Genomic DNA, 72,089 nt, shown 5'->3' with positions numbered 1-72,089 from the left:
ATTAGCAAACATTCTAATCATTAGACCAAATGGATTGCTATAACAAATAAATCGTTCAATTTTGGGTTTTCTCTTCTTTTCTAGGTAAATACATTGACGACTTCACCATTTCTAAAGGCAAACGCGTTGCTCTCGTGAACAATCAGGTTTTTACAGACCTTTCGGAAGAACAGTGCGCTAAGGTCTGTATGGAAGAAGAAAGTTTCAATTGTGCCTCTTTTGATTACTGCAGCAATACGACCGAATGTCGACTGACCAATCACAACACATTACACAGCGGTCAAGTGACCATTGAAAAAAGTGCTTTCTGCAATCATTTCAGACGTAAGTATTTTCTATTTGTAATCACGAAGCACGAATGAAAAATAAAAGTGTCTACCTTTTATATATCTCCATCGATGTTTCACTATATATATAGTCATCCGCATACAGTACTGTTTTGCTGTTTCACAGCTCATCAGTGCAGCTAGACAGGCAACTGGCTCAAGCCAGGATCGAAACCCGACTGCCCAAATGACAGTCAAAGCTTCTCACCATTACGCTATACGGCTGCTGCTGTGTGGGTAATGAATTAATGATGTTTTGTCATGGTCCAAATGCCTCCGCTCGATTGTTTACACAAAGAGCGTCGCTTAATACGCTAATGGCAGTTTGTATATCACTTCCAGATATACTCAACCCAAGATAAAGAGTACTGTTTCGCTGTTTTGCAGCTCATCAGTGCGGCTAGACAGGCAACTGACTCAACCAGGATATATATAATTATTAAATATGTTTAATAATTTATTTAAATATTTTTGTTAAACATGTTTTATGCATAAAATATATCCATGGACACATGCATCTTGGTATAACCCGTCATCAGCATGGATCACCCATCAACAAAGATCCTGTGGAAATATGATTTTTTCAATTATATTTCACTTTTTTTTTATATATATATACTAATCCTTAATTTATGAAGCGCAATGTAATTACAGAGCATATAACAAATAAATGACAAACGTCTATATTCCAAGTTTCATGAGATTGACCATCTTACAATTTATTCCTTTAATTACGTTGACATTTAGAATTCTTGACAGTAACTGTTTGCTAGCACAAAATCATTCATTTAATTATTAATAAAACGTAATTACAACTTCTCTTCCAATTTTCGGATTTTGTAATCATGTCCATATGCAGTGTAACCAGGATATAAGATACTTCTCCGGTCTCTATAGCGCTCTTATATCCCGGTTACACATCTATCCGGGGTTTCTTATATCAGGGTTAAACTGTACATTAACACAGGCTCTAATTTTGAACCAGAGAAAATCTCTTTTATATCCGTTTTTATTATATTCGGGTCTCTTATATCAGGGTTACACTACATATATATATATATATATATATATGTATATATATATGTATATATATATACATATATATATAAAATGTAAATGAATACTATTATTTCAGGTGTCACCATAAAATGTTATGAAGAAATAGAGCTATAATATTTTATGTATCGATTTTCAATATTTACTTCAGTAGTACTCAATACGTGAGTAGAGCTAGGTAACAAGTTTTAAAAATATATGGCAATTAAGCTACACCTTGTTGATCATCTGTATGACAAGTATTAGCCTGACAATTTATTACAAGAATGGAAAGGGGAAGATTCTGTGTAGCTTAATTGCCATATATATTTTATAAATTCCCGCGGGGAATCATCACGTAAGCTAGACTAATTAACCTGATGTTTCCCAGAGATTGATAGTATTTGTATTTCCACAAGACAATATGCCGTTGATTTTTCCAATACGTAAGTCAAAATTTTACTCACACATAGGCCAGAATTTTGCTGATGCGTAACAAAGAATCCGTCCTGACAAGATGGAGGAATTAAACTGCGACTTATTTAACCTTATTTGCATACCACAAAGAGAGCTTCGTCACATGCTTGAAAACAAAATTCGATCACATCAGAGAGTTGGGCCAGTCTTTCAGCTGTCAGCTGTCTAGTCGACCCATTGCTTTTGTTGTAATCCTCTCGATCATTCTCGAATAAAATCTTGATATGATTAAAAAAAAAATAGCTTTAGTCTGGTAGCTTGAAAACATGTCCAAACCATGTTAATCGTTTTTTTTTCTAAATAACGTTGTTAATAAATCTGCTAATGTAATGTCTATTTCTAAAATCTATATTTCTTAATTTATCCTGCAAAGTAACTTCAATGATCATAAATTTTCATATAAAAAATACCGAGCTTCCATTATATACTTCGTCACACGCATATATATATAGTAATAGCAACCTGCTAACTAAAAAAGAAAAAGGGATCTCATCAATTTTATTCAATAAGCACCGTGAAACCTACAGAAAATATATATAGCATTAAGAAATGGACAAGAAATACATTTCAATAGAAAGGTAAACACAAGGAAGAAAAGAACAAATTTAAAATAAGGGGGAAATTATAATTATCGTATACCTCTTTGTTACCGATAATTAGAATGAAGAGATAACTCTACCTTTTTGATTCTATCCCTATTTTCTGTTTGAGTAAAGCAGGGGAAACCCGACGTTACCAGGGATGAAATAAGGATCAACAAATGTTACACCTCCCCATACTTTTATCTTAATCGTAATTGGTGAAATCGTCCATTTTTTTTCAATCAAATCGATTGATTGCCTGTCGACAATCCATTGTATTCTACATTGCCCTGTAGACAACCGACTGTTGATTTTATAAAAGTATGTTTATATGATGACTTGAATTATAGTTTAAAATACAAAAATCAAGTATCATGGCTCAATTCTGCTCTAAACAGAAATACTCAGTTCGAACGCGCCCCTGTCTTATCAAAGAACCTATTGTTGATTTTATACGCTGGGCCTTTCTGCTTGTGTGGCGATAAAACTTCTCAGATGCGCTTGTGATGTTAAGGTATTAACTTTGGTCAAAATTAGTCTGTTCTTTCTTTAATCGGATTTTTTCGATTATCGATTTTCGATACCTCTGAGATGTATTCTGTTTAAGAACACTTCCAGACACTTCAAATACATATGTGTGAAATTTAAAAAAAAAATCGGCCCAGCCATTTCGGAGTCCCAAAAACCATAAAACTCTCTCTCTCTCTCTCTCTCTCTCTCTCTCTCACACACACACACACACACACACACACACACACACACACACACACACACACACACAGTGCCTTTTATTTATAAGTAGAGATCATTCCTCGTGGTAATTTATCTATCTTACTCATACTTTCAACAATCATAATATAACAGTTGCTCTATGAGCTAAACTATTTAACATATCATCAATGAAAAGTGCCGAAAACAAACGAATACAAGATGAGAAAGTGAACTACACATAGAAGAACAGTGAAGTTGAAGATTGGCTTGCGAAGTACGAGGCGAGCATGTATCGGCACAAATCCGGCAAAAAGGACTATGTGATGCATCATCATCATCATCATCATCATCATCATCTCGTATGAATCCAAAGATTCCATTGTTGGTATTGGTTTTTCCGATAATGTTCCAGTCAGAATTCTTTCTAGAAAGACACCAGACACTTACATGTAAAGATATGTTAACATCTTAAATGAAAGTTATTTTTTTGTGGAACGAGCTTGATTCGAACTTGGAACGCTCAGGTCGTCAGTCTGTGTAGTTAATCACTAGACTGCCATCTCTATATGGGATATTAATCGGATGTCGATCACACTTTCAATTTTTCACTCAAACAAAACACTTGATATTCCAAAACTTTCAACAACAATAGCGCCCAATTGATTACCATGACTTTTTATTTAATTACAGGCAAGCCCACCTCATATGCATCTCACGCAAAATCCCAGAAAGGCGTTGTCTATTCCAGTGGTAAGTGAGGTTTACAAACTAATGGTTGGTATGCTTGTTTCTTGATGAGTGTCTTTTCCAACAAAATACTGGTTATCTTTGGTTTAGAACCACAAGTGAACAATTATGAAAAAGTGAACCCCGACATACAGTACAAATATGAGTTGATTTTCTATTTGAACAATCAATGCGTTGTCTGGGAAACTTATAACGAATCATCTAATGATGAATCGTGAATAAGTTCAGTAATCTTATAAAAAATTAATTTGAATATATTTATTCATGATGTTTGCTTTGGTTGTTTTGTAGAGGAAAATTATTATTTTTTTAATATAACATTCAAACATTACGGTGTTTGAATATATGGTTAAGTGGCCGTTTTAGTCATTTAGAACTTCTTTAAAGCTTCACCGCTCACTCATTTTTCAACCAAAATTCAAAAGCTTATTAAAGTTTATTAATTACCTTCTCAGCTATATTGTGAAAAAAAAAAAATCAATTTTCGTTCAGTAAAACAAAAGTTATGATGAATTTTCTGGTGTTCAAAATCGTAAAAATATGCAAGGAGGTGAGCGATACATTTTATGACTAGTTCCCATAGCAACATCGTCGATTCAGCGACTACTTTCGCGAAAAGAAAAGTAACTCGTGAAACAGATAGAATGAAATCATGAAAAGGAGATAATTGGGGGTATTTTATTGAAAGCAGACGAGTGCCGTACATTGTCATTACATGTGTTTATGGAGGCAAAATAATAAGCCTGAAATTAAACAAAGAACAAGGGAATTTATTGAAAACCTGGAAAAATCATGGATTATAGAAAAATGCGAGCATGAAAAGTAATATGGTTAAAATATTGTAGCAGTAAGAATTTTAAAAAATTGAATTTATAACATTATGCAATGAATTCTTAATGCTGCAATATTTGAAGTTATAAATTTATCATATTTTTTACTAGAATATCTTGTCCATTTCTTTTCCAGTTTTAACGAGTAGTCCTTTACTTTTACATGTTTAAGCTTAACCATATTATTTTTCATGTTCGCATTTTTCTATAATCCATGATTTTTCCAGGTTTCCAATAAATTCCATTGTTTTTTTGTCTAATTTCAGTCTTTATTTATTGATTGATCGGTAATTTGTTTATTGCTAATTTCTCGATGGCTTTTTCTTTTCTTTTCTTTTCAGTCAATTTAACGGCCGTCGCATTAAGCACATTATTTGTCAGCTTTTTGTTGGGCATTCTTACCATGACCTTCTATCTGCGCCGGAAGCCGACCGTTTCAATGTAAACAGATACTGATAGACATGACTACTGCACGCACCAATGAACATTTTATACAAAACAGTGAAATCAACATAAAGGAAATAAACATATTTTGTCAAATATTGTCCTCAGACTCATTTGAGAAGATTATTTTCAGAACCTGTTTTATTCCTACAAAAAGCCAACCAAAAATCCTTTTTTCTATCACACACACACACACACACACACACACACACGCACACACACACACACACACACACACACACACACACACACACACACACACACACACACACACACACACACGCACGCACGCGCGCGCGTTAATCATTTGTTTGAAACGTACTCGGTTTGTATATACCAATCGAAATGGGTAAAAAAATCTTTCTCATAAATAAATTTTTTTTATAATGAAAAAGATCTTCTTTATATAAATTTTGTAAATTTAGAAAAAAATTCTAAGCTCAATGAATGCCTTTTTATTGAGTTATGTAATGATTGTATCGTTGTAGTTTCTTAGATGTGAATCCACTGCATATCTTGTGTTCATCAGAAAGTACTCAATGACAAACAAAGCAGAATTATAGTATGTTTATTTATACAAACATTATTGGCTACATACGTGCACACATGTTTCAGTAACACCTCATTTAAAAATCCAGCCTCGTAAGGCCTCATCAGCTTTTGAAACCGAAATAAAAATTGTCATTCTTTATGGAGTGTTTTTTTATTTTTTATTTTAAAACAAGTCATGAGAAAAAAAATCATAATAATAATAAAAAGAATAAGAAAGAGTTAGATATAGGTCGTGAGAAAGTACAAAGTGTAGTATAGAGGAAACCAATGGGTCATGGTGTTGGATAGTTTAAAATCTAATATGAGTAAACGTATGTATACACAAAATAAAGTTTACTTTAGGATAACAACACAAAAACATGAATAATAATAATAATAATAATAATAATAATAATAATAGTAATAATAATAATAATAATAATAATAATAATTTAAACAAATACGCTAGTATAAAATAATATGTAAATGAAAAACATCCAGATTAAAACCGGGTCACTTTTCAACACAAAGAAAAGAGAAACCTGACGACCACCAAAAACAACAAAAGAAACAGGTGAATTAGACGTCAAGTGAATCCTTGCCTGATAAACGCGCGCAGATTGGTTATGATAACTGAGTATATGGATAAAAATGATCTGATTGGCCGGGAATATATAAAACACGAAGTAACATCAATTTCATGCCTAACGAATCCTTAACTACATAGATATAATAAACGCTGGAAATTCTGTTTAGCTTAATTGCCACATATATTTTCCAAACTCACTACCTTGCTCTACTTACGTATCGAACACTGTCAAAGTAAACTGACAATAGATACATACAATTTTATGTAGATACATAAAATAATAATTAGCTCCTCAAGTAGTTGAGCACTCTCAACAGAATTTATTTCACCACATGAAAAAATAAATTATGGAAAAAGTTAACTTAGAAACATTGCTAATACGACGAATGCGACAGCCAGCACGCTTCTTCCTTAACAAACAGGAACACATAGACACAAAAGAATCCTACAAATTCAAAAGCCTAAAAATATCAAAATCAATAGAACTCATGATTAACTTCAAAAATAATCTCTTAAATATAATTTAGAATTCAGTGTTCCACAAACAACTCAACAGTTTCCAAAAAAACAACGTCGTTAGAAACATAGACAGCTCTGTCAAAATCTACCTAAAAGCGGATAAAACTGGACTTTTTTATAAAATAGATGAACAAGAGTATAAAAAAACTAATCCCAGAAAACATCACAAAAACAAACAAAAAATTAGGTAGAAATGAATGCAACCACACACACACACACACACACACACACACACACACACACACACACACACACACACACACACACACACACACACACACGCACAGATAGTAAAAAATCACGGCTAAACTAAAAATTAGCAACAAAGTTAGTAAACTTAAAACTAGGGAGGCCTACATCTTATTCAAAGACCATAAACTTAGTTTTAACAATAACCCTAGCACTCGCTTAATTAATCCAGCCAAACTCGAAATAGGTAGAATTAGTAAAGCAATTCTTTTCTATAATAAACAAATTAATAAAATCAAAGTGGCACTGTTTTGGGTGAAAATGGAATAAAAAGAAAAAGAATGTTATTATAGTTTTTATTATTATTATTATTATTTTTTTTTTACACAGTGATCACCACTTATCAAGGCCCGGAAGCCACTCAGGGATAAGGGTTATTGCAAGTACATCACGTTAGTGAGGAGATTTTATGAAGTGCTTAATTAGGGGGGCGGTTCATTAGGAATTTGTTAACATTGGACTTGAATACATCCAAGTTGTAGTCCGGAGGGAAGCAGGCAGACGGAACAGAGTTCCACAGGCGTGCAGTTCTAAGAAAGAAGCTTTGCTCATGAAATCCGCGTTTTGATTTAGGCACAGATATAGAGTGGGGGAAATTTTTCACAGTGGATTCAGCTAGACGGGTGTTTTTCGTGAAAGTTTGGCGAGGGGGGACCAGGGATTGGAGTTCAGACGTTTTATGTTAAATATTTAACTGTGAAATTTTGGTAGAAGCAAATATGTTATGAATAGAGGAAAACATAAACAAAGCTAGTTTAGAATTTGGTTTAGTAAACAATGATGTGACTTACATGACAAACAAAATTGTCCACCCCGACTGCTTAAAAGTCAGATAAGCCAGGAGAAATCAGAATTAGGAGTTAGTCTGAAACAAGTCGAAGATATGAGTTGGTAGTTAGCTAGGCACTGGATTAGTTAGCAGACATAAGTTGTCTCTGTGGTGCGATGGAAGCATCTACGAATCAACTAAGATAGATGTAAGGAAGAAGATTAAGACGTGGAACATGTGGAAATAAAGATCTGGAAATGATAACGCGTCGTTTTGGGTGTTCTATTTGGAAGATGTCTTCATTTCAGATGCCTGTCGCCAGAGGAGAAGGAGACAATGAATAAGGTAGGTGACCTGTCGGGTTTCAAGCATTGTTAAAGACTGCCGTTTATTTTCCTATTCGTTATTGTCGTGAATATGTGAAAACGTCCACATACACATAGAAAGACTATTAAATATACACATAACAGATCGACACGTACAGACACCTCGTATACAAGGAACAGTTACTGTGCTTATAATTCCAACCACTAGACGATACACGAGCATCGAAACGCGTATACCTTATATACAATATACACACACACACACTGTTATATAAACTTGACAATACAACACATTACTGTCACAGAGTGCATGATTGTAAGGCAGGAATGGCTGAAATCGGAGTTTTCCTTCTATTAGATCCCAAACTGATAAACTCTATTCAAATCATTGTTTTTAAGGACTAGGTAACTTCATTCACTATCTCTCTCTCTCTCTCTCTCTCTCTCTCTCTCTCTCTCTCTCTCTCTCTCTCTCTCTCTCTCTCTATATATATATATATATATATATATATATATATATATATTCTACATACAACATGTGACCACATGTGCTTTTACTTTGCCCTCATCAGCCGCTAACCAGAGGTGATGACACAGTTTCGGTGGCTAAAGCGGGACTGCCACCCCTGGCGCCACCAGCAGCTATTGCTGCTGGGCAAAGCAATAAATAGGATATAAAAAAAAAATTACCTGGCATATTCAAGCAGAGGAAAAACGCTGTTTTTAACTTTTTCATTTTTATTTTTAACTTTTTAATTTTAATTTAAATTTTATTTATTTATTTTTCTCTTTAATTTCCCTTTTTTCCTTCCTTTCCCCCCTTCCTTCTTTTTCTTTCCTCCCTCTCTTTTTTTTTCCAGAGCAGCCCGAGAACGGAAGAAGTGGACAATATTATGCTCTCTTTGCAAATGTCTTCGAATTGCGCCAGATCCAGCATGACGCCTGTCTAACAATTGTTTGCAGGCGACATTTTTGTTTTTTAAAATCCCTTCCAGTGACGCCTATTTTGAAAGAAGCGAAATGGTGGAGTGTCCTAAAAATCCTCGACATCCAACCTCGATAGGCATCACATTGCACATCCATCCCTTTTCTATACACTCGGCACGCACGCATTCGTACCGATCTTTCTTTCGTTCATTAGCCTCTGAGAAATTTTCTTCCCAAGGGACAGTTAGTTCGATTAAAAATATACTCTTTTTAGAGTCAGACCAGAGCAAAATATCAGGCCGCTTTTCTGTTTGGAGGATGTGCACTGGAAATTTCAAAGATGTCTTCAGATCTGCTGAAACTTTCCAATCCTTTGCCCCATTCAATAACTTCATATTGGGATTCAATTTATTTTTCCTCTTTGATGGACATTTGCCTTCTTGGCAAAATTGAACCCTGGGTTCACTAGTTGTTACAGGCTGTTTGTTAGCTAATATACACTGGGATGATATTATCTCAACCAGCACTTCTAGAACCTGGTTGTGTCGCCATGTAAACATTGGGAGGGATTTTGAGCATGCAGACAAGACGTGACGCAAGGTACCGCGCTCTTTTTGACATATAGTGCATAGATCAGAATCTATATATCCCCATTGTTTGAGATTCGATGCGCATGGCAGTAGGTCATATGTAGACCTCAAAAGGTATGATATCGCCAGTGGTTCCATTTCGATTAAGGTGTTCCATGATAATTTAACTGGCTCAATATCACTCCATGTTGTCCACGCACATTGCTTGGCTTGAGTAACAGCAGTAGCTTTTCTTTTTTCCTCCTCAAACATTTTTATTTCCTCGGTCACCATTTTTCTCTTATCTTTAATGCCCATTTTGGAAAATGGCTCATACTTTGTGGATCCTAAACCAGCCCTGTCAACCTGAACAAGACCCATTATTTCCTTAGTTCGAAGACTGGATTCTGCTTCTTCAATTGTTTTTGTAACTGACCACTTGGTGCCAGCTTTTACAGTTGGATGTGCTTCCCGGACAAATTCATCATTTGAGTCATTCATCATCATTTGAAGACGCACCTTTCCAACTTTGAATTCTTCTACTAATGAGGACAAAGGAAGTTGCAGGCTGCCAGAATTCGTGTATAACCCTATTTTAGAAAAACAGGGGGGGACTCCAAGCCATTTACGTAGATATTTATTTGCGTGTTGTTCTATCCGTTCAATACGAGATAGTGCTATTTCATAAATTTGCATGGGCCACGAAAGACGGGGTACTAATCCATATTGATAGCACCAAGCTTTCATCTTTCCCGGCAAAAAAGTTTTATTTATTGCCTCAAGTCCCTTCAGGGCCATGTTTTGCAATTCCATACCCCGATGTCTGTCTGTTAGTGGAATTTCGTAAAGGCGTCCTAGACTCTTCACAGGAATTTCTTTTACTATCGGCACAATATCCTCCCCGACATTAAAGTGAATTTGCCTTACAGAACCTTTAATGATTGACAAACTTCGACTTTTCTTTGGTTTAATCCTCATTTTCACCGTTGTAAGAAGATCAAAATACCGGTCAAGCAAACACTTAGCAGCTGTTTTGGAAGAGCTATAAACTCTTTTTTCTTATATATATATATATATATATATATATATATATATATATATATATATATATATATATATATATATATATATATATATATTAGCTGTACCTGCCACGTGTTGCTGTGGCTTAATTTCGTGTAATGGAAAATTCTAATGAAAAGAGAAAATTCATCTTTCTTATATTCTTAGTACAGCAATCCACTCCAAAATGTAAAAAAAAGGCGAAAATGAAAAAAAAAAAAAAAAAATGGTACTCTTGCAGAATTGGATCCGGATCCTCGGGAGTTACCGTCAATCATGGCTTGGGTTCGACCAACATTCATTGAATTAAGCCGAAAGTTGCTAAAACGTTGAAACGCTAAATAGTTTTCTTTTTTACTGTATTCAAAAATGTGAGTTTTTAATTAATATTTGGGTAAGGGGGTGTTACTATACACAGATTCGAAAAAGTTGTCCAAAAACGAATAAATGACAGCAAAGGTAAGAGAAATTACGTTTCTATCTAACTGGATGATTTTTTAGTGTTTTTTATTTAATGTAAAATATTTAATCGGCTCCAAGAACTCAGTGTTTATCTATGTATTTGAAAAAGACGAGTGGCCGCGGACTGTTGAATACGTTAAGTTTGGGAAAATCAGTTAAAAACTATAAAAAACAGTGTCAGAAACCTACTGATTATATGTTATTGTGACATAGGCTGACATATTCGGTGGGTTTCTGATAGTATTTTGTATAGTTTTTTTAATTTTAAATAATTTTCTCAAACTTAACATCATCAACAGTGCCCGTCAGTCCATCACTGTTTGTATTTTTCAAATACACTGATAAGCACTTTTTCGAGCTGACTAAACGTTATAGTAAATAAAACGGGGTTGTATTACTAAACACACGAAAACGTTGTTGAAAAATATATCTAACAAATGAACGTTATCAAAGGCAAGATAAGTTACTTTTCTACCTAACTGGATGAGATTTTAGCGTTTTATTTAGTGTAAAATGTTTAATCGGTTCGAAAACATGTAGTGTTTATCTGTATATTTGAAAAATACAAATGGCGGCAAACTGTGTTGAACACGTTAAGTTTGGGAAAATGAGTTAAAACTAAAAAACTATACAAAATACAGTCAGGAACTCACTCAATATATGTTACCGTGACATAGGCAGACATGTATTCGGTGGTTTTAACAGTTTTTGTATAGTTTTTTAGTTTTAACTCATTTTCCAAAACCTAATGTGTTTAACACAATCTGCCGCCATTTGTAATTTTCAAATATAGCAGTAAACGCTGTGTTTTTCGAGCCGAATAAACATTTTACATTAAAAAAACAAAAAAATATCCATTTTGGTAATAAAGTAACATATCTTGCCTTTGATAATATTTGTTATACATTTATTTTTTGACAACTTTTTCGAATCTATATGTACAGTAGTACACACCCAATAAAAACACTAAAAATTATCCAATTAGGTAGAAAAGTAACTTATCTTGCCTTTGAAAATGTTTACTTGTTATATATTTGTTTTTGTTGACAACATTTTCAAGTCTTTGTGCAAGTACAAACCCAAAGGTGTATTTTTCTGTCTAATTTTATTTTTAGTACCGCGCTTAAATTTCACGATATCTTTTTTGGGGGAGGGTATTTTTTTTACATTAGGTCCACCTCCACAACTATACTGAATAAGAACATCTCATTTAAAATTTGCAGAGGCAATTAGTTTTCGGGATATAAAGACCTGTACTATGCACTATAATTCACTGACGGCCATGAATAAACACTCCCAACCTCCCGATATTAACAACGGCTTTCGGAATAAATTACACCCATGCCTTACCACGTGTTTTAACCTTTTACCTGTCTTTCGTCTTTTAAAAACGGCTTTTGGAATAAATACCACCATTCTCCCCATGTTAAGAACGGCTTTCAGAATAAACACCCCCAACCTACCTATGTTAAAAATTGTGGAGGTGGACCTAATGTGAAAATTTACCTTTTGTTTTTTTAATAAATTGTTAATTGAAAGCACAGAATAGTGACAAAACACCAGCCCCTCCCCTTGGTAAAAATAGCAACAACAAAAAAATGGTTTTCTTGGTAGGAACTTTTCTGTATTTCACCTAACAATTTCTGGTGCTAATGAACTTATTGATCCGCGCTATTTTTTTTTTTTAAATCGTATTGGCAAGTTTAATTAAAGTTTTATGATGTTTTTTTAATTCAATTGTAATGTACAGAATAGATACAAAACACCCTTCCCTCTCCATGTTAAGAATGGCTTTTTTAAAATAATAACGTTATTATTTCAGCACGGATCACTCTCTACATGAGTACCTAATATTTTTTCAGCCATTCTTATCATAGAGAGGGGATGGTGTTTTGTAACTATTCTGTGCTTTTAACTAACAATTTATTATTAAAAAAGATAATGTGAAATTATAAAAAAATAAAAAGATATTGTGAAAGTTGAATTTAACTTGAAAAAAAAAATGTGAACGGCGCGTTCAACATTGTAGCCGGAGCTTACTTGGCAATAAGGTCACGTTAGTCGATTAATGGGTGCTAATGCACTTACTGATCTGCGCTATTTTTTTTTAAATCGTATTTCCAAGTTTAATTAAAGTTTTATGTTTTTTTTTTGTATTTTTTTTAGATTAGGTCCACCTCCACAATTTTCTTTTAAATGACGACTTTTAAAGGTTTCCGACTATGCTGAATCGGAAATCGCATTGAAATTTTGCAGAAATAAGTAGTGATCGAGATATAAATAGTTGTTTTATGTATTGTATTTTTTTGCGGTCATCTTTGTTACGCGCGTAGATTTATTTATGACGCGCGCAAGCGTGTAAAAAAGATGGCCGCCAGAGATTACAATGCATTATACAACTTTTAATATCTCGATAACTACTTATTTCTGCAAAATTTCAATGCGATTTCCGTATTCAGCATAGTCGAAAACCTACAATAGTCGTCATTTAGAGAAAATTGTGGAGGTGGACCTACTCTAAAAATTTACGGTTTTTTATTCAATTGTAAGGTTAAAGTACAGAATAGGTACAAAATACACTCTTCTCCCCATGTTAAGAATGGCTTTTTAAATAATAACGTAATTATTTCAGCATGGATCAATAAGTGCACGAGTACCCAATTTCTTTAATAAAGGAAAGCCATTCATTTTTTCTTATATAAAAACAACTTCTGTAAAAAAAAAAAAGAATGAAAAAACGTCTACTTTCAATTTTCGTTAAAAAAGGGTTTCTTAACCCCCCCAAAAAAATACGGTAAAAAAAGCAAACAACAAAACATTAATCAGTATTCATGCAGAGAGTGATCCGTGCTGAAATGATAACGTTATTATTTAAAAAGTCATTCTTAACATGGGGAGGGGGTTTTGTACCTATTCTGTACTGTAACCTTACAATTGAATAAAAAACATATAAAACTTTAATTAAACGTGGAAATACGATTTAAAAAATAGCGCGGATCACTCTCTGCATTAGCACCGAAAGTACAGAATAGTTAGAAAACATCCTCCCTCCCCATGTTAACAATGGCTTTCTAAATAATGTTAGTGCTTCAGTACTGTTCCTTGTCTGCTTAAGTTTAACTTTTGTTTATTAAATTGTAAGGTGAAAGCCCAGAATAGTTACAAAACACCCCTATTCCCATGTTAAGAATGGCTTTCTAAATAACGTCATTATTTCAGCAGGGTAGCTTCTCTGCATAAGTACCATGTTTTGTTTTTAAATTGTTAGGTGAAAGGACAGAATAGTTATAAAATACCGTCCCCATGTTAAGAATGTCTTTCTAAATAACATTATTTCAGCACGGTACCTTCTCTGCATAAGTACTATCTTTTGTTTATTAAATTGTTAGGTGAATGTATAAAATAGTTACAGAACACTCTCCCTTTCCCATGTTAAGACTAGCTTTCTTAATAGCATTATTTCAGCACGATACCTTTTCTGCATAAGTACCATCTTTTGTTTATTAAATTAGTAGCCGAAAGTATAGAATAGTTACAAAACACCCTCCCCATGTTAAGAATGGCTTTCTAAATAACGTTATTATTTTAGCACGGTACTTTCTCTGCATAAGTACCATGTTTTGTTTATCAAATTGTTAGGTGAAAGTACGGTACTCACGCAGAGAGTGATCCGTGCTGAAATAATAACGTTATTATTTAAAAAGCCATTCTTAACATGGGGAGGGGAGGGTGTTTTGTACCTAATCTGCATTTTAACCTTACAATTGAATAAAAAATAATATCAAAACTTTAATTAAACGTGGAAATACGATTTAAAAAATAGCGCGGACCACTGTCTGCATGAGCACCAAATATTATTTAAGCACCTTACCAATCCGTATTTTCTTATATCGAAAAATTAAAAAACAAAAAAAAACAAAAAAAAAAACGACTTCGACTCAAAAAGCAAGCGACAAACTTTTTTTTGCCTGATATAATAAAGAAAAAATGTTTAAATTAAAAAAATTTGGAAGATAAACAAATGAATTATGTTTTTTTTTACTTATCGAGTAAACAGAAAATGAAATCTTCTAATTCGTTTCGTCAAATCGTGGTGTGTGAAATGAACGAACCGGAAGTTCAGTTTTATCAACAAAACATGTTCGCACTAACGGCTTATGAAAAATATTTTTATTTTATTTAATATTTTAATAATTGGCGATGTAAATTTATTTTAATAACATAGAAACATCCCTCGACTCTAAAGATGGGTGTCTGAAAATTTCAAATAAATTGGTAATGTAGAAATATGGTTGTATCAACTTTGAACGAACCATATATATATATATATATATATATATATATATATATATATATATATATATATATATATGAGTCGCCCCTTATTTTTTATTGGACGTATTTATTTATTTTATTACTAAATATTATTACGTGAATAAAATATATACCCACGGACATACATCTTTCTAGCTTTCAGCCGTCACCAGAATGGCTAGGAGCGAACTAATAACACCAGAATCTGCTGTCTGGTGTTTTACCAAATGAGCTACGATGATTTCCAATTTGAATGTACGTTTTTATTTATCTCTCTTACATTTAAGATTTGATGTTGGCATTTTTTTAGTGATATTAGCAATATCGAAACGCTGTTATTTATTTTTCCACTACTTTAATGTTTTTGTTTAAAAGTTAAAAGCTCTTTATATATATATATATATATATATATATATATATATATATATATATATATATATATAAATGAATGAGTCGCCCCCTTATTTTTCATGCACATAATATTTAATAATATTTTACTCACACACACACACACACACACACACACACACACACACACACACACACACACACACATATATAGATGAATGAACATTTCAAATAATTAACATCAGTGTTCGAGTGATTTTGTCAGCGGAAAATCCAGAACCTGGGTTTCTGATGGGTGAGTATTCTTATACACGCTTCAGTAAGTGAAAAAATAACATCAGATGCTTATAGAGACGCACGTCTTGAAGAGATTTTTACAGACAATAGGATTTATCTCTATTGCTAGCCCTTGGCGATGACAATCTTAACTAAAAAAGCTGATTTCAAATAGAGAAATAAGAAAAGTTTCTAATTAAATATTATTGCGAAAATTCTTACCGTTCATGGATAATCGGTGAAACTTAATGTATTCGTAAATATATATATGTTTATTTCTCTTGTATTTAATATGGCATTTATGAGGGGCAAGTAGATGAGTAAGTGGGATTGAAATCAATATATATATATATATATATATATATATATATATATATATAGAGAGAGAGATTTGATATTTATTAATTTTAAATGACAAGTAAAAATAAAATCTATGGATCAATAAATTTACAAGTACAATTTTATGTTTGTGACAATATATTCATACATTACATGGGATTTTACGGTAAAAACAAGAACTCTATACTTAGAAATTGAATAAAAAAATAATCAGAATATGAATTGGTATTTGCATCAGAATCAGGAATTTAGAACAGAATCGTTAATTGTATCAGAATCGAGAAAATACTGCAATAGTCTCATCACACGCACATAAATACACACACATATACACATATAAATACACACACATATACACATATAAATATATTTAAACAAATATTGTTAAAGACGACAGAGAACTTTGTTTAGCTTTTTATTTTTTCAATTTTTATGATAATGTTTTTAGTGTATAGATCAAAGGTCCCATAGTTATATTTTTTTATTCGAAGTATGTTGCGATTTTTTTGCTTTTCATCTTTCGTCAAGACATCGTCAGAAGAATGTGTAAAATTTGATTGTGCTGACGAGCGGATGGTGGTTAGTAGTAGTCAGAACGTTTAATGCGTGCGAAGCCGTTTGTGCCCAGGAGGGAGAGTCCGGTTTTGAGGTGAGGACAGAGTCAGAAAGGCATTTAAAATTTTTTGGCTAGATTGGTATGTAACCATATTTAGGACAGGTTTCTGAGTTCTTTTTTTATACCGCTTCCAAAATGCTTAATTTTTTAACGTTAGTTTCATGATGTGTAGCTAACTAAAATTTCTCCAACTTCAGAGGAGACGCAGTTATGTTTTTTTTTTGTAAATATAATATACCATCATATTCTAAATTATGCATGGTAAGGCGACGGGATAGTGTGGTCGTAGTGTAACCAACGTAACAATTTTTTTTTGTTATTATAGAAGTTACACTCTCCCAGCGAGCATTTGAACTTATAGATGACGTTGATTCGATTCGTTCTAGTAGTTTGAAGGAAGGGGAGACATTGTTTTTTTACAACTAGGTTTTGGGTGTTTAATTGTTTATGACATAAGTTTAAAGTTATTGTTGCCTGTAAATAATACTTTTTATGGCCTTTTCTTTCAATTTAAATCCTGGTTGCATCTGGTTGCAATAGAAAACCTTCATTGTATTGGCATTTTGATGTTGATGGGTAATACTATTTGTAGTAGGTTTTTGTTTTAAGTTTCGGAGCATTGGTTTTATTTGCTGGTCGACTATGTAGTTTGGAAATCCGTTATTGATGAGGACTTGCTTGATATTTTTTAGTTCGACTATTAGTGTTTTTTTGTGTCGGAGGAGATTGTGTTGGTGCGGTTAAGAAGGTTTTTGATTATGGCTATCGTATATCGGTGAGGGCATTAGCTCTTAAAATTTAGGAGGCAGGAGTTAAAGCGCGTAGTTTTTTTTGTAATGCTAAAGATGTTATTTGAAGTGTCAATGAGGATATCAAGGAAAAGGAATTTTATTATTAACATTCATTTCTATGGTGAATTTAAGTATGGAGTTATCTTGAAAGAGGTCCTTCAGACTTAGTATTTCTTCGTTGTTATCGGCTAGGATGAGAATATCATCAACATTCCACACACACACACACACACACACACACACACACACACACACACACACACACACACACACACACACACACACACACACACACACACACACACACACACACACACACACACACATATATATGTACGAAGAAAAAAGGGAGACCCATTTTCATGGCAAGTGTTCGTCTGAGCTCCAATCTAAGGTCCCCTCTGGTCTGACTTTCACGAACAACACTCGTCTAGCTGAAACTACTATCAATAATTTCGCTAACTCTTTATCTGTGCCTAAACCTAAACGTAAATTCCATGAACAAAGCTTCTTTCTTAGAACTGCATACATGTGGAACCCTTCCGTTTTCCTGCTTTCCAACTGACTACAACATGGTCGTCTTAAAGTCCAACCTAAACAAATTCTTGATGAGCCATCCCCTTAAGTAATCCAATTTACCAAATTTCCGCTACTAACGATTACTATGATATTTTTCCATTGACTATTGTACACTCGTTAAACTTTATCTTGGAGTGGCCTCCGGGTCTTGATAAGTGGCGACTCCTTTGTAAAAAACATAGAGAATGGGGAAGAATCTTACATTCAAGACAAGATGAACGTTTTCCAAAACTGTACCATTATTAATACATGCAACAATCGTTCTTCTAAATGATGACAGATAAGTCTTCCCATCTTGTATTCAACGTTCTGAAAAGAAAACATACTTGTTTTCAAACAATCGTAATTTAAACGATCAGATAGAGCGAAAACGCTCTTTAAAATGATATATAAAATGAAGGTATTATAACGAAAACTATTTTGAAATCAAAATTAAAAATTCCGCAAGAACTTTCTTCTCAACCTAATATTTTAGTCCTATCTACTCCAAACATTGCAGTTGAGACGTAAGGGGCAAATGTTAATTAGGGATTATGCCTACAGAGACATTCTAAGAAGAGAGTTGAGCAGCAAGGTGTTTTTTCACGTTACATTTAAACCTCTTTATCTTAATACAGTTAGAGAAGCAAGAAACAAGGAGGGAATTCTAAAGTCTAGCAATGTGATTTTGTTGCTTGATTATTCATATGTATTTACGTCGACGGAACAAAAAGGCTACGAGTTTATCGGGGCACATTCCATTATTTACAAAACAAGCACAACTAGGCAAAATTGCGGCGATGAGACAGGGGTTGTTATTGTTAGATAAATTCTTGTTTAAAGTATTACATAAAAACATCAACACAAAATGGATCAAATCAACCTCTTTAAATAAATAATCTCAAGTGGATCAAAGATCCACATCTTAACTCGAAAACAGTTCGAGTTAAGGCTGGCTAGCAACTGTAAAACAAAAAGAGTTGTAAATCTACCAACTAATAGAATTGGAGGTGATAAATCTATCTTATATTCTTTCGGATATTATTGCGTAGGGATCGATCGAGAAATATCTCGAGAACCATCCAAATATTTCGAGTAAAGAGTTGTCGGCATTTTTTTTTTGCAAGGGAGTCGGGACTTATCAAGGCTCAAAAACCAATCGAGGGTAAGGATTAATGAATGTAAGGTGATAATGTAGTAATCGTTAATGGTGTATGTTGGGTAAAATTTAATTATTTATGGAGACGGTTCATCAGGAACTTGTTTACATTGGATTTGAAAGCTAAAGTAATGTAGTCGGCCGGGAAGCAGACCAACGAAACAGTGTTCCAAAGGCCGCCAGTTCTAAGAAAGAAGCTTTGTTCGTGGAATCTGCGTTTATATTAAGGCACACATAGAGAGTGGGGGAAATTGTTGGTAGTGGTTGTTGGTAGTCGAGTATTTTTGCGAAAGTTTGGTAAGGGGGCTATAGATTGGAGCTCAGACAAGCACTTGCCATGAAAATAACGATAGAGCAGAGACAGGCTTTCAACGGGAAAGAGGTTGCAGGAAAGAGAAAAGGCCATTACCTACTTGGTTTTAGAAGTGGTTTTGAACCATATCAAAGCAGGATAGGTCGCGCCGAGCAGTTCCTCTCGAGATGTGACAACAAAACTGCGTTTTATGACGCAGCACGGTGAAGCTACCGATGTTGCTCAGGCTTAATTAAAATTGTGGTTCAAAATATAAAAGAAGGATTAAATTTAACTACTGTAACATTGGAAAAGAAAATAACAGCCTACCAGCTTCGAAGCATGTGTGTTATGCTATCGGCGTTCTTTCCCCAAGTATCAGGAAGTAAAAAAAGAGGAAAAATCTAACAAAAAAGAGGAAATACGTTTATCAGCAGAACTAATGCATAAGAAGTTGTTCACCAAGATACACAAAAGGCATCTGAAATAGTATTATTAATCAAAGTATGGTACTAACGAAGACAAAAGGATCGGGCAACAGAGGTCGATATATTTAGAGTTAGTTTACGCTCAGTTTTAAGAGAGGCAATAAGTTTTACGAAAGTTTACGGATAGTCTTAGGCTTGCTAGAGTTGAGGATAGTTGCCAGTTGGAGACAGTTAAACGCAGGTCATGGCTCGGAGACGATCGACAAAGATGCCTTGATAGATTACGTGCATGTGAACTTCCCTAAAAGAGTCGTTGCTCACAATGGTGTTACATACGCACTCAGACACTAACTGACATTTGCAAAATGTATCGAAGTTAGTCTTGGGTTGTTTTATTTTTCATACTTGTGAACCAGAGCGCGCCTCCTCGGCAGCCGCCAAGTCCAATATTTTTCTCGGTTCCGATACAATTCCCGATTCCGCACTAAATTCCCGATTCCGATTCTTTATAAATTTCTAAATATTTAACTATAAAGTTGTTATTTTTCCCGATAACCATAAAAACACACGTTAAATGTGCATATATTTTCTAAAAGGTAAAAACAGACTTATGGGGTATGATCTAAAGGGTTTAATTTTACTGGTAGTTAAAAATTAATAAATATTTTGTATTGTATTATTACTATGGGAGTAGGAGATTTTGTTTTTAACAAAATCTCCTACTCCCATAGTAATAATGCAATACAAAATCAATTAAAAAAAAAAAGATAATTAAAAGAATCGTTTTTAGGCATCGAAAAATAGGCACAATTTTTTACGATTCCTATAATCTAAAAAGTTCCGATTTTTCCGATTCCCGATTTTGATTAATCGTCCCAACGCTAATATATATATATATATATATATATATATATATATATATATATATATATATGTGTGTGTGTGTGTGTGTGTGTGTGTGTGTGTGTGTGTGTGTGTGAGAGAGATTGTACATATACACACATATATTGGTTCAATAGAGTGAAACTGTATGGCCGTTTCCAACATTCTACTTTAAGTTGCTTCCGTGTGAGTCTTATCGTTACATCTCTGCATTTTTCTGCCTTCCATGTACCTAAATTTCTTTTATATACACATTAAACAATGCTTCAAGCAAACTACTTTTACCTCTTAAGACAATTACATTTTAACAAGACACTTTTTACATTATATCAAAACGTCTCTCCCTTCACAAAGCCCTGGATTGTTTCGGCATCTGGGGTAAAAACTTGCAACCAACGAAAATTTCATGAATAATAATAATAATAATAATAATAATAATAATAATAATAATAATTATTATTATTATTATTATTATTATTATTATTATTATTTGTTGTAAAATGTCTACCAATCGATGACACATTCAGTGTCTTAAGGACAATCCATGCCAATTTCGGTGCAATAGTTAGATAGTTTTGGCGTCAACAAGTGACACAAACAGGCATGCAAGCAGGCATAGAAACAGAAACAGAAACACACACACACACACACACACACACACACACACACACACACACACACACACACACACACACACACACACACACACACATATATTGTTTTAACAAAAACCAAACCAAGGCTTCAAGTGTATTTCATTGTTAGTCACAATTGTTTCAAGACCATTTCGACAAATTCAAACAATATGTCATTTGAAAATTTTCACAAGAATAGCCTTTATTATTAAAAAAAAAAGGTTTTAACAACGAAACATTAAGGAAAAGAAACATTTCCTTTATGAGGAAAAGAAAACAAACGGGAACACTTTACCTCGTTCGCATCCTTTGTAAAGTATTATCTTTATATATATATATATATATATATATATATATATATATATATATATATATATATATATATATATCTGTCTGTCTCTGTGTGTACATTTCCCTACGCAATAACTCTGTCAATTTTTAGTCTACAGACTCGAAATTTGATACAGGGTACTGAGATTTGGGAAAATCGATGTGATTGGTTTTCGGCCAGAAATTTAGCGATAAAGGAGTCAAAGTTCAACGATTTGACCTTTGAGAACGCTATCAAACTCCTCCGACAATTTTCGGTGTAAACACTTGGAATTTTAGATATAGGTTCATTGTGTTACATGATAAGGGCTGTCCCCTTTTCATGTAAGTATAAAAATGGAGAATTTAGTTTAAAATGAAAATGAAAGCGCGTAGGCGGAATTCGAACCTCGTAATCTAGTTTAGAAATAGATTACGTGTGAGAATTTAAAAATGTAAAATAAACATTTGTTTAGAATATGGATAAAATATTCAAGAAAAGAATGTGAGCTGTCAAGTTTATTATGAAATTTTAAATTGAAAGAATGCAGCTTATAAGATAATGTTTTTAATATATTGAATATAGGTTAAAATTCCTTTTGTAGAAATAGGAAAAGTTTTGGACACGTATGTCCATGACGCGTGAAAGAGGGCACATGTTTTAACATGTGTATGGTGTCACGGAAAATAGAAAGTTCTAGGAATAGAGAAAAACTTTAGTTAGAAAACAGTCAGTGAAGAAACTCGGAGGGAGTCAGACGTCTGGAAGCGAGACGTCACTTCAAGGAAAAAATGTGAGACTTTGAATTCTTGGTGATGGAACACGGCCGTGTGGAGAATAAACCATCAAGTGTTTTTTTTAAAGCTCGTCTTGTGTTTTATGATTCTTAAAAAAGGTAAAGTCCAATTGTATTATATATTTGTGTTATATGTCTTTACATACACGTCTCAACATCATGTCTACACAATGTCCGAACAGTGAACACTGTCTCCTCACTCAAAGAGCTTTATTCTTCTTCACATAGCAACACATCCATTCAACACAATTAAGGAAAGAACATTTTAATATATAAGAATCTCTCCTAATATGAACAATCTTTCTAAGCCTCTCTCTCTCACAAGAAAAAGCATCTCTTCCTAAGACTCTCTCAATGAAACCCCTTATGCAACATATACAATTTGGTGCCGTAAATGACCAGACCACCCAGCAATGTGGGTTTAAAGAAAAAAAAAAAAACGAACCTGGGGTCGATACCACGAAAAAAAGAAAAAGACATAGAACGTTTTGAAAGGGTCCAAGATAATTTATAAAAAAAAAAAAAATAAATAATACCACGGAAAAAAAATTACACTATCACAGAATGCGAAAAAGAAAAACGAAACACAACGTTTTAAAAGGGTCCAACATAATTAAAAAAAAAATAAATAAATAATACCACGGAAAAAAAAAATTACACGATCACAGAAATGCGAAAAAAAAGAAAAAAAAATTGAACACACACGCACACAGAGAACAAAAGATACGAGAAATATTAAAAAGAAAAAGAAGAAAAGGCCGATATGCCGTAAAAGAAATCCATAGTAATGAATGGAAATATAGTAAACACGTCACCATGCGTAATTCATTGATAAATGAATTGGTCTAAAAAAACACACACACACACACGCACATACACGCAAATGCAAAGATTGGGGTCACCCATTATTGTTTTGAAATTTGTATGAAAATTTGTGTCAATATGAAATCGTTTGGACGAATTGTTGAATTTAATCTGTCAATCAAAACAGGAATATTTCAAAGGTCGCATGTACTCTCTGAAACAGCGTGTAAAGTCTGTTTGGAAATGCATTTTGTGTTCATAGTTGAACTTTTCGGCTTTTTATTTTTTGTGTGTTTCATTTGAATTTTTTTTTTTTGAAAAAAAAAGGGACAATTGTTTTGGACAGACTGTTGAATTGTTGTTTGTTACAGATGATTTTTTTTGTTGTTGGAAAAAAAAGTTATAACTGTTGCAAAATGTTTAAATGTAGTAAGGTATTTTTTTTTTGAAAATGTTTTTATGATGTTGAACAAATATTGTAAATTGTCTTATGTATGTAAATTTTATTGATTTTCACAGCAAGAATTCAAAGATCCGTAAATAGACATTAGATTTAAACAGTCAAGGAGAAAATAAAACTAGTTAAGACGTATGGTTGGCTTACAGATTAAGTTAGAATTATAGAAGGGGGACAAGAATTAAAATTACGTAAACGGGTATTTGGAGAGTTTTTAGATGTGATAAGCCGTAAGAAAGATGTTTTGTTTTAGCATTTGGTTTTGTTGTTTTTTTTTTAGAGATCCTAAAAATTTTTCTCCAAGAAAAGTGACTTGGTAGGGATTGATAAGCACAAGAAGTGCCCCTATACGAAAAATTTGTGAACCTGGTTAATTAAGTGCTTAAAATAAGCTGGTTGCACGTAACGACTCCAAGCAAAGTGGTAAGTCTTGGCTTAATTAATAAACAGGCGTTGGAAAGAATACGAAAATTCTTAAGGGGACCAGTAAACCGATGAGAGGTAGTCCCTAGGCAATCACATATAGCATAATGAAGTAAGAGACAAGCAAAAATATGCCGTAGATTACGTAAGAAAGATATAACCTTGTATTTTTTTAGAGATGCATGAATGTGGGGTATATCTGCTGGATCTTAGAAGCTGGTGAGAGAAAAGAAAATCACAAAACAATCGGGCAATTAGATAGTATTTAGAGCGCTATTAAGGTGTTGGGCGCGAAAAGGTGTTAGTTAGTTAGGGGTGATATTTCTAAATCCTCGTCGAAGTTTCAAGAATCCAAGCAAGGAAATCCGAGTGAATCCGTATGAGAAAAAAAAACAGGTATATCTTAAACTTCTGAAGCCAAAAACAAAGATTTAAGTATATGAGCTTTGGTATGTCCCGTATAAGATAGTTATAGAAAAAAAAACAAAGCCATACTTGATAAGACTAACCATGCGGAAAGAATTGATCAGAACACTTTTGGGACAAAGGAAGTCGTCCATTTCGAGAAAGGTGAAAACCTCTAGTCTGCTGCATATGGGTGGCTGAAAAATAGCTGATGTGAATCATAGGTAAAGACCCTACACCAAAAAAAAAAAAAAGTAAATGCCACAAAGATCAGAAAGGTTCTGATCTGATAAATAAATAAATAATTGTAAAGTCGGCCGTGAAGGGCTGACTGAAAGAGATTTTTTTTGTGTTTCTTAGCCTGATCTTTCTAGCTGTGTGGTTGTGTAGATGTAAAAATAAAAAAAATGTACTAAATTTAAAAATGCATACATTTTTTTTGTGACATATGGAAGGGAGAGATGTTACATGATAAGGACTGTCCCCTTTTCATGTAAGTATAAAAATGGAAAATTTAGTTTAAAATGAAAATGAAAAAGCATAGGCGGAATTCGAACCTCGCAATCCAGTTTAGAAATAGATTACGTGTGAGAATTTAAAAATGTAAAATAAACATTTGTTTAGAATATAGATAAAATATTCAAGAAAGGAATGTGAGCTGTCAAGTTTATTATGAAATTTTAAATTGAAAGAATGCAGCTTATAAGATAATGTTTTTAATATATTGAATATAGGTTAAAATTCCTTTTGTAGAAATAGGAAAAGTTTTGGACACGTATGTCCAGGACACGTGAAAGAAGGCACATGTTTTAACATGTGTATGACGTCACGGAAAATAGAAAGTTCTAGGAATAGAGAAAAACTTTAGTTAGAAAACAGTCAGTGAAGAAACTCGGAGGGAGTCAGACGTCTGGAAGCGAGACGTCACTTCAAGGAAAAAATGTGAGACTTTGAATTCTTGGTGATGGAACACGGCCGTGTGGAGAATAAACCATCAAGTGGTTTTTTTAAAGCTCGTCTTGTGTTTTATGATTCTTAAAAAAGGTAAAGTCCAATTGTATTATATATTTGTGTTATATGTCTTTACATACACGTCTCAACATCATGTCTACACAATGTCCGAACAGTGAACACTGTCTCCTCACTCAAAGAGCTTTACTCTTCTTCTTCACATAGCAACACATCCATTCAACACAATTAAGGAAAGAACATCTTAATATATAAGAATCTCTCCTAATATGAACAATCTCTCTAAGTCTCTCGTACAACAACTTATACAACCTCTTTCTCTCTCTGAGTCTTACAACATCCCTCACTGTAATAAGACTCTTTTTAAGCATCTCTTCTAAGCCTCTCTCTCTCAATTAAATCCCAATATGCAACACATTGTACACGGATATAACTCAATAACTTCATTTGAGCTCCCAAAAAATAAATTTTAAGGGGTCATAATAGGGGTCAAATTAAAAAAATTGACCGTTTTTTTGTTCGTTTTTTTTTTTGCTCAGCATACACCTCCAAACACCCAGGCAACGCTGAGAACCCATGCTAGTATATAAATAAAAGTTAACGTGTCTGTCTGTATGTCTGTCTATCTGCCTGTCTGTGTGTCTGTGTACATTTTCCTTCGCAATAACTCTGTCAATTTTAAATCTAAACACTCGAAATTTGATATACAGGGCACTGAGATTTGGAAAAATCTATGTAATCGGTGTTCGGCCAGAAATTTACGTATTAAGGGGTCAAAGTTCAACGATTTGACCTTGTAGAACTCTACCAAGCTCAAACTAATGAGCAAAAAAAAAAAAAGTTTTTTTTGTTTTTGCTCAGCATACACCTCCAAACACCCAGGTAACACCAGGCACCTATGCTAGTATATCTATAAAAGTGAACGTGTCTGTGTGTCTGTGTGTCTGTCTGTTTGTCTGTGTACATTTTCCTTCGCAATAACTCTGTTAATTTTCAGTTTACACATTCGAAATTTGATATACAGGTTACTGAGATTTGGGAAAATCTATGTGATCGGGTTTCGGCCAGACATTTGGCTGTTAAGGGGCCAAAGTTCAGCGATTTGACCTTTGAGAACTCTACCAAACTTGATTTGAGCCCAAAACTATAAATTCTAAGGGGTCATAATAGGGGTCAAAGTTAAAAAAATTGACCGTTTTTTTTTTTTTTTGCGCAGCATACACCTCCAAACACCCGGGCACGCCGGGCACCAATGCTCGTATATCTATAAAAGTGAACGTGTATGTGTGTCTGTATACATTTCTGTACGCAATAACTCTGTCAATTTTTTGTCTACAGACTCGAAATTTGATATATAAGGTACTGAGATTTGGAAAAATGTATGTGATCGGTTTTCTGCCAGAAATTTGGCTGTTAAGGGGTAAAAGTTCAACGATTTGACCTTTGAGAACTCTACCAAACTCCTCCAACAATTTCGGGTCTAAACACTTGACATTTTAGATATAGGTTCCTTGGACATGGATCTAACTTAATAACTTGATTTGAGCTCAAAACAATAAATGTTAAGGAGTCATAATAGGGGTTAATTTAAAAAAATTGAGCGTTTTTTTTTTTTTTTTGCTCAGCATACACCTCCAAACATCCGGGCAACGCCGGGCACCCATGCTAGTATATATATATATATATATATATATATATATATATATATATATATATAGTAAGCTGTAATAATGCATAGTGATAACGTAGTAAGATTGTGCATCTAAAAACAAAAATAGGTTTGAAGTTCTCAAAACCCATACACGAATTATTCGCAAGGAGCCGTGGCGTAGTGAATAAACTACTTGCGAATTCAAATTTAGTGCGGGCGACACTCAAAATACAATTGCGAATACAGTTGAGCATGCTATCACCGTGGATTAAAAAAAGGACTCCGTTCGAAATTCCATGCAGATTCCTGAGTTTGACACAGAGATTCCCGAGTTTGATAAGATACACCTGAAGAAGGTAGCAGGTTACATTGATCAAAACATTGAGAAAGCAACATTGAAAATGAGAATATTAGTCCGAATAATACAAATAATACGGATAGACACTCGATTAGTTTTTAATTTAATCAACGTTTTATTTGACTAGTATGTGCCTAGTTAGAAAAAGCATTCTATAAATTTTATTTCCTTTTTTCATCCAAATGACAGCGTACATTTCTTCTTCTTCTTCTTCTTCTTCTTCTTCTTCTTCTTCTTCTTCTTCTTCTTCTTATTATTATTATTATTATTATTATTATTATTATTATTATTATTATTATTATTATTCTTATTCATTGTGTACCTCTGTTGACCTCTCGATCTACGCAATCAGCTTTTATATAAACCAGTTTTCTGTTCGACACACCATTACTCCCTCTTGCGCTAAAGTAATTATTTTTCTTTTTTATAAGCGACGCGTTTCGTTTTTCCACAATTTCATTCTCTTCTAAACACATCTCGACAAAAACATGTTTGCTATTTCGAGATTACAATACTTTCGCGAGCTCTTTTTCGTGTTTTTCATTTCGTTAGCATGTCGTCTGTCCAGTGCCGACCCCAAAGTTGCTTACACTTGCTATAAGAAGGGAAATGATCCTTACATCGCTGTCTTTGTTGAGATCGCGAACGTTTTTGATATTTTCGGTAAAGGAGCAGAACTTTCATGTGGATTGAGGGCCCAGAATATGACTGGGAACGGAGACGCAATTGTTCCCTATCGCTTGAATGTGAATCTTACCGGAGTCGGGGATGTCAACCCAGGGGTGTGCGGCGTCGTCAAGAAAGGCAATTTGGTAAACCTAACGATCGTCATACGCACAGAAAATGGAACCCTTGCAACGGGAACAGAACGAGAAGCTAAGATTTATTGCGATTTTTCTAAAGTTGTATTTGTTAATTCTGATTGGAACATGAATTTCGTAGAACAAAAAGCAGTGGAAGAAACTCCTAATATTACTCTCCGTTTCGATGGATCACCGAGCGAATTAAATGTCGGGACAGAAACCTTTCTAGTTATGAGAATGTGGGCGCTTAATCGCTTTGCTGTAATTGAATCATTTCGATGCTGGGCGATGCGCAACCTCACCGACCCGAATAAAATATTACTGTCGGATAATTATTGTCCAGTGAGTACGGCACCGATTGCACTGAAGTTCAAACATACGGAACGTTACTCAGCCGTCCAGAGTGACCCTTTCAAAGTGTTTCGTTTCTTTGATTCAGACATTCTTCTTATTCAATGCTTGGCCGATATTTGTTTCACCCCGTCTTACTGCGCCAAAATCAGTTGCCCAAGCAGAAAGAAACGAAGTGTCGCAAACAACGGAAACAGAGGAAAGGAGCGCCATACCGCGTATGTAGATGCCAGAATCATTGTTAGAGACGGAACTTTTTCAAAGGTCTTTAACGGCACCCAGTTACCATTCCTTGGAACAATCGTTGCCCTTTCCGTCATAATTGTGATTCTCATTGTCACCATCATAATTTTGGTGTTGAGATTTTATACAAGAAAAATATCAAGATAAAGATAATTACCTCACGCAGCTGAGCGAAAACAAAACCAAGCAAAAAAGAATCAACACAAAAGTGAGTAAAATTTTCCTTTTGAAGTAACAGACTTTTATGTAAATTCCATTTCTGAAAATGATATTATTTATTGTCAATATATATATATATATATATATATATATATATATATATATATATATATATATTATGATAAAAAATCAATACGAAAAAATATGTTTATATCTTTTCTGTATTTATTTCCTATTTGTTGACGTGTAGGAATACAATATATATATCTATATATTTTTATAAAGTAATAGGGTTCGTGTGTTTCTGTCTGTGTGTACAGCTCTCCATCATCAACGAAATATAAAGGAGGTAAGAGGGTAGATCTCTCCTGGTAGAGAAACATTAGAACCCATTTTAGGATGTTTCTGTTATAGGAGACATAAGAATCTAGGCCTAATTTCTTTATATACTAGTCTACAAACCACCCCCATATCGAATGACTTATGCTCATTTGCATATCACATTATATTAAATCTCTTTAACTAATTACCTCGACCTTATTACATATTGGAAATATTCTAATCATTTCAACTGTACTATTTACAAAATCTATTTAACATTTAATTATTTAATATATTTTCATTTAATTTTATATTCGATTTATTTCACTTTACGTATATTATCAAAACAATTCATTGGCGAGCAAAGCTTTATGTTTTGGGATTGTATTGAAAATGTAATGGAAATTTCAATTTCGTTCCGTTTTAATCTTTTATATTTTACTTGCCAATATAATTGAAAGAATACAATTCAACTATCGTAATTTTATATAAATAAACAAAAACAAATATTTTAAAATAAAACTTTATTAAAAAATAAATAATTTTATTTTTTAATGAAAAAAATCAATTTAGTAAAATAATTGTATTAAACACCCCCAGCCTTGTCAGCAAACCTGTAAACCTATAAAAGTTAACATTTCGAATGTAAACAGTGATTTTTCGATTTTGTTAGCGCTTGCCGCAATTAAACACAATTAAAACGGAACTAACTTTATTTCCATTCTATTTTTTAAACAACCCCCAAAACATAACGCTCTCTTCCAGTTATAGCCAATTTTTTTTTAATTAAATAAAACAGGTCAAAATAAACAGATAAGCGCATTTTCTTTTACGTTTTTCTTACAACCAACGTTGTCATTTTAACCAACTGCAGGATACCGTTACTTTTGTGGGGTTGTTTTGAAAATGGCACGGAGATTATAATTTCGTTCCAATTTAATCTTTCTGGTCGAGCCTATTTCGAAAGCCTGTCTTATCATAGATTTGAACTACAAATAATTTATTACATTTTGATTATTACTATCTTAAGACTTAAAGCTTATATTTATTTCATTTTGATTATTACTATCTTAAGACTTAAAGCTTATATTTATTTCATTTTTCTATTTATATATTGAATTAGTTATTTCCAGTCTTATTTAAACTTAGTGCTTTCTTTAAACCGGATGAACCTTTTATAAAAATATGAGTAAAGAACACGAACAAGGTTTTATTCAACTGAATTTCTTCCAGTTTACTAACAAAATATATAAATTTAAAAGAGATATAAATAATAAAATAAAAAGGTTATGTAATTTAAAAGAAATACACGTACTCACAAAAGCAGAACTTTTTTTTACACATTTTTTTCTTTAAAACCATAACAATGAGACTAACAATTACCTAGATCTTAGTAATTATTTGTTTTAATAGAACTGTTTTAATTGTACTGTTTACTTAGTTAACCTAAGTTGGTATTACATTTATTTTACATTTACTTTTTTTTTTAATTATTACTTTTAGACTGTGACGTTTACACCCGGAAGTAATGAGTCACACGTAGGTCGCTTTTATTCATTCCTTTTGGTCAAGATCAAAGTGTATTATCTGTTCTTCAGATGCTGCACTTCATTTTCTTGTTCTCTTTCGGTGGAGGAGAAATCCTTCACGACTGAGACAATTTTTATTTTTGTACCTTTTCTCCACGTTAAAAAACGACCCTGGTGTCTAACTCTGTCCCGTGGGGAGGCATAGTAAATAGGTACAATATAATTGTTTATAATTGTACTATTCAGAAATATTATTTATAGTTCGTCCATTTCAGTTAGTATACATTTCCTTTACGCTTAATTAATTTACAATCATTAATATCGTTAAACAATTCCGTTTAAAACCGAAATTATGCCACCCAAACGAAGTAGAAACGAAAGTGAGGAAGAAAGAATGGAAAGATTGGAAGCTAATAGACTAAGAGTTGCTGCAATTCGCTCCAATGAAAACAATTCAGATAGAGAAAGACGTCTAGAACTTAACAGGATACGTCAAAGAGAAAGGAGAGCAAGACTGTCAGATTTGGAAAGAGAAACCCAACGTGAAGCTGACAGAACTAGACATGCTGTAAGGTGGTTAAATTCATCACAAGGTGAAATTCAAGAAAGGCAAAGATATGCACTGGAAAGAGAAGCAATATTACGATCGAATGAATTATATGAGGTAAGTAGACGTACACAAGGTCAGTTGAGAGTGGCTCAACGACATCAGAATGAATCGGAAACCCAACGAAGCTTTCGCCTATACCAAGGGCAACAACGAGAGGCTGCATGGAGAGAGAGTATGACTTTGCCCCAGCAATTGACAGAAAACGAGGCAGCTAGACAACGAATGACTGCTTTGAGACACCATGAAATAGAACACTGCAATAGAAAAGGATTGCTCTACAACAAAAATGACTCTCTCACTACAGCTGATATAAGAAAAATGGACAAAGTATGTCAACATTGCTCAGCTGTAAAATTTAAAGGAGAAACCCCTGGTTGTTGTTGTTCTTCTGGCAAAGTTGTGCTTGATAGCTTTCCACCACTGCCTCAGTTGCTTCAAGATTTGCTCTCCGGCAATGGTCCCATCTCTAAAGATTTTCTGCAAAATCTACGCAGTTATAACAATTGTTTTGCAATGACATCATTTGGTCACAAAATTGCGGCAGTACATGGGTGGAATCCTTCTTTTAGAATTCGAGGCCAGGTTTGCCACCAGATTGGGAGTCTTTTACCACCTGAAGATGAAACAGCAAAGTTTATTCAAGTCTACTTCTTGGATAGTCTGGAAGAGGAACTACATAATCGGGGACGTGACAGTAGACTCAATAGAGACATTCTCCAAAGTCTGACTGAATTTTTACATGAGAACAACAGCTTTATTTGTCAGCTGAAAACAACAAAGGAGAGGATTGAAGAAGAACACTTGGTAGAACATAAAGTTGTCATAAGGGAAGACCGAAGGCCGCAAGAAGAGCATCCACGGCGATTCAATGCTCCAACAACAACGTATGAGATTGGAATATTAATGGAGAATGAACCAACAGCTAACCGGGATATTGTCTTGCGTTTTAGAAATGATACATTAAAATGGATCTCCGAACTACATCCCCTCTACGATACTTTAATGTACCCGTTAATGTACCCCTATGGTTCTCCATCTTACAACATCTACATGAAGGCATCCAATGGGCGAAAAGTTACCCAACAGCAATTTTATTCGTACCATTTAATGACTCGGCCTGGAAACTATTTTCTCTGGTACCGAAGGCTATTTCAACAATGGCTGGTGGATGTGTACTGCAAGATTGAAACAGAACGTTTACAGTTCCTGAGGCATGAGCAACAGACCCTGAGAGCTGACAATTATAGCAACTTGAGAGATTCAATTCTTAGGGAGGATGGGAATCCAGAACAGTTTGGTCAACGAGTTGTACTTCCGGCAACTTATACAGGAGGCCCTCGATACATGTTTGAGCGTCAAAGTGATGCCATGGCATATGTTCGGCGAATGGGCCGAGCCGACCTCTTCATCATGTTCACAACAAATCCAAAGTGGACAGAAATTACAGAAAATTGTCTTCAAGGGCAAGACCCTCAGGATCGTCCAGATATTGTTGCCAGGGTTTTCAGGCAGAAGCTAAAAAAGTTACTTGAATTTATTAAAAAGGGAGGATTTGGCAGGTTGAGGGCTTTCCTGTACAGTATTGAATATCAAAAAAGAGGACTGCCGCATGCACACATCCTCACCTGGCAGGCCCCAGAGGACAAACTTCTACCAGAAAAAATGGATCTCTGCATATCTGCAGAGATCCCTGACAAAGAGGAAGATCCTGATCTTCATGCTAAAGTGATGGCACATATGGTGCATGGACCTTGTGGACCATTTAATCCAAATTGTCCATGTATGATTGACAACAAATGTTCCAAAAAATACCCAAAAGAATTTCTTCAGTGTACCAAGCAAGGCCAAGACTCTTACCCCAAGTACAGGCGAAGAAAACCAGAAGATGGAGGCCAGACTGGTACAATAAGGATGAAGAGAAATGGTCGGTATGTTAATCAAGAAATAACAAACCAGTGGATTGTTCCGTACAACAAGGTCCTCCTTCAGCAGTTCAACGCTCACATTAACGTAGAAATTTGCAGCTCGATCCAAAGCATCAAATATGTCCTCAAATACGTGAATAAAGGATGTGATCAAGCAGTGTTTGAACTACAAAGAACTGATGGAGCAGCTAACCAACAAGGCCAAGTACAAAGTCACATTGTGGATGAGATCCAGCAGTTCCAGAATGCAAGGTATGTCGGCAGTTCAGAGGCAGCCTGGAGGATATTGGAACATCCCATCCATGAACATTTCCCCCCAATTGTACAACTTTCTGTTCATCTTGAAAATGGGCAGCGTGTCATGTTCTCAGCTGATACTGCTCTGGAACGAGCCCAAGGTCCACCGCCTGCCACAACTTTGACAGCATTTTTTCAACTCTGCCATGAGGATGTCTTTGCAAGGGGTCTCAAATACGTAGAAGTCCCTGAGTTTTACACTTGGAACAAATCGACAAAGAAATGGATGAGAAGAATGCGTGGGGTACAAGTTGAAGGTACTGAAAATGATGATGTATGGAAGGCACCATGCATTGGGAGAATCTACACGATTAGTCCAAAAGCAGGGGAGTGTTATTTCTTACGCCTGTTGCTCAATGAGGTTGCTGGTCCAACTTCATTTCAAAATTTGCGAGCATACAATGGTCAGGTGTTTGAAACATACAGAGCAGCGTGCCTTGCTCGAGGCCTTCTAGAAAATGACCATCACTTGCATCAAGCAGTAGGAGAGGCAAGTGCCACTCAATCACCTTCAAATTTGCGAAGCCTATTTGTGATAATTTTAACAGCCTGTGAGCCAAGAAATCCTCTTGAGATCTGGATGGCTTTTCGTGATGTAATATCTGAAGACATTCTTCACAGATACAGGCAAGAAGTTAACAATCCAGAAGCAGATTTTAATGAGGACATCTACAATAAAACTCTTTGTCTAATTGAAGAAAAAGTTCTCCTTATGTGCGGTCAACCATTGGCAAGCTATGGATTACCTGCACCAATGCAAGGGAGAGATGAAAGACTCGCGAGAGAGTATCAACGTGAAGTTACTTATAATCTTGAAGAACTTCCCTACAAGCAGAAAATATGCAAGAAAAACTGACCGATTCTCAAAGAGAAGTTTACAATTCATTCATGGCAATGTTGGAAGCACAAGGTGAAATGAACAAAAACATGATGTTTCTTGATGCTCCAGGTGGTACGGGCAAGACTTTTGTAATCAATTTGATCCTTGCAAAGATTAGATCCATGAGAAAGATTGTGCTTGCAACAGCATTCAGTGGCATTGCTGCTACTCTACTACAAGGTGGCCGCACTCTTCACATCACTTTTAAAGTACCCTTGGATACTCATCGAATGGATCAGCCAGTTTGCAAAATTACTGGTAACTCAGCCTTGGCAAATGTAATTAGAGACACCTCTGCAATCATTGTAGACGAAGCCCCAATGACGCACAAGAGTGCTTATGAAGCAATTGACCGAACACTGCAAGACATCACAGGAAACAAGAATCCCATGGGTGGCATTCCAACATTATTTTGCGGTGATTTCCGTCAAATCCTCCCAGTGGTTAAAAATGGCACAAGGGCTAACATTGTCAATGCAAGTTTGAAACAATCCTATCTCTGGAGGCACGTTATAGTGAAGAGACTGACTACTAATATGAGAGCCTATATCTCTGATAACACAGCTGCAGCAGACTTCTCAAAATTGCTTCTCCAAATCGGTAATGGTCAGTTTCCTATCACTTCTTCACCTGACACAATTAAGATTCCAACTGCGCTTGGTAAATGTGTCGGTAATCAGAAGCAACTGAAAGACAAAGTGTACCCAGACCTGCAAAACAATGGAAAATCACCGGATTGGCTTGCTGAGAGGGCTATTATTTCGCCATTAAACAGCAATGTGAATCATTTGAACAATTCAATAATGGATGAATTTCCAGGAGACACAAAGCAATACAAGTCAGTTGATTCAGCTACTAATGAATATGAAGCTGTTCACTACCCTGTGGAGTTTTTAAACTCTTTGGAGATATCTGGAATGCCTCCACACATTTTAAATCTCAAAATTGGATCGCCAATCATGATTCTTCGATCCTTGGAACCGCCAAAAATAACAAACGGAACCAGATGTGTTATCACCAGATTGCACACCAATGTACTTGAGGCCACCATTTCCTGTGGTCCCTACAAAGGCGAAACCGTTCTACTGCCAAGGATCCCCTTAGTTCCATCGGACTCAGTACTTCCATTTAAATTCCGGAGACTCCAATTTCCTGTGGAGGTGTGTTTTGCAATGAGCATAAACAAAAGTCAAGGTCAGACATTTAACACCATTGGCGTAGACTTGACATCAGACTGCTTCAGTCACGGTATGTTCTACGTCTCCATCAGCCGGACAGGAAGTTCAGAAAAACTCTACATTCTGGCTCCAAATCAAAGCAGCAGAAATGTAGTTTACCCTGAGGCTCTTTAGTGAAAAGTTCGAGAAATGGATATGAGGAAAAACTGACATGATCTGATTGTGGTAAGTTTTTAGTATTGAATGTGCAAGATAAAATTTAAGCAAGAGTTGAAAATGACTTCAATGAAAAATTTACTATGTAACATCAAGTAACCTTCCTTTTTGATGAAAATGTTTTGTGAAGTTCCTGATTGAATTTCAGTCACTACAAGAGGTAGTTAAAATGTTAATCACCTTATGCAATCGTTGCTCTTACAACATCAACTTACTGGAAAGGTGCCCACAGATTTTGGTACCCGAGTGCGCAACAAAGCTCCGTGCGAAGCACGGGTATCTTTGCTAGTATATATATATATATATATATATATATATATATATATATATATATATATATATATATATATATATACACTAACATTTCAGCCTGGCGTTGCCCGGGTGTTTGGAGGTGTATGCTGTGCAAAAAAACAAAAAAACAAAAAAAAAAAAAACGGTCAATTTTTTTAAAAATTTGACTCCTATTTGACCCCTTAAAATTTGTAAATCAAATTTCGAATCTGTAGACTAAAAATTGACAGAGTTATTGCGTAGGAAAATGTACACAGACAGACACACGTTACTCAGCCACGTTCACTTTTATAGATATATAGATATATAGATATCTATAAAAGTGAAAGTGTCTGTCTGTGTGTGTGTCTGTCTGTGTACATTTCCCTACGCAATAACTCTGTCAATTTCCAGTCTACAGACTCGAAATTTGATATAAATGGTATTGGGATTTTGGAAAATCTCCGTAATCCATTTCCGGTCAGAAATTTGGCTGTTAAGGGGTCAAAGTTCAGCGATTTGTCAATGGAGAACTCTACCAAACTCCTCCGACAATTTTGGGTATAATCAATTGAAATTTTAGATATAGGTTCCTTGGACATGGATCTAACTTACTAACTTGATTTGAGCCCCAAACAATAAATGTTAAGGGGTCATAATGGCGTCAAAGTTAAAAAAATTGACTTCAGCGGTCTCTACCAAATTACTCAGACAATTTCTGGTCTAAACACTTGAGATTTTACATAAAGGGTATTCAGAGATAGGGCAAGCTTTTAATTGGTTTGAGTCGAAAATTTGAGCAAATAATATATAAATGTATGCATATATGCTTGCATGTCTGCCTAAAACTTTCGACAGAGGCGACGGATTTTCACAAGGTCTGTATTGTTTTGAAGCTCGACCCTTGAGACGACAAACAGTTAGTTAGTTTCTTCACCCTCAACTGGACACTTTTCTACGGGGAGGGGTCTCTTTTTTCGTCGATATTTTCGAAAGTCATTCTCTACTTTCGATTGTCTAGCCTTAATTTAAACCTACGTCACTTCCGGTTTGGCGGTGGTTGTAACAGCAAAGACGTCAGGTTTTTGTTCCCGTTGTTTTACTCCTTTGCGGTACGGGTTCGAGCTTGCCTTTCTACTACTACTTTTTTTTTCTCAACATAACCTCCAAACACCCGGGCAACACCGGGCTGAAATGCTAGTATATATATATATATATATATATATATATATATATATATATATATATATATATATATATATAAAAGTCATTTTGTGTGTGTGAGGCTTCCTTCCTCACATGTTTTCGAAACGGCTGAATCTGTCTTTTGCAAATTTCACACAAAGCTAATTTATGTTTACCAGTGTTCTTTGTATAGAAATTCATCCGATAAGTATCGGAAATCGAAAACACCCCATCTTCAAAATAGCTTTTCTCTCTTATAGATAAAAAATAAAATAATTTTTACACGGGAATATTTTATATTCCGCCGTGAAGAAAGATAATAAAATTTTAGCAAATCATTTTTTCTTAAAAAACAGATTTATTATAATTTGGAGCTTAGTGGTAGATCGAATGGTTCCCTGTTCGAACTCGGGTTCACTTCATTTTATTTTAATTTTTTCTAATTAATGAGTTAAATTTATGATAAAAGAAGGATGTAATTTAAAATTGACGCACATAATTTCTTCGTTTGTATATTTTAAAATTAAACATTAATCAGAAGTGACTTTTCCAGGGCAGTACTCGTTAAGCCCAAATATCAGCTGACGTGATATTGTAAACAAACACAGACCGAATTTAATGAGCGACATTATTATTATTATTTATTTTTCTGCGCATTATTATATTATAATATATTATAATCAATAGATGGTTGATTCTATTATAATACACACACAGCCTGCATAAATTAAAATGTTTAAGCATATTGTACGACCGGGTACAAATTTCTGGAATCTAATCATTTCGCGCATACTAATTGGTAAGCTTTTATTTATGGTTTTAGTAATGATGGGATTATTGCTCGTAATATCATGAGTTTTTCAAAGTGTCGAGAATCAGCATAGGAGCTGAATAATTCGGACCAAATTTCGATCCCCAAAGCAAGACCAGATAATGTTGATTTATGTGAATAAATTATAGCTAGTCTCTATATATTGTACTTTGCTAACTATTTTGCTTTGAGGATTTAGAGCCATCCTTTGAAACTCCATGGAATAAGGAGAAATCTTTTAATCTGTACACCTTGTTTCAAAAAATGAATGTTGTACATTCTAATTTCCAAAACTTTAACTTTCTGCTCATACCGATGCTTTATTTCGAATATTTAGCATTTACATCGGGTTAAGATTGTCTTATAAATATTAGTATTAATTTACAGGAGACCCGACATTGTCCAGGATTGAATAGGAATCAACAAAAGTTTAATGCTTTTATTGTCATCGAAATCGCTGAAATTGCCTATTTTTAATCAAATCTATTAATTGCCTGCTCTAGTTAATCCCTCCTTCCTGCAGTGTACCGAGGAGAAACTTCACATGCCTCCCCACAGTGACTTCGTCCACAATGCATTGTAGTCTATATTGAAGTGTAGATAATCTACTGCTGATTTTATCAAATCATCTGCGAATAATGGCTTCGTTTAAAGTTTCAAATGCAACAGTCAAGTATCATTGTTCAATTGCGCTCTAGAAAGAAACATTCATTTCGAACGCGCCTCTGTCTCATCAAAGAACCAACTGTTGATTTTATGAAATTATTTTGACATAATGACTTGAATTGAAGTTAAACGTACAAAAGTCAAGAATCATTGTTTAATTGTGCTCTAGAAAGAAACATTCATTTCGAACGCGCCCATGTCTTATAAAAGAATCTACAGTCGATTTTATAGGATAGGCTTTTCTGCTTATGCAGTGATAAACCTTCTCAAATTCACTTGTGATGTTATGCTGTATAAAAGTCTTAGCTTTGGTAAAAATCTAACTCCTTCCTTTAATCGGAATTTTTCGATTATCGATTTTCGATACTTATCAAACGCATCCCGATACAAACCTACTTAAGAACACTCCCAGACACATCAAGTATCTTTGTGTGAAATTTAAAATAAATCAGCCCAGCCGTCTCCGAGTCCATAGGGAACTCTCTCTCACGCAGAGTTCCTTTTATATAATAGTAGAGATAATTATATACCCTCTTTAGGTTTCCAAAATTCTTCAGCTTTAAACTTTAATTTTTGATTGATTGAAGTCAAGCTTTACTATCCTTTCCCGATATGTTTAACAAGGAATACTCCTCTTTCTGCAAAAGCATAATCACACTTGGATGATTTTGAAAATACATTCATAAATTTGTTTTATCTTTAAAAATATTCCTAAAATTGTATGATGGAAGGCTTACCACTACTCCAATAACAACTTTAATAAACCAATTGCTATTGGACGATCTCTCCACCCAAAACTCCTAAAAGATTAGTTACCACTCAACTCCTCCAGAGAAATAAGAAAACTAAAAAAAAAAAAAAAAAACGGCTAAATTCTACGGACTAAAAACCACACCCTACTCAAATATAATCTCACTTGGACGATTTTGAAAATGCCATGATTGACCTGGTAAGGATCAAATTCCAAAAACAAAAACAATCCTATTAACCAATTTTGAGAAAAATAAATAAATTTTCAGATAAAGTTAGGATAAAATTGAATATATTCATTCCTGCTGATAAGACAAAAATATAAACTAGATTATCCATATATAGGAAATTATTATATAAGGAATTCAAATAAAGTTGCCCCACTTAATACCTTAAATAGTATAAACACCGAGGCTAAAAATTTACTGAAATCAATGAAAATCTAAAAGTATACCGAAATTCTAACTCTAGGCACCCCAAGATTTATCCTTAAAGATCACAAACCAAACTTCCATAAAACCCTATCCATTGGATTAATTTGCGCTTCTAGTTCCGACGTAAGTTTAGTAAATAAAAAGTCCTAGACAGAGTTATTCCATTTCGTAAAAATAAATAAATAAATAAATAAAGTGAGTCTTCCCTTTTGGCAATGCCCCGACTCAGTAATCAAATGGTTCCCTAACCTTAAAGATAAACAAATGCTGAGTTTGATAGCATTTGACATTAATAAATACTACCAGTTACTATCCTCAATCCTCTTAAACATAACCATAATTTTCGCAGTAAATAACGATCTGGAAATTAAATTATTCCTACTAAACAATCCCTGATACATTTGGATAATTAACATTGGACTAGGAAGGAAACACCTAACAATTTCGATATTCTTATGCGTTGCTCAGACTCTGTCCAAATCACAGACATAGTAGGCATATATTTGTTGAAAGATCTTAAGCTTGAATTCAAGTATATTCAGGAAGGATTATATAGAGATGACGCTTTACAACCAGAGCCAGACTAAAAGAATACAATAAAACCGTTAAGAAATTATACTCTTTTTTTTAGTATCTTCGGGATTTTAATAACTATTGAACATGATAAGAAAAATTCTTACATCTTAGATATCTTATGTAAACTTAAACTCCGAATCCTATAACCCCATATCACAAACTAAGCTAAAACTACTATATGCTCATAAATTTTTCAACCACTTCAACTCAATTATAAAATCAATAGTACCTTCGGTCCAAAATAGAATATCTAGACTCTCTTCTGATAAGAAAACCTTTGACCAAAATTCCGCATTCTTTAACATTGCCTTGCAAAATTCAAACTATTCTGAGAAAATAAAATTCAGGCAAAATTCACCGTACAAAGCCCTTAAGTACGAAAACAAATAAACAAACAAATAAACAAAAGACAGATATAAGAATACAAACAATAGTAAAATCAGCCCCCAAGCAAATAATTTAAATCCGCCAAGTAAAACCCACCATTCTAATCCACACAACTGCATAAGGCGGAATAAAATTATCTGGTTCAACAGCCCTTTTAGCAGCAATGTCAAAACCAATATACCGAAATAATTTTTCAAAATTGTAGAAAATTTTTTAATACCCGCATAAATATACTTTTAAATTCAATTAAAATCTCTTACTCTACAATGCCTAACTTAGCCCAAACAATGATCACATCGAATAATAAGAAAATTGAAGCAGCTCAATCAAACTCTTCCCTTAACTCTTATAAACAATTGCAACTGCAAAGATAAACAAGAATACCATCTTAATAATGATTGCATCCATAAAGATCTAATCTATCCATGCACCGTATCAGAATTTCAACCAAATAACTTTCACATTGACCCAAGTAATCAGCCATCTATTCCAATCCGTCTATTAAATCTCCATAATTCAGACTCTATAAATGATTCAGGGATTTTACCCATTAATACCTACAATATGGCTACTACTAATAATTCACTCAACAATAGCTAAATTAGTAAATTCTATAATCGCTGAAAAATTCCTCCGTATTCTCACTATACACCGCTCACACCAACAAGCCAACCCCGTAGTATTTCGAACTTAATAAGTTACTCTTTTCCTTACCCTAATAGAAGTATTCACACAGAAAGCATAATACAGACACCCCTTAAAACTTGCACTTACATTGATGCCACATTTCAAACAACGTACATTCATTTAATAATGGCAATAATGATAAAATGAAAAAAATCTCTACTTTAATTAGAAATTTTAGGTCTAAAACAAACCTTTAAAACACACCATAAAATGGACTATACTTGAGAAGTCAAAGTCGTATACCCTGTCACTTTTGCATATCAGAGACGGTAAGGATAATCTCTCAGAATAAAAATATTAACATGAAAATGAGTTAATTTCACATTGCAAATACATGAGACAATTCAAATATAACCAATTCCAAAATAAGATAGCGACCTGTACACCTCTTAAACTCAAATATGCATCAACTATCGATAATAACCTAACATTCGAAGCCTTAAAAATTTCATGACTTTTAACTGCGAATCCTCTCGATATTAACCACTAAAGTTATTTAATTCTATAGATAGCCTACAGTTAAATCCTTCTCAAAAACAAATCTTTGTAACTAATACATACTTACATAGATGTGGGGTTCTAGAGTCACCCCAATTTCCCCATCCCTCCGCTCATCCCCGTCTCTTTAGACATATAAAAAATCACAGATCAGTGCTTTTCCCTAATCTCATACCATGTAATCGACTGATCCGATGTAATTGCCACCAAGATATTTAGACCTATACTTTTTTTTTTTTTTACACAGTGATCACCACTTATCAAGGCCCGGAAGCCACTCAGGGATAAGGGTTATTGCAAGTACATTAATTTAGTGAGGAGATTTGCTGAAGTGTTTACTTAAGGGGGCAGTTCATTAGGAATTTGTTAACATTGGACTTGAAGACATCCAAGTTGTAGTCCGGAGGGAAGCAGGCAGACGGAACAGAGTTCCACAGACGTGCAGTTCTAGGAAAGAAGCTTTGTTCATGGAATCCGCGTTTTGATTTAGGCACAGATAAAGAGTGGGGGAAATTTTTCACAGTGGATTCAGCTAGACGGGTGTTTTTCGTGAAAGATTGGCGAGGGGGGACCAGAGACTTGACATACTTTTATGTCCCCATTCTTCAGGCTTTACTTTAATTTGTACAATGATATTTATCCGAGGTCTATGCATATGTGTGTGTATGTATGTATTTGTGCAAAGGGCGAGTGAACTCTTTTCCTGGGTCAAAGGCCAACTAGCACCGTGTATATTGGTGTGTGTGTATATGTGTATTGGGGTAGAGAGGGCTCCCGTAAGCCGTGGTGAAGGCAACCTTTCTAGGAGAAGCAAATCTCTGATTTAAAAAACTATAAAGCGGAAGACCAGTACCCACATTAAGCTGGTCTGCAGTTTAATTTGTTGCTGGCTATCTTGCTCTTTCTTGTTGCTGGATCTCAACATTTTGAACCGAGAGAGAGACTTAGCTGTCGTACAAAGTTAAGACTATTTAATATCATATTTGTATAGATACTCCCTCAGACATTTGGGCTCATGGGTTTTAAATGTCTGAGGGAGTGGCACTCGTCTGAAAAGACGTTGCAATCATCATCATTTGTGCATATATATACGGCTTGGGAGTGGTGCTAGTCTAGCAGCACTGATGTTGTGATACAACGAAACAGGACTGTATGTTGATGACTACAAATATTTTAAGCCCCTCCTCTTTGGGTAGAGCACTGTCGTAAGTAATCTCGCCCGCTACTTAATTGGCTGAAAAATGTGACGCTCACTCTTTGTTTATAAACAAAGCGGTTAGAGCACTATAAAAGTGGTGGACGGATGTTTTTTTAAATAGACATTTGGCAAGATTATTTACGGGCGCCGCTCTCGTAGATCGACCAGTAGAACTGCTGACTGTCAACGCGATGGTTCTAGGTTCAATCCTCGGCTTGGGAGAGGTGCTAGTCTAGCGGCACTAATTCGTTGTGATACAACGAAACAGGACTGTATGTCGATGACTATATATATATATATATATATATATATGTGTGTGTGTGTGTGGATAAGCGTGTGTAATTCTTTCTATCTATTTTTAACGCAAACATTTTTATTGCACCCAGGAATTTGAAATTCTGAGGCTTTTTTTAAATTTCCCCCTCACCCCACACCTCAATTAGTCATACGCGTTTCGATGCCCTCCACTTAATTACTAGTCATAGTTAGCCTCAATTCTCAACCCCTTCCTCACAGCTGCATTTTGCCAACCTTCCCATCTTGTTCACTCTTCATATCTTGGCGGTGGAAGTGGATCGTAAAATACTACGGATTTTAACGCCGCTGTTAACGTCTCATTCTAATTTCTTTTACCTTTTCAAGACATAGCTTTAACGTTTCAGAACTTCTCATGCAAGAATTACAGATTGATAGATCTATATGATTTGGATTTCACAAGTTTACAAATAAACATTCCTTTAGTTGTATTTACGCTTACCATTCAAGTTGCAACCATCCCCACTGCTTTTTGAATTGTTACAGTTCTATTTTTCATCTTTATACGTGGATTTCACGTTGAATTTCTATTTTTATTTATTTTGATTTATATTGTCCTATATTACCTTTAATAACATTATGTTTCTCCTACTCTAGTTTCAAACTATGTGTTAATCAGCAAAATTATAGCCAGTATACGTACATGTTCTTTTGCTATTGAGGATAAAAGGCATTCTTTGAAACTCAATGGACTAAGGAGAAATCTTTTAATCTGTATCCCTTATCCTTGTTTCGAATGATAAATGTTGTAAATTCTAATTTGCAAAATGTTAACTTCTTTTAACAAATTGGCGACTTCAAACCACACCAAAACCTAACTGTTTCCGGAAACTTTGTTTGCATCACCCTGGGCACGTCCCTGCTATCCGTGGCAATCCAGCGATAATTCTGGGTGTTGTGCACCTGGTCATGACAGAAGTTTATTTCGTATGTAAAGAACCAGAGTATGTTTAGCATTTTGGGATGCTTAAGTTTGTTGAGCAACCTGACGGACTTAATTAGTCTGAGGTTCTTTGTCTTTTCTTCTCAGTCAAGATCTGGTTTGTCTGGCGCCTGTAGTACCAACACTTCAATTCCTCTTTCAGACATGCATTCCCAGTTGTGTGAGACGCCCAAATATCTGGCAATGTGCCGAATAGGCCACTGGATAGTTTCATCCATTATTGCCTGGACCTTTTCGATGAACTACTTGGTCCGCCGGGTTTTCCTGGTGGTGTCCTCCAAAGAGTCGTCCGATGCCTTGAGCTATGCACTCAAACGTTGAACCATCCGGATTTCATTTCGAGGGTGCTGGCAATGGTCCTGTTGTCATAGCTAGGATAGGTAGAGAGCATGAGTTGTACAGAGGCTCATCTCCGATCTCGCTCATTGAACATTGTGTCACTTTCAGACATGATAGAAGGCTCCTATCGCTCTTAGGATTTATACCCAACTGGCCAACTAATAGATGGTCTGCAACCCCCCCCCCCAAATGGTTTTCATCAAATGGAAAATGGAATCATGTCGTCTTTTCTAGCGCGACAATTTTATCGTTCCACCCAGTATAAATGCTGTTTCTCACGTCACCGTCGCAAACTGACCGAGTGATAGAATGTCATATAGAGATGTACGGACGAATCCAATAATTCTACCTCGAACTTAAATGTCAAGACTTACACATTAACAGAATGTCTAATAGAGATCTGCGAGCGCATCTAAAAATACTATTTCAAACTTAAGCATGACAGACCAGAAAAAGACTTTAAAAAGAACGTGTGCACAAACCGACGATCACGTTCGAAAGGACAGGAGTCAGAGAGAAGGAGCACGATCACGTTTTATTCGGTAAAGTACCTAGAAATAAATGTCGTTGCTTCAAGGGGGAAAAGTGAGTCACCTTATGACTTGTCTTCTGTTTCTTTGTGACATACTTAGCTACAACGTGTTGGTTCCCGAGTGCCTATATGTTAAAACGTGTGTAAACGCATGTGTAACGTCACAAAACATCTTTACTCGTTATTTTGTATGTGGCGGGACAGATATATATTTATTTATATAAAAATAAATACATGGTGCTTTTTATTATGGGTAGATTATTTTATCGAGACAAATTTTAAACGTTCCAAAACTAAACGTAAGCGAGACATATCGAACGATTGGAAAGACAATACAATAATATAGAATAGTGGGGAAATGTCTACATTAACCTATATAATTTATTGTTGTTAATTCGTGTTGAAATTATGAATGTCGGTCAGGGCCAATAGAATTAAGAAAATAATTCATTCTTCTTCCTTAAAAAATAATTGCCATTTTCAGCAAAACATTCATTAAATTAATAAAACAAATACGTTTCTTCTTTATTTCAAATACAGGGTAACCCCCTCCCCCCCAAAGAAATCGTAATACCTCCATTATTTAATCACTGATTGCCCTTATTTTACAGGACATGGCGGAATCAACGACTGTGAGTACACCAAGACCCCAGTGGGAGCTGGGACAAAGAATATACTGTGTTAAATTTCGTTCAGACAAAACACTAATAAACGGGCCTAATTAGAGTTGAGGCCCGTTTTTTTTTTTGGGGGGGGGGTGTCATCCTGTAGTAGCAATTAATTCTAGATAAAATATTTATTTATTTATTTGCGGACCGTTATCCTCGTCTTCATAGTCGTTGTTTCACGATGCTTCGGCCAACTATTCCTTTGACCTTCTTCAGGTGGTTAACCGCGTCGGGACAGTAATGCTGAGTTTCTTAACTGTACTCTTAGTAATTACTGCTTTCCATAGTTGTCGTTGTCTCATTATGGAAGACAGCAATTACTGATGATACAGTTAAGAGACTCAGCATTTCTGTCCCGACGCGGTTAACCACCTGAAGAAGGCCAGAGAAATAGTTCTTCGAAATGCGGTGAAACTGTAACTATTAAGATGAGGATAACGATCTGTAAATAAATAAATATACAAATTACTCATCTCAAAGGACCCACCCCCACCCAAAAATATAAAATCAAAGATATATATTGTATCATCCGAACAGAAAATAATTAGAGGTCCTCGAAAATGTTAACGTTTTGAAAATTGTCAAAACAGAACAAAGCTTTTTTTGGTTATTATAGTAATAAAATAGAAGAAATGAACTTGTATAATCTAAGTATGTTGATGATATCATTAGTCTGATATTGCTTCTCGCCCATCTTCCTCGGATCAGGTGAGATATGCAACTGATCTAGAAGTTAATCTGAGTTCAGTTATGGATTGAGTCAAGAAATAGTTTGTTTCGTTTAATCGTGAGACTAGCTCTTGTCTTTTAATCGTAGGCGTGTTTCTTTTTCTTCCTGAGATTATTACAGATAGCTCTGCTCTCGATGAGAAACCAGCTCTAAAACTTCTTGATCTTTCTTTCTCATCAAATATTTCTTGAGATTCATATATTAGATCCATTGTTTTTTTATGCGTCTTGTAAAATTGATTCTCTCTATCTCTTAAAAACTTTCTTACACCTAAGGCTATCTCCATTTCTATCTCTACAAATCTGCTATCAGACCATGTATGGAATACTGTTGTCATAATTGGGCTGGTGAATCTCTGTCCTATTTCAAGGTCCTTGATAAAGTGGAGAAATAATATCTGTAATTTGATTGGCCTCTGCCTTTTCTTCTTCGCTGCAACCTCTCTCTCACAAACGTGATGTTGCTAGTCTCAGTCTTTTTTTATAAATACTATTATGACCTATGTTTTTCAGAATTATCTGATATATCTTCTGCTTCAGTTCGCTTGCCTCGAAAGTCTAGCGGTCTCTCTTCCTGTTCCAGTAGCTTTTTGTCAAGCTTGTGAAATTCTGTTTCTAATCACTGTTTTATTTCTACCTGCAGCTGTGACCTTTTCAAGACTAAGATCAATAATACGCTACCTGAGAGCTATTTGTTCAAGCTCCTTAACTTAACATTCACACGTAACATGAATTGGAAAATATATTGAAGACATTGCCAAAGCTGCTGCAAAGAAGGCTGCTTCTCTCTATCTGTCATGCTAGAAGATTGGCAGTATCCTGACAGTTACCACTTTCCCATGCATAGATTATTGTTGCCACATCTGAATTGGTACTCCTACTACTAGCCTCTCCCTCTTAGAAAGGGTAAAAAAAGAGTCTCCAACCTAATAGGTTCCTTACTATCAACCAAACCCCAATCCCTGTACCATCGCCACAATGTCCCATCGCCACAATGTCCCATCGCCACAAGTGTTTTAATGAAATGTGCTCTAACGAACTCCCCTTGTGTCGAATCGACGTAATTACTCCGACTAACCCGACAAGCATAAAAGTCCCACCCTTTACTGCAGAGATAAGCCTTTACTACTGGATAAGTGGTGATTCCCAAATAAAAAAGTTTAAATATAATGTGAATAAACATTTCGCTGCTCAACTGATAATGAATGTTTAACATAAAGAATAAAAAAAATACAAAAACTAACTGTAATTTTAAAACGTAACCGGAAAAGCTTACATACGTCTTAAACTCTAATCAAACATTTGCTGTTTATTCAAGAATACCAATTTGAAGCGTTCGTTAAGTATTCTAGAATAATCGGTGTTTGTTTCATTTTTATTTCATGAAAAATTAGCACACGGTGAATCTAGTAGCGGTGGGAGTAGATAAATAGTTTATTGTATATTACTACTGTGCTTAAAATATTTCCATTCTATGGATATCTGGTCGGAATGGAAACTCGCACGATATTCCTATAGCACCTTTATTTGATATGAATCATATCTGGTGAATGTAATTTCAAAATATATCTGCTTATGGAAGTCTATCTCCAAAACTCTTACAGGAATTTGTGACATATTTCTTTTATATGGATGTCTGACTCGAACGCAAACCTCACTACATTATTATACCAGACAGAAAACCACACACACTTTGATCATAGCTTGAAGGCCAAGAAAATGTATTTTAGTTCAAATTTCACGTTCAATGCAATAGCAGGTAATTTTTTTTTTTAAATTACTTTATTTTTGCATTGTATTTTCGGATATGACTAAGCGGTTAATGACACAAACTGAAAACCTGGGTATGCCAGGTTGAAATCCTGTTTGTTCCACAGAATCTACACCAGACGTTACCATGAGTCTAACCTTCTGGACAGGAAGTAAATGCTGTTTTTGGCGATCTGGCAATCCCATATTTTAAAAACGGGTGTAAGGTGATCACGTGCACACGGACATAAATTGGTTTAGGGTATTGTTATATAGATAGTGTTTGTTGTTATTTGTCTCTGAGTGAGTTTATTATGCTTATTAAATGTGTAAAGATTAAATGATTATTTAAACTTGCATTTCTGTTCAAATTTCAGTGGCACTCAGACGTCATTTCCGGTATTACAACAATTAAATGAATCAACATTCGCATATGAGAACGAGCGACATCTACGAACAACTTTATATATTTTCATTTATAATTATTGTAATGTTAAACAATACAATTTGTTTCAATTTCATCCTGTGTTTGCCTTCCTTTTCCTTGCTACCAAACGCTTATTATAAACATCGAAATTTGTCAGTGCGGAGGAAAAAAATCAAGTATATATTTCCATGTTTGAGAATTTTTAAGATGAGGATTGATAATTCATGTGGATTGAATTATTTGGACTACTCTTCTCATCTTGGATATTATTCTTACTAATTTTGGAATGTTCCTTCCCTCTGCCAAGACGTACCAGAACAAAGGTCAGAAGTTACAGCGATCGAAACTTAAATCTTCCTTTAAACAATTTTATTTCGAACTACTGTTCTTACGATATGCACACACACACACACACACACACACACACACACACACACACACACACACACACACACACACACACACACACACACACACGTTTCATAGACACACTTTCACTTGGCTTTCGGGTCAAGATAACAGTATAGTATTTGTTCTGACTACATTTTTTCTTCACGTGAGGCAGCTATCGTCTATGCTAATCTGGTGACATATTCCTATGCACGAAATGCACAAACAACTACTCTCACTTTTGTTGGGTTAGCGTTTTTGTCCGCAACCCTCACTTTGTTTATCTTTCTCTGCTATCCCCCCCCGCAACCAAAACGACAGCAGCAGCAGCAACGGCAACAGCAACAGAGGCAACGGGAGCAGCAGAAGTAGCAAGAACAGCAGCAGCAAGAGTGTCCCGGCACTAGTGAGCCCCTGAATACGAAGGATCCCACACCTACATCTTCTAACGGGGGCAAGCGGAAGCTACTGCTCTCCCCATCTGAATCAGAAGAGGCAGAGTCTAAGAGGAGGTAGTGACCAACATCTTGGTTCAGATCGAGTATAAAGGCAAAAGGTGGAGGAAGAAGCATAAGGAGAGCAGAGAGGCAGCCCCCAGCCCACATCCTCTGGAAGACGCAACACGGACTTTGAAGGAGAAGAAACCTCAGCTCCTAAACACCTCTCAAGCTGAGAAGACCACCCCTGCCTTCTACTACAACTCCCCAAGACTCTTCACCCACCCCTTCCGAGAGTCCTTCCAGAGCCAGAGAGACCTAAACCTACACCCCAGTTTGTATGGAACGGACAAAGAAAATTCCATTCCTGCCGGGAGACAAGTTGTGTGAGACTGCAAGCCTACCAGACTTTAAGGGTAAGCAGAAGGCTTCCTACAATAAGCTCAGGAACTTTGTATATGTCAGGGGGGACAACGTCACAGACCCCATCAAGTTCAAGAACGCCCCAATGCTTACCACCTTTGTAACAGGACGCAGAAACAACAGGACGAGAGCTCTGTAGAATTTTTTTTTTTTTTTTTACACAGTGATCACCACTTATCAAGGCCCGGAAGCCACTCAGGGATAAGGGTTATTGCAAGTACATTACGTTAGTGAGGAGATTTGATGAAGTGTTTAATTAGGGGGGCGGTTCATTAGGAATTTGTTAACATTAGACTTGAAGACATCCAAGTTGTAGTCCGGAGGGAAGCAGGCAGATGGAACAGAGTTCCACAGGCGTGCACTTCTAAGAAAGAAGCTTTGTTCATGAAATCCGCGTTTTGATTTAGGCACAGATATAGAGTGGGGGAAATTTTTCACAGTGGATTCAGCTAGACGGGTGTTTTTCGTGAAAGATTGGCGAGGGGGGACCAGGGATTGGAGTTCAGACGAGCACCTGCCATGAAAATAACGATAAAACAAGGATAGGCTCGCAACGTCTCTTCTGTGGGAGAGGGGTTGCAGGGTAGAGAAAAGGGCATCCCCCACTAAACCACGAAGTCTATTTTGTACTCTGTCAAGGCATGATAGGCTGTTTTTGGCAGCTCCTGCCCAGATATGGCAACAGTATTCCATCCTTGGCCGTACTTGGCTTTTATATAGATAGAGAATTGCATCAGTAGAATATGGTTAGCTACAAGAAAGCGTCCCCGGACCAGAAGCTGATGGACAAATAACACCCATTACTGAAGCAGCTCGCAATGAGATGTGAAAGTAAGGCCCCTCTTTATGTTCACTCTTAGTTTACGTGACACTAAAGCTAACGTTTACCTTGGACGTGGGAGGCACAGTACAAGACGCACAAATTACGTCCAAACTGCTCTCAGGCAGTCTCGGCCAGGCCTGTAGCATCCTAACTCTTAAGGACTTCAGTCCTATGTATCACACTGTTTAAACACTGATATTTCTTTGTGCCTAGTTAACTATAATGTGAGGGGCATGAGATGCAGAAGAAAAGTCTCACGCATGCTGAGGAATTTCGTATCCCTTAAGGTAGATATAGCTGCTATACCACAGTTCCTGATGATTGTGTAACGAAAGCCGACAGCCCACTTGGGAACGCTGATCATGCGGTAATAATGGTTGAAATCGACCTAAACTCGAGACCCAAAACTGAAGAGCCAGTGCTCAAAACAACGAGATATTATAAAAAGGCTGACTGGGAAGCTATCAGAGATCTTATCAGAGACGCCCCATGGGGAAATATTTTTTCTCTTCCTGCTGAACAGTGTGCAACTGAGACCACTGAATGGTTCAAAACTGCAATCGAAGCGCATGTTCCCATGCGGAAATTCTATAGCAAGCCCCACTCTCCCCAATGGTTTACTTCGACTTGCGCAACTGCCATTGCTCAAAGGCAGCAGCACTATTCGCCCATGTATGGAGTATTGCTGTCACATTTGGGCCGGTGCATCGGCTACTAGTCTCTCGCTCCTTGACAGGGTTCAAAAGAGAGTCGCAAATCTGATAGGCCCTAAACTGGCATCAAAACTTCAGCCTCTGTTCCATCGTCGAAACGTTGCATCCCTCTGCCTGTTCTACAAGTATTATAATGGTGAATTCTCTGAAGAACTGCAAGCACTTGTGCCCCCACGACGTGAACACCCTCGACAGACCCGACAAGCTACAAAATCCCACCCCCACACTGTAGAGATCTCTAGATGTAAAAGATCTTTCTACTCCAGTAGTTTATTCCCCAGAACTGCTAGACTTTGGAATTCCATTCCAGGTCACTGCTTCCCCAACTGTACTGACATGCATAAGTTCAAGTGCAACGTGAACCAACATCTCGCTGCCCTAATCCCTACATAGTACCCCAGTAGATGTTTCCCCTGATAGTAGCCCCCTACATTAAAGTGGCAATGTGCCTTGTTTGGGGTGAAAATGTAATAAAAAATAAAAAATAAATAAATAAAAAATAATACAGGAGACCGACTTTATTTACGATGATGATTGTCAGGTGCTGGCAAACGATTTTGATGTTTACTCAGCATATCGTAGTTCCTATAGTCATGGTATTTTGTTGCTGGTGAAACGCATCCTATCAGCGTGGTGAATGTTGTTCATGTGGACAGGGATGGGCGGGCGGTTGTATTTGATATTTTCATTGATAGTACTGTATTTAGGATTATTGCGGTTTATGCGCCAAATTCTGCAGTCGAGTGGGCTTTCATTTTTTGGCGGTTGGAGGTGTTCATTGAGCATACGAAGTAAGTAGTGCTAATGGGCTATTGAAACGCCATCCTTGATCCCAAGATAGATAAGTTCAGGGGGAGTAGAGGGTTGGATTGATATGATAACAGTCTGTCAGACCTGATGGCTTTGTCGATAGATTTCATTTGGATCACCGGGACGGGAGATGTGGACGTGGCATGATAGTGTGCCTTCCCATCCAAGTACATACTTGGATCGGATGTTAGTAAGGAGAGGCGACGTATACTTTCTATCTTGCCCCACATTTCACTCTTTAGGACATTTGCACCATAAATTGGTTATAGTCCATTTGAACTTAAGCGCTAGAACTGAACTAATCGGATACTGGAAGTTTAATAGCATCTTACTGGAGCTTGAAGACTTTCGGTAGAAGGTTATAGAGATAATTCAGCGGGCACTAGTGGGGGCGGTAACGAGAAGTAAGCACTAAGCACTAAGGCTAAGATTAGACACTTCTGTGTCCAATACAGCCAAAGTCTTACTCAAGAAAGGGCTGAGGCAAAGAAGTGTGCAGATGGTAGGCTGCGGTGGCTGGAAGGGGGCACCTCCTAGAAATAGCATCAGCTAAAGATGACCTCAACTGATTGGCAAGCTAGTGGTACGAAGGTCAAGTAGTTAGGGTTAGGTTAATGAAAGTTTCTAATGAAATTGTGAACGTTGACACTGTTGAGCGTAAGACTGCTCTATGTTGCGGTTCGAAGGGGTACATTCTGAAAGTAAATGACCTGGGAGATCTGCGAGAGATTTTGGGAACATTTATTGAAACGCTTCACCCAACTATCCAGACTCAGGATCAAGGAGTTCGGCAGCTATTTGGCTAGGTCACACCACACCATGGCAGCTCGAGTAGCTAGCTGTGATGATCTGGTTACGGAGCGTGAGCTTAATACTGTGTTGAAGCAGGTCGGCTACAACAAGTCTCCAGGACTTGGTGGTTTTCCCAATGAATTCTACTTGAGGCTGTCGACCACGTTGGCCCCTATTCTGAAGGATTTGTTCAACCATTAGTTTGCGCAAGGCTCCATTTCTAGAGAGTGATCATATTGCTGATGAAAGGTGGGGACGAAAATTTAGATGATTACAGGGCTTTGATTCTACTAAACATAGAGTTGAAGATTTTGGTAAAGATTCTTGCGAATCGCTTGCAGATTGTCATCACTGACTTGATCGAACCGGACCAGAGCTACACTGTTAAGGGGACGTCGATTCAAGACAATCTGCATTTGATCCACACAATCATAGAGAGAATAGAAGACAACATCTCTCTGGCAGTACACGAGCTAGAATGTCCGTGTTCGTTAATGATGTCACCGTGTGCGGTGTCGAGTCGCACAGTAACCAAGGTGCTTGCTCGCTACAAATAAGTAACAGGGGTCGTCTTTCAGGCATATTCAGCTGGACAGATGATCCGGTCCATGTTCTCTGTGTCTGGTTTGGTCCAGGTTTACAACTAGATAAAAACTGGTCGGAACACACACACACACACACACACACACACACACACACACACACACACACACACACACACACACACACACACACACACACACACACACACACATTTACATATTTTTTATAAAAAACGCTTAGGGAATTTATTAAGTAGTTTTAATTGCATGGTGTAAATTCGGTATTATGGTAAATAGCACCAACCAAGAGTATTCTTCAAAGATCTATAGATCTTTTAGAAAAACTCTGCACTCATCCCCCATCTCACAAATTTCTTAAGGGCTTCATTAATTAAAAACTGCATGCAAAGATGATATTGTCCTCCAAAAATGCCCCCCCACCAAGGCCAAGGAATATGCAATAGATGCATCAACTTGACCACAAATGTCAATTACAAGTTTTACCTCAATAAACAACAACAACAACAACAACAACAACAACAACAACAACGTTCAACGTTCACTTACCGCTTATGAGGAATGGAGAAAATCGTGGAAACATGATGTCAATAGTGAATGCACGTGCAAAGAATACTCTCAATGCTTGAACAACTCTTTGGATCCATTCACAATAAGTCGGCTAAACAGAAATCTTCACTGAAAATCTGATATATAAACAGCTATATGTTTGTCCGTCAGTCTGTCTGTCTATCTGTTTCCATATTTTCAAACTCCATCTCCACCGAAACTAAAAGTCGCAGAGTGGCAATAGGAGCCTCAAATGATTGGATTTTTTATGAGCCGTTCTTTTATGGGTCTTTAGCCGATTAAAATTGTTTTTAAGACGTCAATAATAGGTCAAAATTGAAAAAAATCGTTGTACATCTTGTACATTCATCTTAGTTTATTTTTAATTTTTAATTTTTGATTGGTTTATGTGCATGTCACGTTGGTACAGTGGTAACATCACCAGCTTTGAATGTTACAGTTTCGGTTCTATCTGGTGGCACCAAATACATTTTTTTACTTTTGAAATCACGACTCTATAATAATATATACAAAATCTGGGCAAATTAAAATATCATATTTAAGCGTACATTACGCCCGGGAAAAGCTGACTCCACCCCGCAAATGATTCATAAACATATAGAAATGTGCAACAGATTGTCAACAAGACAAGTAAATGAAACTAGTTAATGTGAGACGATCAGCAAACACTACAGATTAAAAAACTGCCGACTATACAAAAATAAATAAAAATACAAATAGCAAAACATGTCAACTAAATGTAGAAAAAAAATAAATTCAAATTTAAAGATATTATTTGCCCGACATCTTGCGAATAAAAATTTGAATTTCAAAAACGGTCAACTTGACTTTTTTTTTCCATGGGGGCCACCACTTATCAAGGCCCGAAGGCCACTCAGGGATAAGGGTTATTGCGTGTACAGTAATCAATGAGATAGTATTGTAGTAATCATTAGTATTGGGGGTTTTGATAGAGTGTCTTACTTAAAGGGGCGGTTTGTCAGGAGTTTGTTTATGTTGGACTTGAAGACGTCCAAATTTATATTTTGTCAGCAAATTAGCATCCCCCTTTCTCCAAATAAAACTTTAAATTTATATAAAAAAGAGGAAAGAAATACTTAGGGAGGGTTATAGTGTCGCTCCTGGCTTCGGATATTGTATTTTTGGTGAGATTAACATAACATCTTTGCAAAGTGCCAAGAACCGTGCTAACAATTAGCATAGATGTAGACAAATGGGCGAATAAAATAGATGATTGTTATGAATGGGACACCAGTTAGCAAGTGCTAACTTAATAAAAGAAAATTTGGAATGAAAGCGAGAAAATTATCTAAAACATATATCATACATTTTCCAGAGATGTAAAATATACTTTAAAAAATCAAAGTTTGTTGAAAAGTTTTAAAATTATTGTATAAGAAATAGACAAAAACGTCAATGATTTCGTATTAAAGTTATGTTATGTGTGTGTGTGTGTGTGTGTGTGTGCGTGTGTGTGTGCGTGTGCGTGTGCGTTTACCTTCTGGTTCACTAAAAATAAAACAGCAGGCTTAAAGGAATTTCAATTAGCCATTCTGGTTTTCTACGATTAGTGTTGTTGATGTTGAGAGTTGAGGTGCATCGCTTTGTAGGTGTCCTCCGAAAAACAAAACAAACTCCAATTCCATTTGACCAAGCCACTATCTTATACACTTGATTAATTTCGAACAGGATTGTTACTGTTTGAGTTTGAAATGATTTTCATTGGCTGGAAAACATTTTAATTACACACACATCTGTGAAAACTGACTTGATAAAAAAAGAAAATCTTAAAAAAAAAACAGAGAAAGAAAAGGGGTAACAATTAAAGACAATTCTTTTTTAGCATTCGTTTGAATCACATCAAAGTATAAAAATCTGAAACCAGACTACCATAAAGAAGTGAAAAGGAAAAAAGGGGAAAGAGTAAGCCGATAAAAGAAAGAAAAGAGTAGCTTATATTAACTTGCTTGTCGCGTACATCGATTTCTAATTTACCCCAGGTGTTCCAGCATGATATTGTCTTTTTTAAATTATTGCTTGGCGATCATCATTCGTCCCCAGTACTTATAACTGAACGACCTAAAAAGGAGAAGACGTACAAAAAAAACATATTAACATATTTATTTTACAGCATCTCAGCCATCTTGCTGAAGATATTGTTTATTGCTTTTTAGTGTTTTTTTTTAAATATATATTTTAAAGATCTCAGTATGGTTATTGCAATTTGATATGTGCTAGTTGTATGCTATGTGTTTTGAGAGTGTTTGCGTTAGTTCTACCACTCAGCTATATCCCTAGATGACAAGAAATCTGTTTTTTTAAGAAGAAATGATTTGCTGAGATTTTATTATTTCCCTTGGCCAGTGTAACGTAAATTATATATATATATATATATATATATATATATATATATATATATATATATATATATATATATATATATATATATATAGTGGTGGGCGAATCTTTGTTTTAAATGGAAATTTGTTGCGGTCATTTACGAGCGCCGCTCCCATGGGTCGATGGGTAGAACTGCCGACTATCAATACGGTGGTTGTATGTTCAATCTTCGGCTAGAGAAAAGTGCTAATCTAGACGCACTGATGAGTTGTGATACAACGAAACAGTACTGTATATGGATTACTACACACACACACACACTCGCATACGTTTTTCAGATTAAGAGAATATCAGAATAGGGGAATTTGGAACGATTAAAAACACCTCTCACGAACTAAACAAAATGGAGTCATCCAACAATAAACAATTGGATAATTTTAACGTAACAATACTAATTTTTTTCCAAATAAACCTAAACTTCACTTAAGATTAGTTTACATTTACTATTAAACAGAAAAGTTCAGTTAAAATTTTGTGAAAGTGACCCATCTTGGAACAGACTAACAAAGAAGAAGATTCTTCTACAGAACTTGAACCTAAGCAGATATACTTTTTTAAAAACTTAACCTGAGGGGAAAAAACTGTGCAATTTTGCTTTCGAATATTATAACCTAACAAAACATCATTTTTAACCTTTCATACTTTTGATTCGACTGTTTTTACACATAAATCCATAATAAAAAACGCAGATACAAAATTAATCTTGCAACATATTTTATTTACACATTGCGCGATTTAAAACTAGTTTGTATTTTCACCTAACAGTTTAATAACTCAACTTTTTTCAAATTTAAATCAATTATTTAAAAAAACAACTTATAAAAAATGAGTCTCGAAACATCGTTTAATTACACACTGCGATTTAAACCTATTTTGTATTTTCATCGATTACTTCAATAAAAATATATCGTAGCAGTTTTCGTCACTTATCACTTAACAAATTGGTACTTATACAGAATACGAACAATGTTAAAAGAATAACTATAGCTTTTTGTAACTATTATAGACGTTCAATTAACATTTTCACACAAAACAATACCGTATAAAGTTACATTTAAATTGAACATCATAGCTAAATATATCACGGTTCGTATTGTATACGTACAAAAACATATCTACACCGATGCAGTAAATCAGGATTGCGTAGAAATAAGTATAGTGTACTCCTTTTTTGTTGAGACTTGGAACAAAACCCAACATTGGTCATGGCTCCTGTTTAGCGACAGTCACGGCCGCTGAACGACAGTTATTAAGGCAGACAGTGACCACCAGTGAGTTAGGGGTAAACGCTAATATCCGTAAGTAACCACCTCAATACAGAAGTTACCATTTAAAAACAGCTGTAATAGACCCGAGACAGCAATGTCAGTCAGTGTCACCTAACGATCGCCAGTACCCGCCAATGCCATCCAGTACCCGCTAATACTCGCCAGTGATATTCAATGCCATAAGGTGATAGTAGCCAACTTAAAAAAAAAGCAATAACTACCATGGATAACGATGCCCGCACTAAATGACAGTACCCGACAATTGAAGACAAGCGATTTGCCTGCCAGTTCTCACTAGTGCCCGTCCCTTTCAATAAGTGACAGCAACCACCTGAAAAGCAATGTCAATCACGGTCATAACCGCCAATGATTTTTTTTTTTTTTTTTTTTTTTACACAGTGATCACCACTTATCAAGGCCCGGAAGCCACTCAGGGATAAAGGGTTATTGCAATTACATTACGTTAGTGTGGAGATTTTTTTTTTTTTTTTTTTACATAGGCATCACCACATTATCAAGGCCCAGAGGCCACTCAAGGATAAGGGTTAAAGAGTGTACAGTAGAAATTGGACAATATAGTAATCATTAGTAATGAAAATTTGGTAAATTTGATAACTTATATGGAACGGCTCATCAAGAACTTATTTACTTTAGACTTGAAGACAACCATATTGTAGTCAGCCGGAAAGCAGGAAAACGGAAGACAATTCCACAGGTGTGCAGTTCTAAGAAAGAAGCTTTGTTCATGGAATCTACGTTTAGGTTTAGGCACAGATAAGGAGTGGGGGAAATTATTGATAGTGTTTACAGCTAGACGAGTGTTTCTTGTGAAAGTTTGGCGAGGGGGGACCATAGATTGAAGCTCAGTTGAACACTTTCCGTGAAAATAACGATACATCAGAGACAAACTCGCAACATCTCTTCTGTGAGATAGAGGTTGCAAGGAGGAGAAAAGGACATCTCCTACGAGGCTACGAAGTCTATTTTGAACTCTATCAAGGCAGGACAAGTCCTTTCTAGCAGCTCCTGCCCAGATGTGGCAACATTATTCCATCCTTTACTCCTGATATTAAATGGAATACGTACATCAAATCTGTTGCCAAGGCCGCTGGAAAAATGGTCGGATCCCGCTATCGATCCAGTAGATATCTAACTGCTGAGGCAATTCTCTATCTATATAAGAGCCAGATACGTCCAAGGATGGAATACTGTTGCCACATATGGGCAGGAGCTGCTAGAAAAGACTTGTCCTGCCTTAATAGGGTTCAAAATAGACTTCGTGGCCTGGTGGGGGATGTCCTTTTCTCTTCGCTGCAACCTCTATCTCACAGAAAAGATGTTGCGAGTTTGTCTCTGCTTTATCGTTATTTTCATGGAAAGTATTCGATTGAGCTTCAATCTATGGTCCCCCCTCGCCAAACTTTCACAAGAAACACTAGACTAGCTGAAAACATTATCAATAATTTTCCCCACTCTTTATCTGTGCCTAAACCTAAACATAGATTCCATGATCAAAGCTTCTTAGAACTGCACGCCTGTGGAATTGTCTTCTGTTTTCCTGCTTTCCAGCTGTCTATAATATTGTTGTCTTCAAGTCCAACGTGAACAAGTTTCTGATGAGCCGTTCTACTTAAGTTAACAAATTTACTGAACTTCCATTACTATCGATTACTATATTGTCCTTTTGACTACTCTACACTCTTTAACCCTTATCATTGAGTGGCCGATCGGCCTTGATAAATGGTGACGCCTATGTAAAAAGAAAAAAAAAGAAAGCGGATGCCACTTCAAATGATTGCATGCTTTTCGATGTAGTTTATAATAAATGCGTAATAAAATATGAATATACTTATTGCAAACATAATAAACGCCACTAGCACTACCACTTCTAAGACTTATATTAACAGCAATAAAACTAGGCACACTAATAAGAACAATAAAGATAGCAAACATCTGTCTAATAGAAACATAAATGCTCTTATTACAAAGGATCAAACAGTATCGCCCAAAGTCCAGCAAATTATATCATCACATTTACGATAACGAAGAAGAAGAAGAAGAAGAAGAAGAAGAAGAAGAAGAAGAAGAAGAAGAAGAAGAAGAAGATACGGCATCACGTACATGTATTTAGGATAAGACAGTCAGTTGCGGTGCGTAAAGAGTTGCACAAATAATGCCGTGAGATATTGCAGATTTTCCCTATCATTCCCTGAAGAACGTTTTAATATCGATGTAGTTTATAAATGTTAAGTAAAATATAAAAATTATTATTTTAATCGTACAATAATTGTAAATATAATTAGTGCTACTACCACGTCGTCTAATACAACTAACATTAACAAAAATAAATCAATCTCATACTATGATCATTGTTAGGATATTACAGGATGAGCATCGCCCCAAATGAAACAAATTATATCATTACACGTTAAACATATTTAACAGTAAGCACACTGAAAACATTACTTCTTTTTCGAATAAATTCATATCCACAAGAAAAGTAATACTATTCATACTATTTAAAATGGTTAATTATTAGAAAAAAAGCTAATGCTTGTTATCGAGAGTCAATTAAATATAATATATTTTAAAGTGGAAAAACAAACCATTTAAAAAAGAACGATGTTACCATAAATAGAAAATTAGAAATCATAACCAACTGCTCACACAAAAGAAAGTTTAAATATCAGCAATTCAAAGCTATTATATACATTTTATAATGATTAAGCGCCTACTCTTAATAGAGTAGTTACAATACACTTAATGTAACCCTGACACTAATCATATAAAATTTGAGATAAAATATTATGTATAATTATAATATTACGTGATTTAAGAGAACGTTTAGGTTTCATATATAGATAGTTTAAAGTTTAACATGGAGGTAAGTAGGTTTAGTTCTAAAATATTTTATCTTGAATTTATCAACAACAACTTTTTTTCTGGCAAGCTACCCTATAGCGGCCATTTTGATTTTTAACTTAGCTGCCTCGGACAATACAATTTACTTTCAATTAAAAACGAACTTCTCTGTTCTTTATCTCGGTGGACTCGGGGATTATATCGATATAATTTACTTGTTTGAAATCTATTTTATTAACACATAACCTTTTTAATATCGACCTGAAAAAGAGATTTATGTAGTATTGCAATTGTCTAGAGATATAACTTTAGTATTAAACTTTTTTGTTTTATCACCCCGTCTTCTAATATAATCTGAATATTAAATTTCCGAAATGTTCATTGTCAGCAGGATTAAAATAATAAAGTGATTTTTTGTAATTTGTTTTTAGTTAGAACTAGATTTTTCTGAAAAAAAAAAATAATAAGACGGCTAAGCGCAAGTAATTTGTGTTCTTAAAACACCCAGTCAGATGAAAAGAAATGCAGCTACTCGTATGCATAGAAGTATATTTTCACACAATTTGTTCGTTATTTTTTGTTTACATTGATTTCCACTTGTTAATATTTTCGATTATTCGACACATATCAATTTGTTAGGGGAGATCGACATTACCTAGCATATAAACACACCGGTGCCTAATAAGTATTCAATGTCTGTGTTCTTATTGCTGTCTTTATTATGTAGGAAATTCCGAACAATTCATCCATGCCTCAACGACCATCTGCGATATATATATATATATATATATATATATATATATATATATATATAATTATTTTCTACTATAATAATTAAATACCTACAGACACTAGTGTTTCAGCCTTTCGGGAATCTTCAGTGCAGGGTGTCACGATTAATACCAGTCGAACGATTCGAACCCCGTATCACGAGACATCTCTGGCTCGATTAACGGAGACCTAATCCATTCGGCTACCATTAACCGCTTGAAATAACGTTGAATTTTAAACATCTTAATTTTCCTAGAAGTACATCAAATGAAACAACATGTGTCTACCAAAAAGTGATCAATGAGTAAACAGAGCTGGGATATTAAATTTATTTATACAAACATTGATGGTTACATATGTGCGTACATGTTTCTGTAATCACCTGCGTTGGGGGATTACATCTTCAGGCCAAGGGTTTCGACGGTAATTCTTGGCCTGAAGAGGTAATTCCCCAACGCGGGTGATTACAGAAACATGTATGCACATATGTAGCCATCAATGTTTGTATAAATAAATTATATATATATATATATATATATATATATATATATATATATATATATATATATATATTTCTCTGCCTGGGGAACAGTTTCTACCAAACTCCTCTGTCAGTTTTGGTTTACAGACTTAAATATTAATATAAAAGGGGATATGGACCTGTGAAACAAATGTGATTATGTTTTTAGCCGTTAAAAATAACTGCTAAGAGGTCGAAATTCAAAATTAATTGAACTTGGCAGGCGTAAGTTGATTTTAAGAGCATATGTTCGGTGATCTGACGAGAACCGGTGTGCCAATGTCATTATGCCGTATGATTGAAATCCGCAAGGATGTCTTTAGGAGCCGACCAAATTCTCTACTAGAGGCTAAAGAGCTTGCATGGGACAGTATCAAGATGGGGGGGGGAGTTCAATGGGTCGAGAGGATCAGGAAATCCCATAATAAAGATAAACTGATAGGAAGCATAAGGAGTCCGACTCAGGAAGAAAGAAATAGAATACTGGAAGGCAGAGGTTTGAAAAGTTAGAGTAGGATGGGGTTTACAAGACCACCTTCAGTCGATACAGATTGATCTGCTGGATCTGCCAATATGAGTGGCATCGAATCATGACGTATCCCACAAGGCATGGACATGCACCCCGCTCGATTGAACCAAATTGCAATAAATGTGGTCATTTTGGACACGAGAATAAATGGTGTAGAGTGGTGGGGGATCGTAAGATGGGAATTACGATCCCAAAAGAGAATTACGATCCCAAAGTCAAGAGAAAAGAACCGGGGAAGCACGCAAGACAAGAAAAATATAATTTATACGCAGGTAAAATAGAGATCAGTGTTTGAGAGATGTCCTCAACGTACGCTGTGGTGCAGTTGCTGGTCCCGACGTGTGTATGAAGGGCCCTGTGTATGAATGGTGTTAGTGGGTGTAACATAGGTCGTTCTCTCGGATGTTGCTAGGAGATGGAAAATAAAATAAGGATGGATGCAAAGAAGCTGAAGGGTGTTTCTCACAGAATTAGAACATCAAATCTTGTAGTAGAAAACCAAATTTTATAAAGGAATGAAATAATGAATTACTTGAAAGGAATTTTGAAGTATTTAAACTCTCGATTATAATATATAATGTTGTTTTTGCAAGTAAATACGATGCTATTATAAAACAAAGACAACTAGACAAAAGTAAAATATTTTCTTTTAAAATCATTTATAATGACTGCATTAAGAAAATATGATAATAGAGTTCAAACCGGCTTCGAAACCGGGTGATGCTTTTTCTCTTCCCTGTAACCTCTTCCCCACAGAATAGACGCTGCGAGCCGGTCTTTGCTTTATCGCTATTTGCATGGCAAGTGCTCGACTGAACTCCAAACTATTGTTCTCCCTGGCCAAACTTTCATAAAAATACTCGACTAACTACCACCACTATATATGATTTCCCCCACTCTCTAACTGTGTCTAAATATCAACGCAGATTCCCTGCACAATACTTCTTTCCCAGAACTGCCCGCCTTTGGAACTCAGTTTCTCTAGTTTGCTTCCCAAGTGGAATACAATATAGCAGCCTTCAAATCCAATGTAAATAAGTTCTTTTTGAGTCGCCCCCCACTAAATAATCAAATTCTACCCCATTTACACCATTAACGATTACTGCACTTCCACCTTATATTCATAACTCGTAAACAATAGAGTTCTCTCTCTTTACCTCTACTGACAGGAATTGTAAAGAAATTTATCTAAACAAAAAATGGTAAAGATCGAAAAATTAAGCTCATTAAAACGAATCTAAATGTAATAATTTAGTCTTTTGTTTGTGTACAAACATAAAACAGAAAGAAAACTATTTTTTTCTAGTTGTATTTCTATTTTCAGGAGCAGTGAAAAAGTCTAAATATTCGAAAAGACGTTGCTTGCATAATCAGAAAAGTACGAAATCAAATCCCGATCGAGACTGCAAAATTTTTCTAGACATCAGTACGTCCCAACAACGGGAGAAAGGCCTAAAACTATTCTCTATAGTTGTATCATAATCTTCATTTTAAAAAACAAAACATGTCACACTTTTAACCATGTTTCTCACTTATTTTCCTTTCTTCTTGTTTTTGCAATTGATACAAGGGAAATAACTCCATTTAAATAAAATTCAGCGATGCAAGGGAAATAACTCCGTTTAAATGAAATTAATCACTTTTCAAAAGAGAATTTGGACGTTGAAATATGGAACTTATAAGTTAGCTTTTCTGTCTCTTTTTTTCTCAATAGAGCAAAGCTTTTGGCATAAAAAATTGAAAATACGAAGATAGTTAATGAGGAATTATATTTTTTAATTGGATCATGTTAAGATTCTTTTTCTTAGACAACGATTTATGTTATCGATCGCTTGGCCTTTTGGTCAAGATCAAAGTGTAGTATCTGTTCTTCAGATGCTTGCTGCACTTCCATTTTTTGTTCTCTTTCGGTGGAGGATCAGTCCTTCACGACTGAGAAATTTTTTTATTTTTGTACCTTTTCTCCACGTTAAAAAACGACCCTGGTGTCTAACTCTGTCCCGTGGGGAGACATTGTAAATAGGTACACTACTCTTAAAATCTAGAAAACGCTGTAGAGTGATTTCCCTTTAATAATGACCGTTTCAATTTTGCAGTTTGATCCAAAAACTGTTATCACTATTTTTTTTTTTACATGGAGTTCACCACTTATCAAGGCCCAATGGCCACTCGGGGATAAGGGTTATTTGTGTGTACAGTACTCAATGGGATAGTGTAGCAATAGTATTGGAGAATTGATAAGGTGTCATTACTTAGAGGGGTGGTTCATCAGGAATTTGTTTGTGTTGGACTGGAAGACATCCAGGTTGAAGTCGGAAGGGAAACAAGCAAGCGGAACAGAGTTCAACAGGCGTGCAGTTCTAAGAATAAGCTTTGTTCGTGGAATCTACGTTTTGATTTAGGTACAGATAAGGAGTGGGGAAAATTATTGGCGGTGGTTTCAGCTAGTCGGGTGTTTTTTGAAAAAGATTGGCGAGGGGGGGACCAGAGAATGGAGCTCAGACGAGCACTTGCCATGGAAATAACGATAGAACAAAGATAGGCTCGCTACGTCTCTTCTGTGGGAAAGAGGTTGCAGGGAAGAGAAAAGGGCATTCCCCACTAAGCCACGAAGTCTATTTTGTACTCTGTCAAGGCACGATAGGCTGTTTTTAGCAGCTCCTGCCCAGATGTGGCAGCAGTACTCCATGTTTGGGCATACTTGGCTCTTATAGAGAATTACATCAGTAGTGAGATATCTTCTGGAGCGGTAGAAGGATCCCACCATTTCCTCAGCGACCTTGGCCACAGACTTGATGCATGTGTTCCATTTCAGATCAGGAGTAAAGGTCAAACCCAGAAGCTTATCAAAACATGGGGCCTCCCCTAGACGAGATCCATCCATTTCAATTGATGCCAGATGGGGATCAGAGCGTTGATGATGTAGAGATAGGAGCTTGGTCTTAGATGCATTAAAGGTAACCAGCCACCTCTATGCCCACTGTACCACACGTTTAAGATCAGAGGAGAGAGAATCAGAGAGAACATCATCAACATTTACGGCCTTTGATGTGTTGCCATAGATGGTCGTGTCATCAGCATAGATGTCAACGAATGGTTTTAGTATGTGTTGCGGGAGATCATTGATGTTGATCAGGAAGAGAGTTGGGCCCAGTATGGACCCCCGAGGGACACCAGCATTAATACTGTGGGCCTCTGATTTCTGCCCATCAACCACTACTCTTATGAGCCTATCAGAGAGAAATGATTTAATGATCGAGAAAACATTTCCAGTTATACCGTAGCTGGAAATCTTGTGAAGTAGGCCTTTATGTCAAACCTTATCGAAGGCCCTTGATATGTCGAGAGCAATTTTTTTTTTTCACAGTGATCACCACTTATCAAGGCCCGGAAGCCACTCAGGGATAAGGGTTATTGCAAGTACATTACGTTAGTGTGGAGATTTGATGAAGTGTTTACTTAAGGGGGCGGTTCATTAGGAATTTGTTAACATTGGACTTGAAGACATCCAAGTTGTAGTCCGGTTGGAAGCAGGCAGATGGAACAGAGTTCCACAGGCGTGCAGTTCTAAGAAAGAAGCTTTGTTCATAGAATCCGCGTTTTGATTTAGGCACAGATATAGAGTGGGGGAAATTTTTCACAGTGGATTCAGCTAGACGGGTGTTTTTCGTGAAAGATTGGCGAGGGGGGACCAGAGATTGGAGTTCATGCGAGCACCTGCCATGGAAATAACGATAAAACAAGGATAGGCTCGCAACGTCTCTTCTGTGGGAGAGAGGTTGCAGGGTAGAGAAAAGGGCACCCCCCACTAAGTCACAAAGTCTATTTTGTACTCTGTCAAGGCAGGATAGGCTGTTTTTAGCAGCTCCTGCCCAGATATGGAAATAGTATTCATTCTTTGGACGTACTTGGCTTTTATATAGATAGAGAATTGCATCAATAGTGAGATATCTTCTGGAGCGGTAGAAGGATCCCACCATCTTTCCAGCGACCTTGACAACAGACTTGATGTACGTGTTCCATTTCAGATCAGGAGTAAAGGTCCAACCCAGAAGCTTGTCAAAACACGGGGCCTCACTCAGACGAGAGCCATCCATCACAATTGATGCCAGATGGGGATCAGAGCGTTGATGATGTAAGGATAGGAGTTTGGTTTTGGATGCATTAAAGGTAACCAGCCACATCTTCCCCCACTGAACCACGCGCTCGAGATCAGAGGAGAGAGAATCAGAGAGAACTTTGTCATTTACAGCGTTTGATGTGTTGCCCTAGAAAGGAAGCCTTTGTCAAGAGATTCGCTAATCCTATGAGATATAACCGTTAGCACATCTGCTGTAGATCTAGCAGAACGGAAACATATTGCGTGTCGCTAAGAAGGTTATTTCTGCTGATGTGTTGACTACTTCTCTATTTATTGTGGATTCCAACAACTTACTCATAACACACAGGAGACTTATTTTTCTGTACCGAGAGGGGGATGACTTATCACCTGAATTCTTAAATACAGGGCATACTGATGAGGTTTTCTAGAGTGTTGGGAAGCACTTCTCCTTAAAGCAAGGCTTAAACAGTTTGCTAAGTATGGGAGCAAGTTCTGGTTGTAATTTTTTTAACACTACACTTGGAATACCGCCAGGACCAGTTGCTTTACTTGAGTCAAGGTTCTTGATTAGCTTGGCGACCTCACACACAGATATTTGTATGTTGCATAGCGTGTTGTCTGTTATGGGAGGGAATACGAGGAGTTGATGGCCTTCGTAACACAGGGTAGAAATTGCCTCAAAGTTTTTGGCAAATAGTTTGGCCTCATCGGATGCTGTCGAGATGACCTTTGGTCCATTGATAATGGTTGGGATAGAACGCACGTTTCCTTTCAGGATCCTATTTGCTAGTTGCCAGAACTGGTGGGAACCAAGCCGCTGCTCAGCTTCTTTGGATTTAACGGATTTAGCATATAGTTCTCTTGCATTTTTATTACTCGTTTACAGTGGTTGCTGGCGGTCCTGAAAGCAGCTTTAGTTTCAGTGCATATATTACGTTAGTAGCTACGGAAAAAAGTGATTTCTGTGTGCGATGGCAGCAGCACATTTAGGGGAGAACCATAGCTGGCTGTTAGGTTTTTGTTGGAATTTTTTTGGATGGTATGAATTGGTCTATGCCTACAAGTAACCATTCGGTCAGGTCTGATACTATAGAGGACACATCCTTTTTAAACATGGAATGGAGAGGTAGATCAGATATGAATGTACAGAAGCTATCCCAGTCCGCCATAGAGTATCGGTATATAGTACAGTAGAGGGGTGCGTTAGTAGAGTTATTTTATTTCATCTATATCTTAACTGATACGACGGAGTGGTCGGAGGATCCCAGAGGAGATAGAACAGAACATGAGCATAGCTCAGCTCAGGGGAAGTTGATAGAAAAAGGTCTAGAATGCTTGCATACTGACCGGTAGTATCGGCCACACGGGTGGGCTCGTGAATAATCTGAGTGAGGTCATAGGCAATGACAAAATCATGACAGAACCTCCCCTCATTTGAGTGGGTCAGCCATTCCACATTATGGACGTTGAAGTAATCGCAAATGTGAATGTTAGCCAAGGGATGAGCAGACAGGATGTGATCAATTTTCTCTGATATACTCTTAAAGACAGTAGGTCTGCTGTTGTGGGGGCGATAGAGGGCAAATATAAATGCAGTGGTGTAAGCAAGTGCAACCTGGAAGCACATATAAGGTAAATTAGAGCCTTCTCTGGAGATATCCCTGCCACATGGAACCCACCTTTAATGTAGGCACATATTCCATGCCCGTGGCTATCTTGGGGGGTCAGATTTAGATGTTAAGTTAGAGTATCCTTTAATTATGAACTCATCTAGGGAGGTGGTTGGCCCTGTGCCAGTTTCGCTTAGAAAGAATATGTCAGGTTTTGTCTCCTGTAATTGAGTTTCAACCTCTCGAAGGTTACAACGTAGACCCCTGATGTTGAAGAAGGAGACATGGTAGCAGGGGTCTACGTAGGAGGATGGGGTTAATCAACATAATTTGTAGCTAAAAATAAGAAAATTATGTTAGATTAGTACCCTCTTCTAACCCCCTCCACATGAGATTCTAAGTTTTTAGGCGATTACGCATTAACACCTGAAAAACTTTTTAAAACCAAACAAAAACAAAACAAAAACAAACGGACCAAGTAAAGAGACACCCTTTGCATAAGACGAAGACTGGCGCAAATTTCAAGTGACACTGGTTCGACCTTGACATTACCGTTGGTTGTTTGTAAACGCGTCAAATAGCGAACATGGTCAAATGTTCGCGAGCAAGATTTAAAAAAAATATATTTACAAAACTTTTAAGATTTAAAAGAAAAAAATATTTTCAAAACATTTTGTTTAATATTAAATATTTACAAAACTTTTTAAGATTTAAAAGATAAAATATACATTTACAAAACATTTTTTAAAAATATTTGCAAAAATTTAAGGATAAAAAACTGTTTTCTATTTACACAAAACATTCTAATGTAAGTAACAAAACAAACGTATTTAAACAAAAATGGATATTTTTCCGAGTAAAAACTGAGAACTTCTGATGCTAAAACGTACTTGTTTTTAATTTTCCCTTGAGGAGAAGTAAGCAAATAGAAAGTTTTTATTTTTAAAATAAAAATGAAAATTATAAACACATGTGAATAAAATAATATATATTTTTTTAAATCTCGATTGTTTATACTTGTTGCTTATACTTGTGATTTTATTATCCATAACAATTGTCTTGGTCTAGAAGGATTTTTCCTTTATTGACCATTGACATACATCGGACTTTAAATAAGTATTGAATTATATTAAAAAACACACACACACACACACACACACACACACACACACACACACACACACACACGCACGCACGCACGCACGCACGCACGCACGCACGCACGCACGCACACACGCACACGCACACGCACACGCACACGCACACACACACACACACACACACACTGTACATAAAAAACAATCTTGGTCGCAAAAACCTGAAAAACATTCTAAAAAATCCGAACAAGTCAGTTATTTTATATTTGTTGCTGCCATTAAAAAGGTTGGTTTAAATAATTTAATTTAAAAAGTTTTTAAAAATATGTATTTTTTTAATAGAGAGAAGAGTGTCCGAAATTCTCAGTTATTTTTAATGCTTTGTAATTAATATAGCTTATACTTTTTATTTATTTGTTTATTTATTTATTTATTTTGATCATGATTATAATTATTATTAGTTTTATTAAAAAGTTCTGAAGAAAGACACATATTTATTTAAATATATTTTGTTTAAATACGTTCGTTTTGTTACTTACGCTTAAAAGGTTTGTGTAAATAGAATTTTTTTAATCCTTAAAAGTTTTGTAAATATTTAATATTAAAAAACAGTTTTGTAAATATATATTTTTTCTTTTAAATATTCAAAGGTTTTGTAAATATATTAAAAAAAAAATCTTGTTCGCGAACATTCGACCATGTCCAATATTTAAAGTGTTTACAAACAACCAGCGGCAATGTCAATGTCAAACAACCGGTATCACTTGAAATGTGCGCCAGTCTTCGCCTTCTGCTACAGGGTATCTATTCTTTATTTGGTCCAAACAAACAAACAAGCAAACAAACCAAAAACAAACAAAAAACAAAAATATAAAGACCAAAATATAAAATATAACAGGTTTACTAGCAAAGTATGCAATATTTTTTTTTTTTTTAAATCGGTTTGAAGAAAATCAACGAAATTTTACTTACTTCGATTATAAAAAATCGATATAAATTAAAAAAAATCACTTACCTATAAAAATACTATTCAATGTGTACTTCCATTCTTCATTTTTAAGAATTTCACCATATTTGTGTCTTAAATTCCATTTATTTTTTAAATAAAATAAATTTTTAAACGATTATTTGAAAAAGCAGCCATTACATAAGCATTTTTACATTCTTATTGAAACACCGGAAGTAGTGTTTGCTCTTGTTTAGAACTACGGATGGACAGAAGGCAGTAAAAACCACACGTTCGCGTTAGCCATCAAGCCTGTATGTGAAGAAATATGTGTGCCCATAGGTGAATACTAGTCAAATTTTACTTATAAGTTTTGCCTTAACAAAAAAAAAAAACAGTTGAGGAATTTTTTTTCTTTTCTCAAAGAAATACATAAATTTTTGCTTTAATATATTTTAATTATTCTTTATCGAGTGAATTTTTTTTATATATCTAAAGAAAGAAAACATTGAATGAAATAAAAAAAATTGTCATCAGCGCCCAATACTTACTGGACAATATAAGCAGAACATAAGTTTCCAATTAAAAAAAAATCAACGTGGTTTTAAAAAAAAGAAAAGGTTTTACACGTTGGAGTTTACAGGTAAATTTCCAGAAAACACATCTTTTTTGTTTTAATTTACAATATATTATTTATTGTTCTTTTATCTTCAATTTGTGATATATAAAAAGTTTGTTAAGTAAATTAATTACAAAAATTTTAATAGACATTTCAAAATGTGGGGGGGGGGGTGAATAAAAAAAAGTGTGTCTAAAATATTA

General features: G+C 35.5%; 2 protein-coding genes across 2 annotated transcripts in view; both read left to right on the top strand.

Moving 5' to 3' along the window:
* The window catches only part of LOC145279723 (uncharacterized), a 125,759-nt gene extending 120,512 nt beyond the window's left edge, over nucleotides 1-5,247 (top strand). Inside the window, exons 29-31 of the mRNA XM_080131013.1 lie at nucleotides 85-324; nucleotides 3,821-3,880; nucleotides 5,049-5,247. Of these exons, the coding sequence (XP_079987139.1) occupies nucleotides 85-324; nucleotides 3,821-3,880; nucleotides 5,049-5,152 (404 nt within the window). The 3' untranslated portion in view covers nucleotides 5,153-5,247. The remainder of the gene's footprint in view (nucleotides 1-84; nucleotides 325-3,820; nucleotides 3,881-5,048) is intronic.
* Nucleotides 5,248-28,309: 23,062 nt separating this feature from the next.
* Nucleotides 28,310-49,738, top strand: LOC145279722 (uncharacterized). The gene is made up of 2 exons (XM_080131012.1): nucleotides 28,310-29,570; nucleotides 49,595-49,738. Exon 1 carries the CDS (start codon nucleotides 28,454-28,456, stop codon nucleotides 29,507-29,509), a length of 1,056 nt encoding a protein of 351 aa, XP_079987138.1. The 5' UTR covers nucleotides 28,310-28,453; the 3' UTR covers nucleotides 29,510-29,570; nucleotides 49,595-49,738.
* The last annotated feature ends 22,351 nt before the right edge of the window (nucleotides 49,739-72,089 follow it).

This window comes from Euprymna scolopes, chromosome 7 (genome assembly GCF_053919585.1).
Source record: "Euprymna scolopes isolate OS-2025 chromosome 7, ASM5391958v1, whole genome shotgun sequence".
Lineage (NCBI taxonomy): Eukaryota > Metazoa > Mollusca > Cephalopoda > Sepiida > Sepiolidae > Euprymna > Euprymna scolopes.
The sequence above is the reverse complement of the archived record's forward strand: the minus strand, read 5'-3'. Positions and strand labels throughout refer to the sequence as shown.

Bases quoted from the DNA above. Each gene is read 5' to 3' on its own strand.
- LOC145279722 (XM_080131012.1), top strand. From the start codon at position 28,454: ATGTTTGCTATTTCGAGATTACAATACTTTCGCGAGCTCTTTTTCGTG.